Source organism: Hyperolius riggenbachi, chromosome 4 (assembly GCF_040937935.1).
Source record: "Hyperolius riggenbachi isolate aHypRig1 chromosome 4, aHypRig1.pri, whole genome shotgun sequence".
Taxonomy (NCBI): Eukaryota; Metazoa; Chordata; class Amphibia; order Anura; family Hyperoliidae; genus Hyperolius; species Hyperolius riggenbachi.
Genome location: NC_090649.1, coordinates 92253057 through 92314004, shown reverse-complemented (window position 1 = coordinate 92314004; position 60948 = coordinate 92253057). Strand labels below are relative to the sequence as shown.

The window sequence follows — 60948 nt, the reverse complement described above, 5'->3', positions numbered from 1 at the left end:
CGGAGCCCTTCCTCAGGCATACATATGTTATGAGGCTTTAGGCCAGTTTAACACCTGGCTAGTGTGTTTGAGGTGCAATGCTCCACCCCAGGGCTGTAAAGGGCTTTTTTCCCCTTTGTACTCAAAGCGCATAAGCATGGCTCAAATCAGGAATAAGTTGATTGGTAAATTGTGGGACAGAGTGTGACGAATAAACGTTTATTCGTCCAAATAAAGTAGTTAGAGCCTCATAAAATTTTCCCTGTAGCCACTTTAAAAAAAAAAAATGACAGCAGATAGAAAAAAGGCTTCATTTAACAAAGAGCAGGGCAGCTGGGGGTTAAACAGTTCCCCTCTTCCTGGTCAAATGCTAGCAAATGTTTCCTTACTTGTAGCTTTCAAACTACATCAAAGAGGCCAGAAGCAGCTAATTCAGCCCTGGTCCCTTATCAGGTCCTGGGAGGACATAGTCCCTCTGCTGTGTGAGGATGCCATCAATCTAGTTTCTGCTGGACAGCAATTGTAAAGCACAAGCTTCTGGGAGAATGGTGTCTGCATTTTTGACACCTTCACCCAGAGCAGCTGTAACGATTGTGGAACTTTCTCTGTGATCAGCGCACAACGCGTGCGCTGATACGGCGGAAATCCTCCACAAGCGTATATTTGCAGGCACCCAGCAAAAGGTGCTACGCACCCGTAGAGGAAAATTCCTGTCGGCAGATGGCGCTGGGGAGTGCAGAGGAACCAATCCTCTGTACCTCCACAAATGCCAGACAGGAATTGTACGAAGCGCAGAACGCAATCGCAAGAGAGGCGATTGCGAATGAGAACGAGCAAAGGGACAGGTTGTATGCGTGTGCGCCAACCCAGTCGCCACCCCGCGACAGCGCACACACAACAGCAGATATGAAATAGGAACGCGATCGCGAGAGGTGCGATCGCCAGAAGTGACACAACGCAGATCAGAACAGAATACGAGGTTAGCAAAGGCACAGCAAATAATACAATGAGAATAACAAGGAAAATAACAAACGCTAACTGAACACGAACACCGCACTCATGCGCAACAGTGCACGCATTCGTGCGCGGTCTCCACGTGATAAGCACAATAGAGACAAGCACGCCTAACTAACCAAAACAAGACAAACATGTAACAGAGGACGCGAGCGCTTGCTTAACGGTTACCTCACCGAGCCTCCAGCAAGCGTTCGTAGCAGACAAGACAGACACACGAAAACAGGGACAAGCAAGAGATAGGATCCACAGCACTAGCGAAAGTGGCTAGCGCGATCCATGTACAGAGTAGCAGAACAGAAGGATCCACAGCACTAGCGGAAAGTGGCTAGCGCGATCCAAGGAGACAGAACAGAAGGATCCAGAGCGCCAGCGAAAGTGGCTAGCGCGATCCAGGTACAGAGTAGCAGAACAGAAGGATCCACAGCACTAGCGGAAAGTGGCTAGCGCGATCCAAGGAGACAGAACAGAAGGATCCACAGCACTAGCGCAAGATGCTAGCGCGATCCAAGTGAGACAGATCAGAAGAGATAGCTGGTAGCAACCGCTGCCCCAGCTATACTCCAAGAACAGAGATCAGAACCATTTCCTGTCGACCACCACTGGGACAGGACAACAGCAACAGAACAAACAAACAGATAAACAATCCTAACTGCACTAGGGAACCTGCCTAGCACAGTTTCCAGGAATACTCTAAGCTGATCTTCAAACAAAGAGCATGGCTGACACTCTCCAGAGTGTTTCACAGGAAGACTGCTTATGATCAGCCAAGCATTGTGGGAAACACATAGTACTTATAGTACACGCCTCCAATGAATGTGGCCAGGCAATTTGCATGACAACGTATGCAAATTCCTCAGCAAGCACAAGCTGCAAAACTGACAGAAGCTCTTCTTTCCAGAGTCCTGCAGCATGCAAACCTAAACAATGGTCAAAAAGCTGCCTGCCTGCACAGGCAGCTAAGCGGATTCTCACAGCAGCAGAAAGGACAGATCTTATCAAGGTTCCCTGGAAGTAGCTGACCTACTGTGACCCAGGAATCCCCAATATCCATATTTTCTACACATTTTCTTCATAATTCATGGCATAGCAAATCTCTATGCCCATCAAATCTACACAGGTTGTAGGATTCCACAGGACGCTGGTTCTGAGAGGTTTCCTGGCAAATCGGACTCCCAGAACTGAAGTAAGACCAGTTTAAAATAACCCTCTAATACCGCAGGGGTCTGACCCCTCAAGTTTGATATCATTGTTATTGATAAATTCGGATCGACCTAAAAATGGTATTAGATTTAACATGACCTGTATGGTTTTGGAAATACAACACCTAACCTGATTTAGATATATTTCGCTCTCCATGAGAAGGGGCTAGTTCATCTCAGGTTCCAAAGAGGTGTGTGATCCCTGCCCTAACGCCTCCTTGCTGAAGTGAGGGGTATAACTTAACTGGGTCCAGGTTGTCGTGGGTCCATAGTCCAAAGTCAATCATCTAAAAGCTTTGTCAAATAACATCTGACAGCCAGCTGGACACTGGCAAAAATCCCTTGGATTATTTCACACAAAAAGGCCTCTTGGCCTCTATGGCAATCGGCCATCTTGGACTTTCTCCAAAGACTTGCGATTGCCGCATGGACTACCAATAACGGTATTTGAACTGTATTTTAAGACATTCTGTTTCTCTTTCCTCTCTACTCTCTTTCTATCAAACCAATCTGTTCTGCCGGACAGGTATATTTATCTGTGGGCTAAAGTATGGTGTGTGTATGTAGTTTTAGAATAAAACGAATGATTTTATCGTTCAGTCTTGTGCCTGTTCTGGTCATCTGATTGTTGCTACAAAGAATCTTCCCTCTGGAGAGTCATACTACCGCATTGTTTTATTATTTTGTTATAAATTGTTGATTTGCTAGCTAGGTTGTAAATAACCATTTCTTCCTATTAGGATTAGCTAGTACCCAATTTCCTGTGTGAAATTGATAACTTGAGTTTATCTATTGGACATGCAATTGAGATTGCATCATATATGGACCCAGTAACCTTTATTTAAACCTCACACTGCTCACAGTCTTTAAGCCTTCAGAAGTGACTATTCCCAGAACGGTGACTGGAGCATGTCGAACGTGATTGGGCTGGCTACCGTATTATGATAGTGTTGGGGTCTCTTTGCCCTATCAAGTCAGAGAGCAGTGGCAGTGAAATTACCTGATTTCCAGGGCGAAATCGATATTTTTAGTCTACCGATTGTACATACAATTGTGATTGTACATGTATGGGCACCTCCAACCAATCTTAACCGTTTACTACGCACACAATGAATCTGCCTCCAGAAGTCTCTAGTGCACGAGACCTGCATGGCAACAGTGGCCCAGTAATACGGGATTGGTGAGTGATTGTCGAATTACATATTGTCGACAGCGTTGCGACCAACCTTTATTGTCAGTCTGCTCACCATACTTCCTGCTAATGCTAACGGGAGCAGATTAGACAGGATTGGCATGCTCTGTCACATTACTACCTTCTTCTGACGATCCAGCAACCGGTCTTTTAACGTCTTGTAGATGGGATCGCAGGGCTGGATTGTCACAGAGGAAAAAGTCTGCAAATGCAAGGCTAAACAGGTGGCTTTCCAGTCTGGATTTGAATAACTTCAGCGATGGGGCTGTCTTTACTGGGTTTGGTAGGTAGTTCAAAAGGATAGAGACAGCATGACAGAAAGCTTTGGCTCCAAAGATTTTGAGGTGCACTCTGGGAGTGACCAAGTTTATGGATCCTGCTGATCTGAGTTTGTGAGAGTTGTGCTGTTTCAGCAATTCCTTCATGTGTCCAGGGTCCAAATTGTGTAGGGATTTGAATCTCAACAGTCCGATTTTGAAGAGCATTCTGCATTTTACCGGTAGCCAGTTCAGTGAGTGAAGAATCGGTGTAATGTGACAGTGGTGAGGCTAGTATGTTTGCAATCTGGCAGCAGCATTCTGTACTAATTTCAGTTGGTACAAGTCCTTGTTTGGGAACCCTGCATAGAGGGCATTGCAGTAGTCCAGCCGTGATGTGATGAAGGCGTGAACTAGGGTTGGAAGATCCTCTGGGGGAATAAGATGGTACATTTTTGTAATGTTCCTCAGATGAAAATTGGAATATTTTACTACAGCCGAGATTTGGTTTCCAAAGCTCAATTCCCCATCGATTAGCACACCGAGGCTGCACACAAGGGTAGAGCTATTTATGTCTGAATTCCCTATCCTGATTGGTGTTGATTTAGAATAGAGCTGTTTTGATGCCAAGCACTGGCCTTGGACAACAATGACCTCAGTTTTGTCAACATTTAGGCCAGATCAACCAGTTGTCATTCATACACTCTTGTAGCTCAGCTAAGCAAGAATTTATTTTTGGAGTAGAGCTTGTTCCACCAGGTTTGAAGGACAAGTATAGTTTTGTGTCATGGGCATTGCGGTGGTACGTCATGGCCATTCTGTTGAATAATTGTACCAAGTGGTAGCATGTAGACTTCAAATAGCAGTTATTATATAAGTTATGAGAAGACCTTCCACATAATTTACAGCCATGACTTTTGCATGACTATTTTTCTTTTACATTTGTGTTTATTAGTCCTCCACCAAGCCGTTTCAGCACTGAGACCCGAAAGCTTGCGGGCATGTGGCCGCACTGAGCCTGTGCAGTGGCATAGACCTATTTGGGCTTCAGCAGAAAAGATGAGCACAATTGGGTCCATGCTACTGCGCATGCGCGATCCGTCAACAAGGGCTTTTTGACACTCTTTTGGGAGATGCAGTGCTGGAACAGCTCAGTGAAGGAGGACGGAGGAAACCTCTGGAGCACTTTTTTTCCCTACAGGTACACTTTAAATAAGCCAAGCAGTATAAGGACTTGTGATTGAAACATGCCTATAAGAAAAGAAATAATGTACTGAGACCTAACTATAAAAACTATGTAATGGAAATTGGCTGGAAGACTGAAGTAGCTCACTAATTGTAAATAGAATTCTCCTTCCCCGCTGCACAACTACCTCTGAGAGAAGCCTGCGAACGTTTAATTACCGATCATGCTGAAAAGAACTTGTCTTCGGGCCTAATCTGCACAAGGGCATTATGGCAGACGGATTTATTTGTTCTTTTGTAAGATTACTCTGCTTTTCTTGTTAGCATCCTGTAGCCTGCCTCAGCTTAATAATACCAGTGCATTTCAGGCTTTCAAAATTAATTACATGCCTTAAGCTTCGGAATCACTTTGTAGAACAGAATTCTGTGACTTGGGATTGTGTAGGAGAAAGAAAGCAGATAGGAAAAAACCCTCGAATGCATATTCTTTGCTTTTTTTATGTCCTAAGAAGCAAGTTTGGTTATTGGACTTATAGGTGGAAATATGACTCAAATAATTACACACAGCAAGCAGTGTCTAGCGGGGGCTTGTCCAGCCGTTGTGGTGACATCATCTAGTCCTTTGCAGAGAGGTGGGCTGGTCTAGCTGTTGTGATGACATCATGTAGTCCTTTGCAGAGAGAGGTGGGCTGGTCTAGCTGTTGTGATGACATCATGTAGACCTTTGCAGAGAGAGGTGGGCTGGTTAAGTGGTTGTGATGACATCATCTAGTTTTTTGCTGAGAGATGTTGGCTTGTCCAGCCGTTGTGGTGACATCATCTAGTCCTTTGCAGAGTGAGGTGGGCTGGTCCACCTGTGGTGATGATGACATCATCTAGTCCTTTGCAAAGAGAGGTGGGCTGGTCTAGCTATTGTGATGACATCATGTAGTCCTTTGCAGAGAGAGGTGGGCTGGTCCAGTGGTTGTGATGACATCATCTAGTCCTTTGCTGAGAGAGGTGGGCTGGTCCAGACATTGTGATGACATCATCTAGTCCTTTGCAGAGAGAGGTGGGCTGGTCCAGTGGTTGTGATGACATCATCTAGTCCTTTGCTGAGAGAGGTGGGCTGGTCCAGACATTGTGATGACATCATCTAGTCCTTTGCAGAGAGAGGTGGGCTGGTCCAGCTGTTGTGATTACATCATCTAGTCCTTTTGCAGCGGTCGTGTTATAGTTGGTGGCGCAATAGAAAAGGGGATGAAGCCAAGTAATTCCTATCGATCAATTCTAAATTCATTTGTTTAAATGGTCAAACTATATCAAACCACGAGATATGATGCAGTGACCGAAGGAGGGGCCAGGTGGACCCCTTAGGTCCAGGGGTCCTGGTGTGATTATTACCTCTACATTTTTCTATTGATACACCATTACTAGTACTATTTTATAGACTAGTGGATTAGGTATGAGTGGATTGGTTCAAACATCACTGCGTGTGTCTCCTATATGATATATTTAATTGACTTTTTTATTGTAACAACCAGCGATTTGTACAGGAAAATCATGACAATTTACAAGGTTGCCCAAACTTTCGCATCTCACTGTATGTGTACTTTTTTCCTGGGATAATATGGCTGTCCCTGCTGCTTTAACTCCCATTAAAAAGATTTTGCTGCTTTCTCTTGATCTCCAAATTCAAAAAGATTTAACAGCATGAGAAAAGCTTGGTGTTAATTTAGCACTTAATTATGCACATAAATTAACACATTTCTGTCATTAGCACACAAATTAACATTCTTTTGACTACTAATTTATCAAACCTTTACAGCGGTGCTAGTGTGTGGCTCAGTTTCTGGGTTAAGACCTGTGTACAGCATGTGTTTAGTGATAATACCCAGCAGAGTTGTGTTTTTCCTGTGTAATATAAGCCATCCTCCCAATTAGAACTAAGTATAAAAAAGGGAAATCCCCTTCTCTCTACCATAAAGCTGGCCATACACTGTACAATATGTAGACCTACTTGTGATTCAAACATCAAATTGGGCAAACGTGTTGTTTATTACCACCAGAGCACATAGAGGCCTCAATGCCCCCCATCCACCCCCTGATCAACCTGCTGGCGACATTTAAGGATCTGGGATGGCACTTCATCAGCAGATGTTGCACTGGCATTATATTGAATGTAATATCGATCGCAGGACAATCGCAGTGTGATCGGTGCCGTGGTTGAGTAGTGTATAGGTAGTGTATAGGTACCGGTAGCTTAACCACTTTTTCCACCACTACAGTATTTCTACGTCTTCTGTGACTCCATCTAAGCCACGAGGAAGTAGATATACGTCTTGTAGCTGAAGCAGTGCTATGCTTGATTGGGGTTGCTCCTTTGCAAACCTCCGGCACTATCTGCTGAAGCACTGATTGGTGAACGGGAATATATGTTCCCTGAACCAATAAGATTGTTTTTTTTACCATTAAAAATACTTTTTTATTTTCTCAGTTCATAGTGAAAAATGCACACTGTAGCATTATTTCAGAATCAAATATCTTCACCATAAATTGTGACAGGAACATAATCTAAGTTTTGTGATGAACGGTAGAAATAGCCAAACAAACTTTGTGTTTTTTATCTACAGTAGTGCTTTTTATTTTTAAACTTGAATTGGTAAAACTGAGTAAGGCCCGGTTCACATTAGCGGTTGCTATCCGGAATCGCCGTGCCGGAGCCGTGCCGGAGCCGGACCGCATGCGGACCGGACGAAACGGACGCACGGCATAGCAATGAAAGTCTATGCGACCGTTCACATGCGTCCGTTTCGTCCGGACCGGAGCCGGACCGGATCCGGACTCCGGCGTCCGTTCCAACATGCGCTATTTTTTGGTCCGGCTGGTCCGGCTGACGTATCCGGACCGGAGCCGGAATGTTGCATCCGGCCAATGGAAACCAATGAGAACCGGAGAGCGCACAACACACTGGCTATAAAAACCGGATGTTGTACCACACTTCCTATGCTGACTCTATGGTATGGTGGCCATTTTGAATGGGGACCACATGGCACCAGCGTTCACAGAGTGGAGCAGCAGTGACTTCATGCTGGAGCTCTTTGGCAGCAATATGGAGCAGGATCTGTCTGATAGCGAGGGGGTGAGGCCCTACACATCAGAAGACCTCATCCTACAGGTGCAGCAGGTACCAGCCCTGTGGGACAAGGGGGATGCGGACCACAGCAACATCAAAAAATGCAGAGGCCTGTGGAAAAAAATTGCCAAGCTGTATGTGGAGGACTTTGAGCACTTGAGCAAGAGACAGCAAGGCACAGAGGGTATGTTGACTAGAAGTTTTTGGGGGGGGCTTGTGGTTTAAGCTTGTGATGTATTCCACTTTTGCTATGGATTTGTGTCACCCACGTGTTGCCCACCCACCTGTTCCCCACCCACCTGTACCCCACCTGTGATGTATCCCACCCACCTGTACCCCACCTGTGATGTACCCCACCTGTGCTGTATCCCACCCACCTGTGATGTATCCCACCCACCTGTACCCCACCTGTGATGTATCCCACCCACCTCTACCCCACCTGTGATGTATCCCACCTGTGATGTATCCCACCTGTGATGTATCCCACCCACCTGTACCCCACCTGTGCTGTATCCCACCCACCTGTGATGTATCCCACCCACCTGTGATGTATCCCACCCACCTGTACCCCACCTGTGATGTATCCCACCCACCTGTACCCCACCTGTGATGTATCCCACCCACCTGTACCCCACCTGTGATGTATCCCACCCACCTCTACCCCACCTGTGATGTATCCCACCTGTGATGTATCCCACCCACCTGTACCCCACCTGTGCTGTATCCCACCCACCTGTGATGTACCCCACCTGTGATGTATCCCACCCACCTGTACCCCACCTGTGATGTATCCCACCCACCTGTACCCCACCTGTGATGTATCCCACCCACCTCTACCCCACCTGTGATGTATCCCACCCACCTCTACCCCACCTGTGATGTATCCCACCTGTGCTGTATCCCACCCACCTGTGATGTATCCCACCCACCTGTGATGTATCCCACCCACCTGTACCCCACCTGTGATGTATCCCACCCACCTGTACCCCACCTGTGATGTATCCCACCCACCTGTACCCCACCTGTGATGTATCCCACCCACCTCTACCCCATCTGTGATGTATCCCACCTGTGATGTATCCCACCCACCTGTACCCCACCTGTGCTGTATCCCACCCACCTGTGATGTACCCCACCTGTGATGTATCCCACCCACCTGTACCCCACCTGTGATGTATCCCACCCACCTCTACCCCACCTGTGATGTATCCCACCCACCTCTACCCCACCTGTGATGTATCCCACCTGTGATGTATCCCACCCACCTGTACCCCACCTGTGCTGTATCCCACCCACCTGTGATGTACCCCACCTGTGATGTATCCCACCCACCTGTACCCCACCTGTGATGTATCCCACCCACCTCTACCCCACCTGTGATGTATCCCACCCACCTCTACCCCACCTGTGATGTATCCCACCCACCTGTACCCCACCTGTGATGTATCCCACCCACCTGTACCCCACCTGTGCTGTATCCCACCCACCTGTGATGTACCCCACCTGTGATGTATCCCACCCACCTGTACCCCACCTGTGATGTATCCCACCCACCTGTACCCCACCTGTGATGTATCCCACCCACCTGTGATGTATCCCACCCACCTGCGATGTACCCCACCTGTGCACATAAAACATACACAATGACCAATTATTATACATCAATTTATTGTAAAAAATTAATACATTTAAAATCACTCAAAAACTTGAAACTCCAAAATAAACACATTTCAACAAAACATATTAAAAACCAAACATTCACCCTCGTCCTGGTGGTGTGGTAAAATAAAGTCTCAGTTGGTCCCTGTTCCGCAGTGACACTACCCTTGGCCTGGTTGCATACCTCCGCAGGGGCATTAGTGGAAGCACATTCGGGGGTTCCGGAGTCTCTCTTTCCTCCTGCCGCACAAAGTTGTGGAGGATGCATGCTGCCTTCACCACGACAACTGCGTTGCCCGGTTTTAGCAGCATGGGCGTGTGGAACACCCTCCACTTTGACACCAGGATCCCAAATGTGCACTCCACCATTCTCCTTGCACGGCTCAACCGAGCATTGAAGTGTAGCTGGCTGGCATCAAGTCCCCTGTCTGGGTACGGACGCATTACATGGTCGGACAGGGCGAAGGCCTCGTCCCCCACAAACACATAGGGGTAGGCCGGTGCCCTTGTCCCAGGCCAGGGTCTGTCACGGGGGAGACGCAGTCTGCCTTCCTCTATCAGCCGGCAAAGGGTCGTACGCTGGAAAATTCCAGAGTCATTGGAACTACCGTACGACCCCACATCCACGTACACAAACTTGTAGTCCGCATCTGCCACTGCCATTAGAACAATGCTGAAGTATTTTTTATAGTTGAAATAATGGCTGCCACTCCCCATGGGTTTCTGAATCCGGATGTGTTTCCCATCCAGTGCGCCAACACAATTAGGAAACTTGCACTCGGTCCAGAAGCCCTGGGCGATCTCCTCCCATTTCGTGGTGTCCGGCACAGGCATGTATCTGGCCCTCAGTCGCGTCCAAAGGATCCTCGAAGTCCTCACGACGATGCCTGCCACCGTGCTCTTCCCAATACGAAATGTGACATGTAGCGATGTATATGTTTGTCCAGTTGCGATGTACCTACAAGAGAAATAATCGAAATCAATTTTTCATGTCGTTACAGGAGAAAGGTTCAAGACAAGGTGGCGCAATATACGGGATGCATACGTGAAATGGCTACGGAAGAAAAAACTTGCCGAACGAAGTGGCAGTGGCGGGGGAAGGCGACAAAAAGACTACCAATTTGCCAAGCAATTGTCTTTCATCAATGCAAGCCTGGAACCTAGACTGTAAGTACCACTACTGTGGGCAGGAACTGAGAGCTCATACCATGACTTCGGCCATGTATTGCTATGGCCTCAATTCCCATGGCTAGCGAACTTTTCTCACAAGCTTTATCAAATGTTGGGTAGAAACGGTTGATAAAGTGATTGCTAGTGTTTGCTAGCTCTGTGAATTGACGCCACATGCTGTTTGGCACACCAATAAATATTGTTTTTATCTACAGGACTGAAGACAATTTGGAGCAAGAGGAACCGACCCAGGAGGCACGGTTCAGCAGTGAGGAGAGCTTGGTGGATGATGACGTCGCCGATGTAAACTATTGCCCCGAGGAGAGGAGTAGGAGGAGGGAGTCCTTAATCCCTACTCTCTCCTTTGATGATGACTTGGCAGAAGAGAGCTTGGATGTTGAGGTTGCAGGACCGAGTGTGGAAGAAGCTGAACCTCCACAATCGACCGCTATGGAAGCTCCAGGGGAACAAGAACAAAGTGAGGAGCACCGAGAGACTGCAGCACAACCAGCGCGCAGGGCAACCCCGACACAGGCCAGAGGACGGGAAGATGCTGCCACACCACCAGTGAGGACCACCACACCAGTGAGGCGTCGAGGTACCCTCCCCCCAACAAGGAGAGAGACAGAGTCCGAGATGTCCGGGGCTGTCTCCGGACTTCTCGGGATTCTTCAGAGCCACCAAACTCTCATAACCCGGCAGTTGCAAGATGAGGACAGGGGCCACATCATGGAGCAGTACAAGTCCCACATCACTTCACTGCAATGTGAGCTCGACGCTGTACATGGGCACTACAGGGACGAGCTTAAAATGATGCATGAGATGCACAGAGGAGAAATCGACCAACTGCGTGCGCAGCATCATCAGTCGGTGGGCCAGCTGCAGAACATGATGCAGCAAATGCATCAACAAAGCAAGGAACTACTGAAATTGCAGGCACACCCGTGTTTTCACACTGTGATGTCTCTAATACCATATCTGGAAAAGGTGCCTTCCCAAAACCTGATGGCGTGCCATTCCAATTTGCTGGAGGTGATTAAACAGCACATGGACACGCCATTATTGCAACCACCAATTTTTAGACCCCCACAACCAACAGCGGTGCCCACCTGGCAATCATCACAGATGTACACCGGCTACAGAGGCAGTCAATATGGGCCACCGCTGTCAGGGTCCAGCTCATCCACGACCAGCACCCAAGAGAGTCCAGATTTCCAGGCAGCAACTCCCACCTTTTCGAGTAGTGGTGCCGATACAATTTGAAAAAAAAAGTCAAATTGTTCCTGGACATGCTCCTCTGAATACCTCCGATCCGCGGAGGAAGGATACCATCACAGGGCTTTTTAACTTTTGGTTTTGCTGGACTTGAACTTTAGGGCCTGGTGTCCCCGAAAGACACTACCTGGGTCACAACCTTGTGCCTGTTGCACTGCACCTGTACTCCTGCACCTGTGCCTTTGATTCCTCTTGTTCCTTACTTTGTTGATCCTAATCACTTGCACAAGACCCTTGGAGCCATGGGTGAAGGACACCTTCACTGGTCGGTGAGAGGCCTAGCCTTTTCACTGACCTGTGTCCTTCATCCATGGCTCAGAGGGTCCTGTGCCAGTGGTTAGGTTTTAGAAGCACTAATAATTTAGGGCCTGGTGTCCCCGAAAGACACTACCTGGGTCACAACCTTGTGCCTGTTGCACTGCACCTGTAGTCCTGCACCTGTGCCTTTGATTCCTCTTGTTCCTTACTTTGTTGATCCTAATCACTTGCACAAGACCCTTGGAGCCATGGGTGAAGGACACCTTCACTGGTCGGTGAGAGGCCTAGCCTTTTCACTGACCTGTGTCCTTCATCCATGGCTCAGAGGGTCCTGTGCCAGTGGTTAGGTTTTAGAAGCACTAATAATTTAGGGCCTGGTGTCCCCGAAAGACACTACCTGGGTCACAACCTTGTGCCTGTTGCACTGCACCTGTAGTCCTGCACCTGTGCCTTTGATTCCTCTTGTTCCTTACTTTGTTGATCCTAATCACTTGCACAAGACCCTTTGAACCATGGATGAAGGACACCTTGACTGGTCGGTGAGAGGCCTAGCCTTTTCACTGACCTGTGTCCTTCACCCATGGCTCAGAGGGTCCTGTGCCAGTGGTTAGGTTTTTAAAGCACTTCAATTTTAGGGCCTGGTGTCCCCGAAAGACACTACCTGGGTCACAACCTTGTGCCTGTTGCACTGCACCTGTAGTCATGCACCTCTGCCATCGGTTCCTCTTGCTCCTCACTTTGTTCTTGTTCCTAACCACTTGCACAAGACCCTTTGAACCATGGATGAAGGACACCTTGACTGGTCGGTGAGAGGCCTAGCCTTTTCACTGACCTGTGTCCTTCACCCATGGCTCAGAGGGTCCTGTGCCAGTGGTTAGGTTTTTGAAGCACTTCAATTTTAGGGCCTGGTGTCCCCGAAAGACACTACCTGGGTCACAACCTTGTGCCTGTTGCACTGCGCCTGTAGTCATGCACCTCTGCCATCGGTTCCTCTTGCTCCTCACTTTGTTCTTGTTCCTAACCACTTGCACAAGACCCTTTGAACCATGGATGAAGGACACCTTGACTGGTCGGTGAGAGGCCTAGCCTTTTCACTGACCTGTGTCCTTCACCCATGGCTCAGAGGGTCCTGTGCCAGTGGTTAGGTTTTTAAAGCACTTCAATTTTAGGGCCTGGTGTCCCCGAAAGACACTACCTGGGTCACAACCTTGTGCCTGTTGCACTGCACCTGTAGTCATGCACCTCTGCCATCGGTTCCTCTTGCTCCTCACTTTGTTCTTGTTCCTAACCACTTGCACAAGACCCTTTGAACCATGGATGAAGGACACCTTGACTGGTCGGTGAGAGGCCTAGCCTTTTCACTGACCTGTGTCCTTCACCCATGGCTCAGAGGGTCCTGTGCCAGTGGTTAGGTTTTTGAAGCACTTCAATTTTAGGGCCTGGTGTCCCCGAAAGACACTACCTGGGTCACAACCTTGTGCCTGTTGCACTGCACCTGTAGTCATGCACCTCTGCCATCGGTTCCTCTTGCTCCTCACTTTGTTCTTGTTCCTAACCACTTGCACAAGACCCTTTGAACCATGGATGAAGGACACCTTGACTGGTCGGTGAGAGGCCTAGCCTTTTCACTGACCTGTGTCCTTCACCCATGGCTCAGAGGGTCCTGTGCCAGTGGTTAGGTTTTTGAAGCACTTCAATTTTAGGGCCTGGTGTCCCCGAAAGACACTACCTGGGTCACAACCTTGTGCCTGTTGCACTGCACCTGTAGTCATGCACCTCTGCCATCGGTTCCTCTTGCTCCTCACTTTGTTCTTGTTCCTAACCACTTGCACAAGACCCTTTGAACCATGGATGAAGGACACCTTGACTGGTCGGTGAGAGGCCTAGCCTTTTCACTGACCTGTGTCCTTCACCCATGGCTCAGAGGGTCCTGTGCCAGTGGTTAGGTTTTTGAAGCACTTCAATTTTAGGGCCTGGTGTCCCCGAAAGACACTACCTGGGTCACAACCTTGTGCCTGTTGCACTGCACCTGTAGTCATGCACCTCTGCCATCGGTTCCTCTTGCTCCTCACTTTGTTCTTGTTCCTAACCACTTGCACAAGACTTTTTGAACCATGGATGAAGGACACCTTGACTGGTCGGTGAGAGGCCTAGCCTTTTCACTGACCTGTGTCCTTCACCCATGGCTCAGAGGGTCCTGTGCCAGTGGTTAGGTTTTTAAAGCACTTCAATTTTAGGGCCTGGTGTCCCCGAAAGACACTACCTGGGTCACAACCTTGTGCCTGTTGCACTGCACCTGTAGTCATGCACCTCTGCCATCGGTTCCTCTTGCTCCTCACTTTGTTCTTGTTCCTAACCACTTGCACAAGACCCTTTGAACCATGGATGAAGGACACCTTGACTGGTCGGTGAGAGGCCTAGCCTTTTCACTGACCTGTGTCCTTCACCCATGGCTCAGAGGGTCCTGTGCCAGTGGTTAGGTTTTTGAAGCACTTCAATTTTAGGGCCTGGTGTCCCCGAAAGACACTACCTGGGTCACAACCTTGTGCCTGTTGCACTGCACCTGTACTCATGCACCTCTGCCATCGGTTCCTCTTGCTCCTCACTTTGTTCTTGTTCCTAACCACTTGCACAAGACCCTTTGAATCATGGATGAAGGACACCTTGACTGGTCGGTGAGAGGCCTAGCCTTTTCACTGACCTGTGTCCTTCATCCATGGCTCAGAGGGTCCTGTGCCAGTGGTTAGGTTTTTGAAGCACTTTAATATTAGGGACTGGTGTCCCCGAAAGACACTTGGGCAGCTATGCCCTGCAACTCTTCCAGCACAAAGTTGGTGGTTGGTGTTCCTTAAAACTGACCGGGCTATACCATAGATATGTTATTTTTTGTCTTCCATGTTGGAAGAATGTTTCCATGTTGGAAAGTGGTAGTTTTTGCAATAAAAAAATTTGTTTTTACATACCTCAGTGTGATGAGTAGTTGTTCTTGTGGTGTGACTGCTCTCCTGAACGTGGTATCCTTCTTCCTAAGGTCATCCTTCACCATCTCCAAAAGGGTATCAAACCTGTCAGGAGATGGAAAGGAAGAAGCTGTAAAGTATGTTGTGGGACAAGGTGTTGGGTGGAGGATGGGGGAGGTGTGTTTACAGAGGTTTGGGAGTGTTGTGGAGGGTGGGGGTGTAGTGTATAGCTAGGTATACAGGGGTGTGGGGGTCAGGGTGGTGTGTTTAGCTAGGTATACAGGGATGAGGTGTTGTGGGGGTGAGGGTGGGGTGTTTAGGGATGGTGGGGGTTGGTGTATTTAGGCCTAGATACTTACAGGGGAATAGACATCCGAGTGTAGCTGTAGAACTTCTGTGGGTGTCGTCTGAGGTCCCGGTAGAGGGCCTGGAACTCTCCCTTCCTCTGCCTCCTGGCTAGTAGAGGGTGCACCCACCATCTCCTGCGAGGAGCACGCCTTCTCCCCACCAGGGCCGGATTTAGGGGCAGGCCTCCGAGGCCCCTGCCTAGGGCGGAAGATAGCTTGGGGCGGGTGGGGAGCTACCCGCAACATGTACCCTCTTCCCACAGTCTAGTCATTCACAGCCGCCCGCTTTGCACACTGCAGCTTGTCCTTGTGTGCGCAGTCAGCGGGCGGCTACAGATGAGTCAGGAAGCTGCTGCCCTGGTTCTGTGCACGGAGATCGCTCTGCCTGCTGCGCCCCAGCACGTGGCTGACGTGATCTGATCAGCTGATATGGAACGTAACGACCAGAAGCAGCGAGCGAACAGACGTGGGAAGGAACAACCTCTGCTGCTACACGGAGGTCTTGCCACGTGCTGTGGATGACACAGATCAGAAATCCCCAGGGCGCAGCAGGCAGAGCGATCACGGTGCACAGATAGAACCACAGCAGCTGGTTGTCCCTTCTCCCTTTCAAGCCCCGACAACGAAGCAGGATGGATGACAGTGAAAGCACGCGGGAGGGAGAGAGAGAGATCAGCTGATTAGCTCAACTGGCCGGGACTGGACTGGAACTCGAATGATGGGGAGAAGCAGGGTCCTGTGTGCAGGCAGCCTTTCATGGTGCACAGAAGAGAGGCATCATGTTGCTGGGTGATCGGATTCCTGACATTCCTAAACTTCTGCCGCTGTGATTGCATGCTCGTAAGTATCTGCTGCTGGTGTGACTGCATGCTTGTGTGTACACCCTCCCTCCCCTTTCCTCCAAGGTAGTATTTGCCCCCCTCCCTCTCAGCATGTCGTCTCACACCATAGAGGCACCACAGCTGCCAGCATTCCCATGACCTACTATAGGGTCTCCATAGCTGCCAGCAAGCCTCACGCCCTCTATAGAGGCACTACAGTTCCATTCCATTCCTCCATATAGTATTGGGTATCCCATAGGGCTGGCTGGTGTAGACCACCTTGTCTCCCCCAAAGTGACTAGCGGTCCCCTGGAGCCTCTGCAGCGTATTCGGAGAGCAGCGCATTTACCTGTCTAGCGTGCTTCTCTGTGCTCTATCTTCCTTTATGTCTCTAGCCCAGCAGCATATGAGTATGTACAGTACATGCCAATGATGGAGCACATCGATGGGGGGAGCACACTGGCCGGACAGTTGAATGCACTCCACTGCAAATACAGGGACCCCGGGGGACCACTATTCACATTAGAGGGGACCCAGCAGCCAGCTCTGTGGCCCTCGGGGACAACCCAATACTCTATGGAGACTGAGAGGCATGCTAGGAACTGTGGTGCCTCTGGAAGGGAAGAGGCATCATGGGAGCTGTGGTGCCTCTGTGGAGGGGTAGGGGCATGCTGGCAGCTGTAGTGCCTTTATAGAGGGGTGTGCTGGGAGCGGTTTTAAGTTTGTCCCTATTGAAACACCTGTCCTGGCTAGTACCTCAATTCTCACCTTACCCCAGCTGACTTGTTCACTCTGATCACCCCCTCAGTTCTGGCTGCCCCCTCTATCCTTTTTTTCCTCACCCCCTACCTCAACCTGAAACACAGAAAATAAACAAATTGATGGTTAGATTTTAGTAATGTGAAGCCTCTGGATAGTTTAGAGACTTCCTGTACCCCACCGTTCCAGTGCTGTATCCCTCTCTGTTCAAATAGGTTTCTTCAGTGTGCAAGTGTGACCGCATTTGAACTGGGCATGCACAAGTAAGGTCCGCACATGCCCAGTATAATTAAGTGCCTGTGCACAGAGGAAAAATGCTAAGCAACCTAGTTCTACTGGGCATGCACAGACCTGACTTCCACATGCCCAGTATGGATATGGTAGCCCATGACCATGCTTGCTCAATTAAGTGATTTATTTAACCAGAGAGCGACCCAGTCCGGAACGGTGTGACGTAAGATTTATTTTGTTATGGATCTGTGTTAGCTTGGGGAGGGGATTGTGTTTTGCACTTGTGTATTGATTGGGGGGTACTGTTAGTTGGAGGGGGCGGCTGGTGACAGTGGGCCTTGGGCGGTAAAAAGTACAAATCCGGCCCTGCTCCCCACATAGTAGTAGGTAAACAACAGGAAGGAGAGAATTCCCAGGTAATAAGCGTAAAAAATGACTGGATCCATGGTCCCAACTGCTGTCTCTGTATCCAAGGATGGTCTCCACACGTCCAGCTGTCTCCAACAATGACCCCAGAGCTTCTGCTGACCTCCCAGAACCCCAGGTATTTATACAGGTTGTTATCTCTTTAAGAATCCGGAACCGGACCGCAACCGTGTTCATACCGCACGGAAACCGTATGCAACCGGACCGGATCCGGACCGGATCCGGACAGGAACCGTACGGTTCAGGTCCGATCCGGCTCCGGTGCGGTCCGGACATCCGGTGCGGTTTTTGCAAAACCGCAAGTGTGAACGGGGCCTAATAAAGGGTTTTGTTTTTTTTCCCCTCTTTTTCCTATTAAAATGCATAGAAAACAAAATAGTTTGAGGTAAAAAATAGCATACAATGAAAGCCTAGTTAGTCTTGAAAAAAACAATATATTGTTGTCATAGTGTCATATTTAGGTGTCATAAGTAGGGATAACATTATTGCTGATTAAATAAGGACATACTGTAGCTAAAATGTCAAAACTGCTCTGGTCCATAAGAGGTAAACAAGGTCTGAATGCAAAGTGGTTAAGGGAGCATGGGGACACTGCCACACGCACAGCTGATGGACGGGGGTGAGTTGCAGGGAACGAGCACAGATGGGAATATGGCTACATCCATAAGACGCACCGACTTTTACCCCCTCTGTTTTTGGGGTCTTATGGTGCGAAAAAAACGGTAGATATAATTGTTTAAAAAGTTATTGCTGTATCAATAGCAGCGCAGCTGACATGACAAAAAACCTGAACTGGTTAAAAATGGAAAATCCTTCCAAAGTTATGTACGTCTGATGTAAATGTTGTATTTCATTACTTTCAGTGAGATCATTTTAGATGCAGCAGAACTTGAGAAGGTGACAGAAACTATTGATAACAATGAAAAAGCCCTCCAGAATAATTTCTGCTTCCATTCGCTGGAGTAAAGTGAATGTTTCAGCATCTAAGGCGGGATTGTGCTTCATCTCGCTCAAATTGAAATGCAGGTACTTTGATGGGTACAAACAGGGAGAAGCACCACGGAACAGATTCAAATGACTGGGAGGTGATAAAGATTTATCTGAAGCGACAATTCTTGGCATCTGGGACAGATCCTTTCAAAGAACCGGCCCCTCCTAGGGTAGAAGGCGCAATTGGCTGAATATGGATATTATTTACATTTAGGCAAAAAAGGGAGACTGTTACCTAATTGAGGCTGTAGCCTGAATATCAGGTACGCTGGGAAGGAGGCACAGGAAAGGAAATGACTTTTCTCATAACATAATGAGATGCATTTTAAATGTCTTCTGGGACAGAGTTTCCTAAAGGATACCCGAGGTGACATGTGACATGATGAGATAGACATGTGTTTGTACAGTGCCTAGCACACAAATAACTATTCTGTGTTCCTTTTTTTTCTTTCTCTGCCTGAAAAGGTTAAATATCAGGTATGTAAGTGGCTGACTCAGTCCTGATTTAGACAGGAAGTGACTGCAGTGTGACCCTCACTGATAAGATATTCCCTTTTTTACCTCTTTCTAGCTCTCAGAAGCCATTTTCTGCTAGGGAAGTGTTTTATAGTTGGAATGTATTATCAGTGAGGGTCACACTGTAGTCACTTCCTGTCTGAGTCAGGACTGAGGCAGCCACTTACATACCTGATATTTAACTCTTTCGGGCAGAGAAATAAAAAAAGGAAAACAGCATAGTGTCACAAACGCCTGACCCACTACCTCAATGCCAACTTACTGCTAGACCCACTGCAATCTGGATTTCGGCCTGCCCACTCAACCGAAATAGCTCTCACCAAAGTGAGATGAACTTGCCTTAGCTAAAGCTGAAGGTAAATACTCCATTCTCCTCCTTCTTGACCTTTCAGCAGCTTTTGACACAGTAGATCATCCCCTACTCCTCCAGTCCCTTCAGTCCATGGGCATTCACGGCCTCGCCCTGACCTGGCTTTCATCCTACCTCTCCAACCGCTCCTTCACAACCTCCTTCAATGAATCCTCATCCACCCCCAACCACCTCTCGGTGGGAGTCCCCCAAGGCTCGGTCCTTGGCCCCCTACTGTTCTCCCTATACACATCCTCCATTGGCAAAGTTATCTCCTCCATGGGTTTTAACTATCATCTGTATGCTGATGACACCCAGATCTAACTTCACACCCCTGACATATCCCCCACTACCATGGACAAGGTCTCCTCCTGCCTATAAGCCATCTCCTCCTGGATGTCCGCTAGGTTCCTGAAACTAAATCTAGAAAAAATGAAATTTATGATCTTCCCACCCTGGCCATCCCTGAACCTCCCAGATGTGCACGTCGCTGTTAACCACACTACCATTCACCCTACCTCTCAAGCCCGCTGTCTGGGTGTCACCCTGGACTCCACACTCTCCTTCACTCCCCACATCCAAAACCTCACAAAGTCCTGCAACTTCCACCTTCGTAATATCTGCAGGATCTGCCCTTTCCTGACCTCTGCCACCACCAAACTCCAGTCCTCATCCATGCCCTCATAATGTCCTGCCTTGACTACTGCAATGCCCTTCTGTCTGGTCTCCCTATGACCCGAACAGCCTCGCTGCAGTCCATCATGAATGCAGCATCCAGAATTATCCACTCCTCCCATCGCTCCACCACGGCGGCTCCCCTCCTTGAATCCCTCCACTGGCTTCCTATCCAGTCCAGAGTCAGATTCAAGATACTGTGTCTGACCTACAAATCTGTCCACAAAACCTGTCCAACCTACATTTCTGATCCTACTCAGAGGTACACACCTAGCCGCTCACTCCGCTCCTCCAATGAACTTCGTCTGAGCCCCCCCGCATCACCTAGTCCCATGGACGCCTCCAGGACTTCTCAAGAGCTGCTCCAACACTATGGAACTCCCTACCGCCACCCATTAGGGCAGCCCCCTCCTTCAACATCTTCAAGAAGGCCCTCAAAACTCACCTTTTCACTCTGGCCTACCACGCCTCACAAGTACTCTAAACCCGCAGCTGAACTCTGGCCCCCTACCTTTTGTGTCCCTACTTCTCCCTCTAGATTGTAAGCCTTTGAGCAGGGTCCTCCTCCTTTTGTGTCCTACCTGATCATGCACCTCCATTACTGTGCACCCATGCTATGCATTTGAGCGAACTCAACTTGCCTTATCTCCATGCTCCATCCAGTGACTGACTACTTGTACTCATACTGTGTTGTGTGATCTGGTTTTCTTGTTTTCCTGTATTGTCATATTGCTGTATGTCACCCCTAAATATTGTCTGTAACCTAAACTAATGTCCAGCGCTGCGTAATATGTTGGCGCTTTATAAATAGAATAAATAAATAAAATAAATAAATGTCACTTCGGGTGTCCTTTAAAGGCAAACCGTAGCCTTTTCAATCATTTTTAAATCCATATGTTTATGTGATCACCTGTCATAACAAAGCACAAGAAACTGATCATAGGATGTGTATGCAAGAGGCAAAGATCAGTGAAACAGACAGCAATCCTGTATATATACAGTATAGTAGGCTACTGAAATAATGGGCAGATTTTGTCTTTCCATTTAAAAGCTGTAACTGATTCTAGAACCCACCTTACCACCATCCAATATGGGGCCATATGCAATTCAGTTTTTCACCTGAATTTTCTCCTAGGTGATATTTTGAAACTTGTCTCAATAAAATGTGCTTTAAACCCCTAACAAGTAAAAAAATACTCAAAATAATTTGGATAGTACCTTTTATCCTACTTTTTGGTACTTTTTCCTTTGCAAATTGCTGAAAACGTATTCTAAATTGAAGACGAAAAATTATCTCCTAGAAGAAAAGTCAGGTGAAAAAGTGAATTGCATATGGGCCATAGTCTCTAAACAATATAGAAATTATTTTTGAAATTATATTGTCCCTTAGCGTACATGTAAAAAAGTCGCCTGGCAAAAAGGGCGCTGGAGTTAGCCGCCACTAGAATATCGCAAAATGACTATACCAATAGAGAAAAAAGCACTTATGATGAGGGGTATTGTGCAAGGTACTTTATCAATAGCAGCAGTGTGTGCACACCTGTGTCCACCAGCTAAAGTCAGTGCACTGGACAGTCACTGGAAGCAGAGAACTGCAATATAACAATATCAAAAGAGAACAAAAAAATTACTCATAAGGTGTATTGTGCAAGGTACTGTACCAATGGCAGCAGTGTGCACTGTTCACATCTGTGTCAGTCAGTGGCGTAGCTAAGGAACTGTGGGCCCCGATGCAATTTTACAATGGGGCCCCCCATGCACTCTATACATAACAATTGACACAGCGCACCAAAACCTGCCAATGGCAACTACAGTGTCAGAGGTGCAAGAAGGGGATGGGGAACAGTTTGTTAATGATGACCACTATTCAAAGCATCTATAGAAGTGATTATTATGAGCACAAGATCAATAGAGAGCTAATACTGTATTTGAGGGAGAGCCCTTTGGGGCCCCTCTGGCCCAAGGGCCCCGATGCGGTCGCTACCTCTGCACCCCCTATTGCTACGCCCCTGGTGTCAGTGCACTGTGGACAGTCAGACACACAGAACTGCGATATCACAATAGCAAGTAAACCTATGTACCACCCTTAGAAGGGTTCTTTGGGTGCCTCAGGACACTGGACTAAAAGCAAGAAACTCAGTGGGGATACAGAACAGAGGCCTAACTAACACTTTCTCCAATAGCAGTACAGCTCTCTCCCTACACTCCTTAACACAGCACACAGGCAGACTATAAAATGGCTGCTGTGCTGGCGTTTTTATACGGGGGGGTGATATCCAGGAGGGAGTGCTAGCTGATTCGCTGCCATGTGCCTGCTGACTCTGGGGTAAGGGGTAAAAATTTGGCTCCATGATGATGTATAGGGGCGGGTCGAACGCACCATGTGTTTGCATGTCGACGCGGACGTGAACACAAGTTCTTCGCAGGGAACTGTCCGCCAGCATACAGTTCGGGCCATCTCTAATAACATCTTCCGGTTGATAATAAAAACGTTACAGTACCCCTCATACTGAGTACACAGATCCATTGGTAATGAGATTGACTTTACCAAAGAGTATTTCTTTAGGATGGCTGAATTCCATATGAGATTTGTGTGAGTAATAGCATGGTCCCCTCTTCACCTTTACTCACCATGAATCTTTCAGCAGGGTCAGCCAGGGCTGGATTTCTGGAGAGGCCACAAAGGCCCGGACCTTGGGGGCTGCAGCCCAAGGGGGTACCTGGACATGAAAGATGGCTAGCTACATATGAAAGATTAGGCTGAAAACTGGAAGCAACATTTGAAAAAGGGAACCTGGTGCTCAAGGGAGCTTTTCATGCAAGAAAGGGACTGCAGTACATGGATAATACACATGGAGGAGGAGGGAGAACATGGCATGGGAGGGTGCTGCCGCACAATAAAGGGAAACCACATCATACTTGGCCTAGCAGGGCCGGTTCTAGTGACAATGGGGCCCCAGGGCAAAATTAGTCTGGGGGCCCCCAACAAACACCACCGAACAAAAAGCGGAATTAGCGACCCTTTGTTGCAGCCAAAATTCCCTCCTCGGCCCCTGAGATGGCTTTTGACGCTGCCTCCCAATACCCTCCCGGCTTAACTGTGTTTCCTGTGGCCCCTGCAGAGTCTTTGGCAGTGCAGCGACTCACCTGCCCGCGAGCACCGGTGAGACACTACTCTGCCAAAAACTCCGCAGAGGCCCCGGGGAGCAAGAGTTAAGTTGGGGAGAGACGCCTTGGGTGCCCCTACAGGCTCTGGGGCCCTGGGGCAATTGCCCCCTTTGCCTCTATGGTAGTGCCGGCACTGTGGCCTAGGGGCACAAAGTATATATACGGCCTCGGGTTCAGCTAGGGCGTTACCTTTATTTGGGGTCGTATACTCAGAGGTAACCCCCAAGTCAGAGGAATACTGGTTGGCTGACTCAGGGCTGACCCTTTTCTATGTCCAGTCTGTGGCTGTTGCTTGGCAGACCAGTTTCTATCATTCATGAGCTTGGATTTGAAAATTATGCTTTTCAATTTATTTTTGCAACCAAATAGATATGGCTGCTTACTGAGTTAGTAATAATGTGAATGATTCAGTAAGCTGCGTTTACACAGTTCATTTCATTCCACCTTTTTCTCAGCACGGCGTGCTATTTCTGTAATGGCAGAAACTAATTGCATCCAGCATTTGGGACTAATTGCTCTCCTATAAAGCGAAAAAGGAGTTTCAGTGGCTTTCCTGTATAGAAACACTGTAGTGTTACCCTGAAAGGCGTACAGGTAGACTTGGCACCGTAGGAGATTGGGTGCCAGAGATAGTGGCAAGTAGAATAGCGGTAAATTACCAATATTCTACTATGAGCCACAGCACGGTGGCATAGTGGATAGCACTCTTGCCTTGCAGCGCTGTGTCCTCGGTTTGAATCCCAGCCAGAGCACTATCTGCATGGAGTTTGTATATTCTCCCCGTATCTGTGTGGGTTTCCTCCAGGCACTCTGGTTTCCTCCCACATCCCCAAAACATACAGATAAGTTAATTGGCTTCCCTCTAAATTGGCCCTAAATTTTGATACATACACTACACCATGCATACATAGACATATGACTATGGTAGGGATTAGATTATGAGCTCCTCTGAGGGACAGTTAGTGACAATACTATACACTTTGAACAGCGCTGCGGAAGATGTCAGTGCTATATAAATACTAAATAATAATTTCAATAGTAGGATATCTGTAATCTTTACCAATATTCTACTATGGCCTAACCTAACCTCTCATAGGAGCCCTCTATCTCTGAATACTTAACCCTAACCGACCCCTCCAATGATGTAAAACCCCAACTGACCCCCACCAATGCCTAACTTTAACCAACACCTAACCAAACTTCCTACAGCAACACCTGCCGGAACTGATGCCTAACACCATCCTACGACCCCCCCAACCCCACCCCCGGGTTGATACAAGTGCCCACTTCGCTGCTCATTATGTTATTTAACGGGCACTGGCAGCCTAATTCATGTTGAGCAGAGGCAGCCCAATATAGCACCTGAGGTCTGCAAACAAACCACAGTGCCACCGCTGCCATGGCTGAATATGTCCTTATATTCCACAGCCTAAACCCCAATATTTATCAAGCACCGCCATTGCCTAAATTACCCCTCCGAGCTCAGCGATAGCTGCAGTTAGCATTGTAGACTATGTGGCACCCATTTTACTATAGCACCGCCGATGCCCAAATTAACTGTTTTCCTCTGAAAGAACCTCTGAAGTATGATAGGTCCTCCTGCCATTTCCAGTGGTAGTCTGCCGCATGATTGGATCCGACAGTACACGACACATCAATGGATATAAAAGGCACAAAAATAGCCCTACACGTAAAATGTTGGATAAACAGATTCAAGTTAAATATTGTTAGGCGTTTTAAAAAATAATAAATACAAAACATAGCAAGCAGAATAGATCAATAATACAATTATATAAACAACAGAGGTTCATTTCCCTTCATACCCTTGAGAGGTACCGGTTCTTCACACAGGGAATACATTGAGAAAGGTGCTGCAGTGCAATAGAAGAACAATACAACACGTAATCAGACAATAAATACTCCCCAAGGGAGACGTAACTGACTATTAGTCAGTCTGCTAATGACTCTACCAATGATGGGGCCCCTTAAGTGGAACTTTCCCATTGAAATATCTTCTTAGGATCTAGGTATACTGGTTTATTGTTTTCCCTTCTTCTTTCTGATGTTTTTTTCTTTGATGTTCTATGACATGTTCTTTTGGCTGATTGTAAAACAATATCACCTTTGTCTATCGCCCCTGCGTGGGCTTGTTGCCATAATGTGCTTGTTCTCTAATATCAAAACTAAATAAAGTCTTTGAAAATACAAGTGGAAGTTTCATGTGAAGGTGTCCACACAGATTATGTAAGTCCTTCAAAAACAGCTCCAGAACAATTCAAAGTAGATAAATGGGGTAAAACGTTAAGATAGCAAAAATGTAACGCAAAATGTAATAAATACAGGTGGCCCAAGAGCCGCAGTGTTGTTCATCACTTCATCAGCCATGGAATGTCCTCATGGCACCACACCCATGTGGCAGATATTTGGGTTCAGTTGGGTGGATGTATAGCTAGGCCACATAGGCTGAATTGTGTTGGACAAGGGTTAGGCTACACTGTCTCAAGGCAGATGAGGAAAGGCTGTACTTTTAGAAGGCTTGAAGGTGGCAGATGAGGTTGGGCTCCTCTATCCCTTCATAGGATAATATTGGGTCAAGGCAGGGTAGGTCTCACTGTCTTTCGCCTAATGAGGATGGATAATGAGTAGGTTTCTCTGAAGAGAAGCTGAGAGGGAAGGAGACTTCACTGTTTAATGGAGTAGATGTTAAACACTGAATGAGGGCAAGCCAGGCTGCTAGGGCCTTCCCCTATCTTAGGGGTGTCAAACTGAAATACAGAGTGGGCCAAAATTGAACAGTGGAACCAAGTCACGGGACAACCTTAATGTCTAGTGGCCACCTCCCTACCTTATAGAGTTCCCTTGTGTCTAATGCCCTCCCCCTTCCTTTGCTCTAATCAGTTCCCTTGTGTCTAATGCCTACTTCCTCTCCTATACAGTTCCCAGGTGTCTAGTGGTTTGAATGGCAATATACATATATATATAGTCAATGCACTGTGTACAGTTAGATGAGCATATAAAGCTTGCATCTGGTACAAAGTAGTGGATAGAACAGACTCACATTTATATGTGTAGCAACTAGCAGCACCTCAATTTTGCTCCTCATGCTGATGCCTTGCAAGTATACCTTCAGCATTGTGTCCTCCCCTCCAGCCTGGTGCCCTCCCCTGCCAATCCCTTCCCTGCCCTCTGCCTGCCTCTATCAAATTACATCTCTTTTCACAGTGGGTAGGATGGGGGGAGACAGGAGAACTGCTGCAGCCTGTTTTGCCATGCCTGTTTGCTATAAATCTTGTGTGTACACACGTCTGATTTTATGCCCGATTGTCATTCAAACCGAACGTTTGAACGACTTGTCATTCAAAGAATAATGTTTTCAGACTCCTTGTACACAGAGGACAAAACATTTGAAATGGTAATTACAGCTAATTTACATTTCGTTTTACTGGATAGAACAATGGACTAGATCAAATGACTGATCAAACGACTTGTTGTTTGAAAGTCTAATAAGGTGCGTACACACGCACTACTAAAGAGAACGACGGGACTGTCAGACCCTCCCGCTGGGCGGTCGTTCTCCCAACAGTAGTGCGTGTGTACAGTCTGTCTGCATACTGATAAGGCTGTTTCTGAACGATCCGCTCAGTCTGCAGACAGACTGTACACACGCACTACTGTCGGGAGAACGACCGCCCAGCGGGAGGGTCTGACGGACACGCCGTTCTCTTTAGTAGTGCGTGTGTACGCACCTTTAGTGTGAAACTAATACTTTCAAACAACAAGTCGTTTGTACACATGTACGGACCTAAGTGTTGTTTGAACAACAGTTAGTCCTTGGATCTGTCAAGCGGATCAGTCAAAACTGCTGCTAACAGTCTAGCGATCATTCATACACACACCAAACCGTCGTTCAATATCAGACGTGTGTACGTACCTTTATTCCACATGTCAGTCTGCCTGCCTGGATTAGATTACATCTCTGTGCACAGTGGTTGTGGGCTGGGAGCAGAACATGGGGGGGGGGGGGAAAGGGGGGGGAGTTATGACGACAATCCGCCAGCATCCTTTGCACCTGTGGTTAGGAAGTAAAAAAACTCCCCAGGACACATTTCAAACAAGAGGCAGGGATTTGAAGACCATATGTGCAATACGGACCCTGGGGGTGAGAAAATGACACTTTATTATGTGTTATTTAATTTATCTTGGCAAATTATTTGCTTTAAAGCAAGCTGTAATTTATAATTTAGGTACTCTTTAATGCGTACGTTAAAAAGGGGAGCTGGGAAAAAAGGGTGCGGGGTTTTAAACGATAAACATGGATAACGTTTAAAAATATAATGTACTATATTTCGTTTAAAAATAATGTTTTATAAAGTTATAAATCATTAAATAATGTTCATGAAATCGTCAATTGTGAAAACGTTAATATGCCGTTTAAAAAGTGAAACGTATAATAACGTTTAAAAAAAAATTAGTAAGTACGGAAACCCTCCCTGTACCTACCCCTAACCCCTAGACCCCCTGGTGGTGCCTAAACCTAAGACCCCCCTGGTGGTGCCTAAACCTAAGACCCCCCTGGTGGTGCCTAAACCTAAGACCCCCCTGGTGGTGCCTAAACCTAAGACCCCCCTGGTGGTGCCTAAACCTAAGACCCCCCTGGTGGTGCCTAAACCTAAGACCCCCTGGGGGTGCCTAAACCTAAGACCCCCCTGGTGGTGCCTAAACCTAAGACCCCCCTGGTGGTGCCTAAACCTAAGACCCCCCTGGTGGTGCCTAAACCTAAGACCCCCCTGGTGGTGCCTAAACCTAAGACCCCCCTGGTGGTGCCTAAACCTAAGACCCCCCCTGTGATAAGCATTAATAACGTTTCAAAAAAATATTATGCGGTTTTTCGTTTAAAAATAATGTAAAAAAAATAAAAATTTGTACTGTTTTTCATTTAAAAATAATGTAAAAAAAAATATTGTACTGTTTTTCGTTTAAAAATAATATTAAAAAATGTATAAATCATTAAATAATGTGTAATCATGAGAAGCAGTTATAAAACATTAAGTCTCCCGGCGCCGCTTTTAAAACGTTATTTTTCTCCGGCGCCCTTTTTTCCTGTCGGGCGCCCATTAAACGATATTTATTATGGGAGTGAATGGCGGCGCCCGATTTGTCCACTAGCCTCCTGCGCCCTTTTTTACTGTTACCCTCTTTAATTGTTTGGATCCTCTGTACATGCTGTGCTTCCTCTCTCTCCATGGTGGACTGTGCCATTGTTTGATGTGATTTTAATCGTATAGAATAAAATTCTGGCTTTTTTTGCGGGAAGTACGCTGCCACTCTATCTTCATTCATGCAGTTCAATACTAACCTTGGTTTGCTGCACTCTGGTAAGCTTTTTGTGTGGCATAATGAAAGACACTCCCTCTTCTCTCCCTCCTGCTGTTAGCTACCGAAACTGCAACCCATTTGCCATACAACGCCCCCTCTATAACTATGAGCAAGGATTTTTAAATACTTTATTACACTTTTCTATGCACAGTAGCATGCATTCATTCTGTTGTGTGATCCCAAAGCACTTAGAATGTCAAGTTGTTATCTGCTGTGCCTTCTGGAAAGTATTGCAGTCTTCCATTTCTTATTCCCATATTCTTTTCTGATGTGATAGTGCATTATGCGAATCCACTACTTTACCCGGCTGTCTAATTTACTGCACATCAAACTGCACCACCAATGTCACCTTGATTCCCAGAGCAACTGGCTCGCCACAAGACTTAGTTATCTCCTCACTTTTTTTCTGGGAAAATATCTTATTGACAGCACAGCAGAGATTCATCACAGATATATCATATAGGGATGATGCTATTAAATCACTGACTCAAGCTCAGCACTGATTGCAAGTAATTCATTAGTAACTGGATGAATTGTACATGGCTGATTCTGGACTCCCGCGATTTACATTCGCAAAGGTGATCTTGAAGGTCGCATGTTGACATTATAGAGACATGATTAGCTCTGCACATAAATTAAAAGAGTCGCTGCAGAGCGGCCTCGTTCTGGCTTGGCAACCGGTCTTAGGAACCGGAGAGTGAAGGTGGCCATACATAAGGGGACTTGGCGGCTGATCGACCATTCGATTCGATTATTATTATCGAATGAAAATCGGTGCCACCAAGTGCATGCCCAATTGATGATGCAATCAATTTCTGATGAAATTGGTTGCATGTATTGTTCGGACATGCTGCAAGATGTCGTGGTCGGTTGGCATGGTCGATAGCTGTATGGCGGTAACGGCGAGCTATATCGGGACGAGTGACGGAACCCCCGGCACTGTCCCTCCATAGGCAAATGCAGGGGGGGGGGGATTACAGCTGCCCAGAATCCCCCCCTGAGACCAGGGCCGGTGCAGTAGCTGGGGACAGGGCGACAGGCACAAGTTGAGACATCAGAATATATGCAGGTATCCTGCAGCTCACAGCACCGCCCCCTTTCTTTCCCTGCTACAGTTGACTTTCGATGGCGCAACAGCGTATGTACAGAGCATGGAGCAGCAGAGTGTGTACAAAGCATGGAGCAGCAGCATGTGTACAGAGCATGGAGCAGCTCTAGGGAACTTAACAGAGTCAGGTATGAGCACAGCCCTGTGCCCTGCTGTGTGAATGCTTCACTCACTTTCCCAGGGCAGTTTCTAGGCTAAAATGCACCCAGGTCGAGGATGTAAAAATTGCGCCCCCCCTCCCCACCGTGGAGCCAGGTATACGTGCCTGCAGTATAGGTTAGCCAGGACCAGTTGCAGTATAGGTAGGCAGCTATAGGTCCCCCCAGTATAGGTAGCCAGGGATAGGTGCCCCAGTATAGGCAGCCCGGCATAGGTGCCCCAGTATAATTGCCCCAGTATAGGTTAGCCAGGTAGTTGCCTCCAGTATAGGTAGCCAGTATAGTTGCCCCCAGTATAGGTTAGATAGATAGGAGCCCCCAGTACAGGTTAGATGGGTAGGTTCCCCAGTATAGGTTAGATGGGTAGGTGCCCCCAGTATAGGCTAGATAGGTAGAAGCCCCAGGTACAGGTTAGATAGGTAGGTGCCCCCACCATAGGTTAGATAGGTAAGTGCCTCCAGTATAAATTGGATAGGTAGGTGCCCCCAGTATAGGCTAGATAGCTAGGGGCCCCAAGTACAGGTTAGATAAGTAGGTACCCCCCGTATAGGTTAGATAGGTAGCTGCCTCCAGTATAGGTTACATAGGTAGCTGCCCCCAGTATAGGTTACATAGGTAGGTGCCCCCAGTATAGATTAGATAGGTAGGTGCCCCCAGTATAGGCTAGATAGGTAAACCCCCAGTACAGGTTAGATAGGTAGCTGCCCCCAGTATAGGTTAGATAGGTAGCTGCCCCCAGTATAGGTTAGATAGGTAGGTGCCCCCCCATAATGGAGGGGGAGCCGCAGCCGCGGGGAGCTCTTCCACCATTCTTCTCCCGAGCGGCCCTCCATGCTCCCCCCTCTGCTGCAGACTGTAGAGTGAGCACAGGGAAGCGATGTGCACACAGCTATGCAGAGCAGGAGACCAGCGGCAAGTGATTGGCAAATTGAACCAGGGAGGTGAGTTGCTGCGCTCACTCTGCAGTCTGCAGCGGAGGGGGGAACATGGAGGGTGGCCCAGGAGAGGAAGGTAGGGAGAGGTCGGGTCGCCCTCCCAGCGGCTGTGGCTCCCCCTCCATCACGGCGCCCCTAGAAACGGGCCTGCACTTTACCCTTCATTACTAGTATCCAAACTGTTCCTGATCAACCTGTTATCAATCGGGTGCAGATCAGACATTTTAGGAAATAATTGTCAGATCTTGTCAGTAAGACAGGAAATTGCATTATGTGTACCCAGCATGGTGTCCTACTATATTATTATACTGTATTGTGCGTGGCTGAGGTAGACCTTTCAGGAATCCCCCCCCCCCCTTAAAAGTCCTGGTTTTGCCCCTGCCCTCCTAGTGTAAAATATGCCCCCTGTGTGTGCATTTATATGTCGCCCACCGCGCGCATGTATACATACTGGTCGTACAAACAACTACGGTAGTCGTGCGGTTTCGTCATGTTGGGCAGTTGGTCGTGCATTAAGATGCACTTATATTTGTACCATAAACATGCTTATGTGCTTTCAGTCCTGTAGGAGAAAAACACTACACAAATATTCTTGTTTTACTCTATTGCATATCAATGGCACATATAATGGAACAATTGCCTTTAATTCAATTACTTTTCCAGAGGCATGATGCAGTTTTTAACCTCCTTGGCGGTAACCCCGTGTGTGACACGGGGTAAGCCGCCGGAGGCAGGGCCGGATTTCTGGCAAGGCCACTTAGGCCATGGCCTAGGGCACTAGAAATATAGGGGCGGCTCATTGAGGGGCAGTAAAGCTGTTCTATGCAGCGATCCCTATCTACAAGGGCAGCTTTAACCTTTGAACTCTCTGTCCTGGACTTGTGTCATTCCAGTAAGACCTGGAAGCTCTATCCTGCAGGTACACATCAGCCTAACTGGGTCCATCATTAACGAAATGGCAAGCATAACATAAAAGTTCTTAAGGAAAACATAACTTATAATCTATATGCACATTACTAAAATGGCTATTGTCTGTGAAACCAATGATGGAAAGTAAGGGAATTCTCATTGGGGCACACAGAGATAACAACCATACAGATGGTATAGTCGGCCTAGGGTGGTAAAAAGTACAAATCCGGCCCTGGCCGGAGGGTGCCGCTCAGGCCCTGCTGGGCCGATTTACATAATTTTTATTTTCAAACACGCAGCTAGCACTTTGCTAGCTGCGTGTTTGGTCTGATCGCCGCCCGCCGCCGATGCGCCGCTACCCTCCGCGATACAGGCCCCCCCCCCCGCATACCCCTTGCGCAGCCTGGCCTGGATTCCCTGTGACATCATGACGTCGATGACGTCACTCCATTCGTCGCCATGGCAACGGGGAAGCCCTCAAGGAAATCCCGTTCAGAACGGGATTTCCTTATGGGCAAGCGGCGCCGGCAGCGATCGGTGGGTACGGAGGGGGGGGATGCCGGAGGGAGGGGGGAAGCATGTAGCTAGTGCTAGGCTAGCTACATGCTAAAAAAAAAAAAATTTGAAAAAAACCCTCCCGCGGCCGCGCAGCCGCGCAGCCGCACTTATCATACCGCCAGGGAGGCACCTACCTAATCTAACCTATACTGGGGGGGGCACCTACCTAATCTAACCTATACTGGGGGGGGGCACCTACCTAATCTAACCTATACTGGGGGGCACCTACATAATCTAACCTTTTCTCAAGATCTTGGGGTGACCACAAAGGTGGAGGCTGATTTGGCAAGGCTTTGGGCAAAATCACTATGGTGGTTTTGCCAAAGGGTGGAAAGGTTGGTAAGCTTTCAGCCACTTAACTGGTTTACGGGCAAGAGGGTGAGCAACTGAGAAGCTGGAGGAGCAGTGAGAGGACAGCCTGTTACTTACAGGTAAGCCTCCAGCACACTCAGATAATCTGCTCACCGGTGTCACCCCTTTTGTTGGTGCGGCATTCATCCCCCCCTTGACGTCACGCCACTGCAGCTCTGCATACTGGGAAGCGCGGCAGGTGGAATCCAAGAAGAAGTTAGGCCCAATCCCTGCATCTTTTGCTCTTACAGCTTTTCCGGGCCACAGACTCCTCGGGCCCCTACGGCAGTACTTGGTGAACTGCCCAGATGGCGCTGTATAAATAAGTAAAAATAATAAAACAGAAAAAACAGTTCACATCATTAACTGTCCCTTAGCGGAGCTCACAATTTATTCTAACACTTGGGCTGAAACACTTGAAGTGTTAACTGCTGTAGTATATGCATGCTAACAGTGGCGTAGCTATGGAGCAGTGGGCCCCGATGCAAGTTTTACATGGGGCCCCCCAAGCACTCTATATATAATAATTTATACGGCGCACCAAAACCTGCCAAGGGCAACTACAGTGTCAGAGGAGCAAGAAAAGGATGGGAAACAGTTTGTTAGTGATTACCACTATTCAAAGTATCTATAGAAGTGATTATTATGAGCACAGGACCAATAGAGAGCTAATACTGCAGTAGAGGGAGGGTCCTTCGGGGCCCCTCTGGCCCAAGGGCCCCGATGCGGTCGCTACCTCTGCAACCCCTATTGCTACGCCCCCTGCATGCTAAAGAATATTAGATGAAACTTAATGTGGCAAACAAAAAGCTTCTGAAATTCTGATCAGTCATAATTCCTCCTCTGATCCTGTTTGAAAGAAAAAAAACGAACTATGCTACATTTGCCAAATGCTGTGTCTGGAGGAGCTGTGATATAATGCATCTGTTCTCTTGTGTTCAAATATGTGTTGGTGGTTCCCTCACAATCTGTGCTTGTTTATTTTTGAAGTTCCTATTGGTGTTTATGTTCTTCAGCCCCCTCCCTCCCACCAGCCTACTGCTTGGAAGCCTGACAATGTTTGTCTAATGACACATTCCTCAGAAGCCAGCCACACTAACCAGCATAAACTAACAGCATTATATTTTTTCGAAAGGGAAGGTACCATTTTACCTCCCAAATTTTTGTGATAAGATAGAAGGACACTTTGAGGCATGCCCCTGCCACACCTCTAACCACACCCCCGCCACACCCCTTGCCATACATATCACAAAGAATTCAGAAGCAAAATATGTAGTTTTATCATTCAAACCCACACTGGTCCTTTCTATCGTCATTACTTTTTGTTTATTTTAACATTTGAAAATAGAGCGTCCAGTGAAAAATGGCGCCGGTTGAATAATGGTGCCCCCTTCTGCCCAATATTTGTTTAAAACGATATTTATTGTTTTAAAAGGTTAAAATAGTGCAGACCCTGTGAACGTAATTTATCGTTTTAAAACCTGCTTTTTTTGTCCTGCCTGAATGATATTTATCGTTTTAAGCCCTGCTTTGCTGCTGTTTGGAAAATGTCTGCCTGCCGACTTTAACGATTAATAGCACTGCCCCCTTAAAAGCTAGAAACACCAAATTTGCAAAAAGACCTTACAGTTTTTGAGAAAATCGATTTTAAAATTCTCCTTCTGACCGTGGGAAAATGAAACGCCCGCCGACTTTAGCGGTTAATAGCAAAGCCCCTTTAGATGCCAGAAACACCAAATTTGTAGGGAATGTTAAGAAGAACAGTGGGAACAAGAGGAAAACAATTTTTACAAAAAGACCTTATACTTTTTGAGAAAATCGATTTTAAAATTTCAAAGAAAAAAAGTATACATTTAAATGCCATATTGACAGTTCTTAGGGAAACCATTCCCGCCGACTTTAGCAGTTAATAGCAAAGGCCCCTTAAATCCTAGTAACACCAAATGTGCAGGATATGTTAAAAAAAATAGTGGGAAACAATACTTAAAACAAAAATCATTTTTTTTAAATTTTGTGTGGGAATTTTAAAAAAATGGCGTGGGGTCCCCCCTCTGGAGGCTTTGTAACCCCTTGTCTCCCATGCAGGCTGGGATAGCCAGAATGCGGAGCCCCGGCCGACTGGGGCTTCGCACCCTGAGCTATACCAGCCCGCATGGTCCATGGTATGGTGGCGCTCTGGCAAAGAGGGGTGGCCAAGCCTTCCCCTCTCCCCCGAGCCCTTGTCCAATCCATGGACAAGCGGCTCTTCCTCACCTCCGGTGCCCCAGGAGGAGGTGGGGGCGACGACTCCCTAGGGGAGTTCATGCTGGCATCTGGGTGTCCCCTTTAAAAAGGGGAACCCAGATGCCTGCCCCCCTCCCAGGAGAATGAGTATAGTGGTACAAATTACCCCTTACCCATTTCCATAAAAGGTTAAATAAAATAAATAGAGAAAAGTCCTTTAATGTTCTTAATTAACCAGAAATACCTGTACCTTTAAGAAAAAATTCCCATGTCAATATCCTCGGGAAAGGTCCCACGCTATAATCTGTTATGTCCCACGATGACAGTATACTCTATCTTGCGATCTTCAGAAAAACGTACCTGTACCTTTAAGAAAAAATTCCCACGCCAATATCCTCAGGAAAGTTCCCGCTATAATCTGTTATGTCCCAAAGAAAAAATTTCCACGCCAATTTTCCCACGGCGACAGTATCCTTTAACTTGCAATCTTCTGTTAAAGTTGATTGAAGATCTCCGCGCGCACCCGCCGCCACAAACGCCGCCCCCGCCGAATTGCTCTCAGCTATAGTATAGCTGAGAGCAAAAAGCATTTATTTTGGCTCCAAGGCTCCCCATTGGTTCCTTAACAGACCAATGGGGATCAGGAGGATATGTGTAAAAATACACCCCAAAACACATTGTACTACTTCTCCTGAGTACAGTGATACCACGTGTGACACTTTTTTGCAGCCTAGGTGCACTAAGGAGCCCAAAGTCCAATGAGTACCTTTAGGATTTCACAGGTCATTTTGAGGCATTTGGTTTCCAGACTACTCCTCACGGTTTAGGGCCCCTAAAATGCCAGGGCAGTTTAGGAACCCCACACGTGACCCCATTTTAGAAAGAAGACACCCCAAGGTATTCCGTTAGGAGTATGATGAGTTCATAAAAGATTTTATTTTTTGTCACAAGTTAGCGGAAATTGATTTTTATTGTTTTTTTTTTCACAAGGTGTCATTTTCCACTAACTTGTGACAAAAAATAAAATCTTCTATGAACTCACCATACACCTAATGGAATACCTTGGGGTGTCTTCTTTCTAAAATGGGGTCACTTGTGGGGTTCCTATACTGCCCTGGCATTTTAGGGGCCCAAAACCGTGAGGAGTAGTCTGGAAACCAAATGCCTCAAAATGACTGCTCAGGGGTACAAGCATCTGCAAATTTTGATGACAGGTGGTCTATGAGGGGCCAAATTTTGTGGCCTCTTAGATGACAGGTTGTATTGGCACTGAAGTGCAGGAAGCGCAGGTTGTTCTCAAATCGTGACCTGGACATGGCAGCAGAGAAAATGGGCATGAGATGTATTGGGTGCGTAGACCAATAAGACCGCAATACATTCTTTTTGACTAGACCCATGTTAAGGAGAAGGCCTCAAAAATGTTATGTTCGGAAACTTGGAGTGGTTTCCACCGAAAAGGCTGGGCATGGTAGTTTCTTGGATTGGCGGTTGCATATTGTGTGGCATAACGGTTGGTCTCAGCCACAATTAAGTGGTAGAGACCAGCAGTGATCAGAAAAAAAAAATTGCGGCGGGGTGGGTGAGGGTTTGGCCGGGGGATCAAAAGCCTGCAGGAGGCAGATTAGGGCCTGATCTGATGGATAGGAGTGCTAGGGGGTGACAGGTGGTGACAGGAGGTGATTGATGGGTGTCTCAGGGGGTGATTAGAGAGGAAAAAAGATGCAATCGATGCACTGGGGAGGTGATCGGAAGGGGGTCTGAGGGTTTGGCCGAGTGATCAGGAGCCCACACAGGGCAAATTAGGGTCTGATCTGATGGGTAGGTGTGCTAGGGGGTGACAGGAGGTGATTGATGTGTGTCTCAGGGTGTGATTAGAGGGGGGAATAAATGCAAGCAATGCACTGGGGAGGTGATCAGGGGGGGGGAGGGGGGGTCTGAGGGTGATCTGAGGGTGTGGGCGGGTAATTGGGTACCCGCAAGGGGCAGATTAGGGTCTGATCTGATGGATAGCAGTGACAGGTGGTGACAGGGGGTGATTGATGGGTGATTAGTGGGTGATAAGAGGGGAGAACAGATGTAAATAATGCACTGGGGAGGTGATAAGGGGGAGGGTCTGTGGGCGATCTGAGGGTGTGGGCGGGTGTTTGGGTGCCCGCAAGGGGCAGATTAGGGTCTGATCTGATGGGTAGCAGTGACAGGTGGTGACAGGGGGTGACGGGGTGATTGATAGGTGGTCAGGGTGTGATTAGAGGGGAGAATAGATGCAAGCAATGCACTGGTGAGGTGATCGGGGGGGGGGGGGGGGTCTGAGGGGGATCTGAGGGTGTGGGCTGGTAATTGGGTGCCCGCAAGGGGCAGATTAGGGTCTGATCTGATGGGTAGCAGTGATAGGTGGTGACAGGGGGTGATTGATGGGTGATCAGTGGGTGATTAGAGGGGAAAACAGATGTAAACAATGCACTTGGGAGGTGATCTGAGGGCGGGTCTGTGGGCAATCTGAGAGTGTGGGCGAGTGATCAGGTGCCCGCAAGGGGCAGGTTAGAGTCTGATCTGATGGGTGGCAGTGACAGGGGGTGATTGATGGGTGATTGACAGGTGATTGACAGGTGATCAGTGGGTGATTACAGGGGAGAATAGATGCATACAGTACATGGGGGGGGGGGGGGGGTACTGGGGAGGATCTGAGGGTGTGAGGGGTGATCAGGAGTTTAGGACCTGATCTAAAATATAGCATTGACAGATAATGACAGGGGGTGATTGATGGGTGATTAAGGGGGGGATTGGGTGCAAACAGTGGTCTGAAGGGGTAATCGGGGAGGGTCTGAGGGGTGCTGTGGACGATCAAGGGGCGGGGGGACAGGATCAGTGTGCTTGTGTGCTTACTAGGGGTGCTGCCTCCTGCCCTGGTGGTCCCTCGATCACTGGGACCACCAGGGCCGGAGGCAGCCTGTATAATACACTTTGCATACATTACAAAGTGTATTATACACTTTGCATGCGGCGATCGAGGGGTTAACAACCCGCCGGCGATTCTAAACAGCCGGCGGGTTGACATCGCGGGTGGGTGGAGCCTAATGCCGGCGGATCCGTGCGCATCCCGGGCTAATTAGTCCCCCAGGTGCCGCCGCCAATTGCCGTTACGCGACCCTGGGGGTGCCACTTTGCCGCCGCCACTTGGCAGTGGGCGGTTGGTAAGTGGTTAAGGCTCAGTTTACAGTGAATGCGCTGCATCAGCCCATCAGTTGCCATTCAAATGTAGCAGTACGTACTGCCATGCCACCAGGTCAGTTGGGTGCTGGTAGACGCCGACAGTGAAAATTTGGGTGGTGTAAAAATACCAATATCTTACTATTGACCTACCCAGCACCCTATTCTGACACTAAACATACTTCCGGATGCCCAACACTAACCCCACCTCCCTCTCACCCCTCCTTGTGTCTAACACTATCCCCCCTCCCCTAGCTTGTGCCTAACACTAATCCACCTCCTGATACCGAAGACTAAATCGAAAGATCTGGCTAGTATCTGTTGTAGTGGGTAGTGGCGCTAAACAGGTAATACTGGTTGTAGTGGAAGTGAGCAGGTAGTACTGGTTGTAGTGGAACGGATCAGGCAGTACTGGTTGTAGTGGAATTGATCAGGTAGTACTGGTTGTAGTGGAACTGATCAGACAATGCTGGTTGTAGTGGAACTGATCAGGTAGTACTGTTTGTAGTGGAACTGATTAGGCAGTACTGGTTATAGTGGAACTGATCAGGCAGTACTGGTTGTAGTGGAACAGATCAGGCAGTACTGGTTGTAGTGGAACTGATCAGGTAGTACTGATTGTAGTGGGACTGATCAGGTGGTACTGGCTGCAGTGGAACTGATCAGGTAGTACTGGTTGAAGTGGAACAACTGATCAGGAAGTACTGGTTGTAGTGGAACTGATCAGATAGTACTTTCTGTAGTGGAGCTGAACAGGCAGTACTAGCTGTAGTGGAATTAATCAGGTAGTACTGGTTGTAGTGGAACTGATTAGGCAGTACTGGTTGTAGTGGAACTGATCAGGCAGTACTGATTGTAGTGGGACTGATCAGGTAGTACTGGTTGAAGTGGAACAACTGATCAGGAAGTACTGGTTGTAGTGGAACTGATCAGACAATACTGGTTGTAGTGGAACTGATCAGGTAGTACTGTTTGTAGTGGAACTGATCAGGCAGTACTGGTTGTAGTGGAACAGATCAGGCAGTACTGGTTGTAGTGGAACTGATCAGGTAGTACTGATTGTAGTGGGACTGATCAGGCAGTACTGGTTGTAGTGGAACGGATCAGGCAGTACTGGTTGCAGTGGAACTGATCAGGTAGTACTGGTTGAAGTGGAACAACTGATCAGGAAGTACTGGTTGTAGTGGAACTGATCAGATAGTACTTTCTGTAGTGGAACTGAACAGGCAGTACTAGCTGTAGTGGAATTAATCAGGTAGTACTGGTTGTAGTGGAACTGATTAGGCAGTACTGGTTGTAGTGGAACTGATCAGGTAGTACTGATTGTAGTGGGACTGATCAGGTGGTACTGGTTGCCATGGAACTGATCAGGTAGTACTGGTTGAAGTGGAACAACTGATCAGGAAGTACTGGTTGTAGTGGAACTGATAAGATAGTACTTTCTGTAGTGGAACTGATCAGGCAGTACTAGCTGTAGTGGAATTAATCAGGTAGTACTGGTTGTAGTGGAACTGATTAGGCAGTACTGGTTGTAGTGGAACTGATCAGGCAGTACTAGCTGTAGTGGAATTAATCAGGTAGTACTGGTTGTAGTGGAACTGATTAGGCAGTACTGATTGTAGTGGAACTGATCAGGCAGTACTAGTTGTAGTGGAACTGATCAGGTAGTACTGGTTGCAGTGGAACTGATCAGGAAGTACTGGTTGTAGTGGAACTGATCAGATAGTACTGTCTGTAGTGGAACTGATCAGGCAGTACTAGCTGTGGTGGAATTAATCATGTAATACTGGTTGTAGTGGAACTGATTAGGCAGTACTGGTTGTAGTGGAACTGATCAGGCAGTACTGGTTGTAGTGGAATTGATCAGGCAGTACTGGTTGTAGTGAAATTGATCAGGTAGTACTGGTTGTGGTGGAACTGATCAGGCAGTACTGGTTGTAGTGGAACTGATCAGGTAGTACTTTTTGTAGTGGAACTGATTAGGCAGTACTGGTTGTAGTGGAACTGATCAGGCAGTACTGGTTGTAGTGGAACTGATCAGGCAGTACTGGCTGTAGTGGAACTGATCAGATAGTACTGTCTGTAGTGGAACTGATGAGGCAGTACTCGCTGTAGTGGAATTAATCAGGTAGTACTGGTTGTAATGTAGTGGAACTGATCAGGTAGTACTGGTTGTAGTGGAACTGATCAGGTAGTACTGGTTGTAGTGAAATTGATCAGGTAATACTGGTTCTAGTGAAATTGATCAGGTAGTACTGGTTGTAGTGGAATTGATCAGGTAGTACTGGTTGTATTGGAATTGATCAGGTAATACTGGTTCTAGTGAAATTGATCAGGTAGTACTGGTTGTAGTGGAATTGATCAGGTAGTACTGGTTTTAGTGGAACTGATCAGGTAGCACTGGATGCAGTGGAACTGATCAGGTAGTACTGGTTGTAATGTAGAAGAACAGATCGGGTAGTACTGGTTCTAATGTAGTGGAAGTAATCAGGTAGTACTGGTTGTAGTGGAACTGTAGCCAATCGCCTATTATCGGGAGCCCAACTCACCACCTCGGTCTATAATGTGGGTGCTGGAGCAGGCGCCCAAATTATCTGCTTCGAGACGTGGTACAAGCGTCATGTAATGGCACCGCATCTGTTGCAATGCAAAACACACTGCTGCAGGCGCACACCCATAGAGTGGATCCATTGCCATTACACTGACAAAGACATGGAATCTGCCCAGGAAAGACCTCACCCACTATGCGATTTTCCCTACGATTTTTCCGATGACCTGCGATTATGTTGAGTGGCGAGCGATTGTTTCTGCGTTTTCACTACATGGGTACAGGGTCAGGCGCGTGATCACGCGAAGAACGTTTAGCGACGCGCAGTGATAACAATCGTCATGGCAGATCTTTAAGGTCCACGACAACTCCACGATAAGTACCGCGATTGCTTGACTTCGTGTGATGTCGTGTGTACCATCGTGTGACGTCGTGTGTACCTGCCAACCAGAAGATGGATTGTGGAATGCTCATCGTCAGGGAGAAGTCGCTGTATTCATCTTCCTCTATCGGGTGGTGAGTATTTAGCTGAACGGATCCACTGTCGAGGTGCATTTACTGTAAAATGGGCCTAAATGGTAGATCCCGGACCTGCCTCTGTTTGTGCAACCACTCTTTGCCTTCAAAGAAATAAAAGTGCTCCCATTCAATATTCTGACACGATGATTAAATAGTTTGGATATTTCAAGGCTAGTTTAATGTTCCAGTCATTAGTTTTCAAGGAGCCTGTCCTCCCATCACCATTAATGATCATTTCATCTGCCTCACTAATGGATTCGCCTTTGTCGAGCTTCAGCTGAAGAGGAATATATCCTGACTGCAGTTCTGCCCAGCTAGATCTACAGATAATAAAAGAGTGCCCATTTCCTTTCAGGTAGGACCATTAAAAAGCACATGTATTGCCTTTGAAAACAGGAGGCCGCCTGCGATTGAAATGCATTAGTCTGCGGGAGGCTTTGACAAGTTCCAAAAAGGAAAACCATGTAGCTGTTTGCTCTTTCGAGTTCCAACAAAACAATGGCATGATAATGGACATTACTTATGATATATCTCGGCATAAGTGTTGTATATGTTTTATGACACTTATTAATGTAACATTGTGTACCTGGTGGTGGAGGAATTAGTGGGTGTAGTTTATTTTAAGGTGCATTGTGGTGATGTAATGGACACATCGTAACATGATATGTCACACAGCAATGCACTTGTGACATTTACAGTGCGGCTGGTGTGGTTTAATGGTGCATAGACAAGTTTAGGGGGGGATTACTGGTGTCCAGAATCCCCCTCAGATTGGGGCCAGTGCTGGGTCTGGTGGCAAGCACAAGTTGAGACACCAGAATGTCTGCAGAAATCCTGCCAATCACAGCCCCATACTGCTGCCTGCTCTATGTGCCACCCTGCCTCTTTCTTTTCCGGGTGCAGTTGACTTTGGATGTAGCAGCAGCATGCGTACAGAGCATGAAGGAGCGCTGGGGAACTGGAGAGAGCATAGAGCCAGGTATGAGCACAGCCTTGTGCCCCTGCTGTGTGCTTGTAAAGAAGGAAATCAGAGCCTTGCAGAAGTCTTCACTTCCCCATTCATTACAGATGTCAGCTGTCCTTATTATTATCTGTATTCAATGGCTTTTGTAACACCAAACTGAATATGCTGCAGAGGCCAGTGGATACAGATAACAATATTTACAACTTCTGTAGTACTAGTAGACAAAGCACCGAGGGAGATCTGGATGGATAATCCTGCTGAACATTTCCTGGTCTTGGGCTGCTCATGTGATAGCCATCTTAAATACAACTTTCTCTGCTGCCATTTGCCAGCTCCCAATCACATGACCCTCATGGGGCTCGGGGACCAAGGGGCCGCCATGCTATCATTTTTGCAGGGGGGCCCTATTAAGTCTAGCTACTCCTCTGAATGACACAATGGATATACAGTATTTACAAAAACGTGGCAGCCTTGGCTTTCCTATATTGATAATACTGGCTTAAGATCCTGTATGTTTTCTGTTTGACATTATTGCCTCTCTAATATTCTGTGTCCCCTAGCCTGATCAGTCTCATTTTCTGTTACTGTACTGCTGGTAATATTTTGTAAGCTATACCTGATGACTTACCCTATTGGAGTAACTAGTTGACTGTTTTAAAAATGACTTTATGGTCTAACAAAACTTTTTGAAACTAAAAGACTAAAATGCACCAAATAGCATATGGAAAAGAATCCCAGACAAGAGCAGAAGCACTTGGGGCGATGCTCGTGCATGAAGAGGAACACGGTCGTGATCAGAAATCCAACACTGGTGGTCCAGAGGACAGCTTGAGATCCCTCTGCAGGAGCCAGAGGCTTCCCTCTTCTTAAAGGGGTTCTTTTGCGAATGAGGAAAAAAATAAAAAGTGGTTTATGCATAAACTATTAAACATCCTTCTAAAATAGTGTAAAAAGTTTTTTTTTTAAATGAATGGTTTCATCAATACAACAAGTATTGTAAACAGGGCCGGATTTAGGCCAAGGCCGCCTAGGCCATGGCCTAGGGCACCACAGGAGCAAGGGCACCAAAGCAGTAGGCTAAACTGGTGCAGCATTTGCAAGCCTGCAAATGCAGCAGTGCAGGGAGATCAGGCGAGCGCATGACCACGGCACTCTGCTGCCAGCCGCCTGTGCAGCGGCCGCCCTGCTCTCTCTGCACGTTGGCGTTGTGGCTGGCAGCTGTGGACTTGGGAAGTATTGCAGAGTTACAAGCGGAGGATGTCGAATAACAGCTGCCAGTCGCTCCAATGTTGATGCTTCCTCTTCCCCTCTGACTTGCTGGTAACATGCTGTTGAGTCACAAGTGAGAGATGCTGGTTGGAGGGACAGATGTACAGCAGCGCCTGATGGAGATGGAGGGGAAGAGGAAGCTTTGGCAATGAAGACGAGTGGAGAGGTGACACTGATCGCTGCTGCATGTTGTGGAGGTGAGCTCGCTACCTATACTGTAAGGTGGGAGTGGGAAAGGGAGGGATTAAGGGAGTCCTCTAGCTACCTTTACTTGAGGTAATGAGATCGGGAAAAGGGGGAGGGGTCATCTGGCTACCTATACTGAAGGGGGGCGGCTGGTGACGGTGCCCTTGGGCGGTAAAGAGTACAGATCCAGCTCTGATTGTAAATAGTGACGGATGACGGCTGGGAGGCTAATCCATTTGTTAGGGGGTGTTTTTTTTTACTTTCTTTTCACAAACATAACTCCTGCCTAAGTAGTTTTCAGTGGTATATCCCACTTCTAGCAGGAATAGCCGTTATAGCCCTAATGGCTGAGCTCCGCTGAGCTGCTGAATATGTGTTTACATTGTTGCTAGGCAACCAGAGGCAGTGCAGAGACTCGTTTGTGAAAAAGAGTCATAAGGTGCTGGGAGAATGAATCAGTCCCATCTACACCATATGATTCTTTGTCAGATTCGATTCAATTTAATTTGATTCATTGATTCGATGTGATTCAATCTGACATGTCCGATTCATAATTCGATTCAATTTGAATCGAATTGAATCGAATCATGAATCGGATATGTCAGATTGAATCAAATCAAATTAAATCAAATCTGACAAAGAATCATATGGCGTAGATGGGACTGATTCATTCTCCCAGCACCTTATGACTCTTTTTCACAAACGAGTCTCTGCACGGCCTCTGGTTTCCTAGCAACAATGTAAACACATATTCAGCAGCTCAGCAGAGCTCAGCCATTAGGGCTATAACAGCGATTCCTGCTAGAAGTGGGTTATACCACTGAAAACTACTTAGGCAAGAGTTATGGTTGTGAACAGAAAGTAAAAAAAAAAACACCCCTAAGGGCCCGTTCACACTTAAAACCGCAGAACGCCGGCGATTACCGCCGGCATTCTGCGGGAGTGATTTTCCCGCGATCAGCGCGGAAAAGTCACTGGACACTGTGGCGGGTTTGGAGCGATCGCGATTAGCGTGCTATGCACGCTAATCACAATCGCAAATCGCGGAACGCTCGTCGCCGGCAAACCGCTGCATGCAGCGCGGTTGCGGTTATCGCTAACCGCAACCGCGGCAGTGAGAACACTGCCACTCGCTACATTGTGCGGTTTGCCGTGAGCGGGAATCGTGCGATTCCCGCTCAGGTGTGAATGGGCCCTAACAAATGGATTAGCCTCCCAGTCCTTCATAGGTCACTATTTACAATACATGTTGTATTGATGAAACCATTCCTTTAAAAAAAAAACGTTTTACACTATTTTAAAAGAATGTTTAATAGTTTATACATAAACCACTTTTTATTTTTTTCCCCATTCACGAAAGAACCCCTTTAAGTATCTGTTTTTTGACCTAAAGTTTAGCTTGGGTACACTGTAAATCCAGGACCCCACAGTTGAGTTCTGCAAGGCAGGAATCCAAAGATAGGAGGGAGGGACAGTCCTTCTTTGGGAACTAAATGCCTCTGTCCCTCTTTCTACCTCATATGTCCTTCTTTCAGGACCAATCTACAGATCTATGTAAATATATGTATTGCTCTACTGAAAAAATGTATTTGATTAACTCTAAACTTTATTCCCATTCTTTAAATTGATATGATTCTTATTTTCAAATGTTATTATGAAGGAAAATGAACCAGGATAGAAAGGACCAGTGTGGTTTGGATTATAAAACAGCACATTTTTTTTTAATGAAATCTTATTATTGCTAGGGGTGTGATTAGGGGGGTGTCTCAGGGGCATGGCTTAAAGGGATACTGTAGGGGAGTCGGGGGAAAATTAGTTGAATTTACCCAGGGCTTCTAATGGCCCCCCGCAGACATCCTGTACCCACGGAGCCACTCACCGATGCTCCGGCCCCGCCTCCGGTTCACTTCTGGAATTTCAGACTTTATAGTCTGAAAACCACTGCGCCTGCGCAGCTGCATCCTCGCTCCAGCTGATGTCACTAGGAGAGTATTGCACAAGCCCAGTATAGTCTTTGGTCTGCGCAGTATGCTCCTGGTGCCATCAGCGGGAGCGAGGACACGGCAATGCAGGCGCAGTGGTTTTCTGACTTTAAAGTCAGAAATTCCAGAAGTGAACTGGAGGCGGGGCCGGAGCATCGGTGAGTGGCTGCGCCAACACAGGATGTCTGCGGGGGGCCATTAGAAGCCCCGGGTAACTTCAACTCATTTTCCCCGACCCCCCTACAGTATCCCTTTAAGTGTCTAGCCCTCTTTCTTATGCCAAAAAGTTTGGAGGTATGGATACATAGCCCTTATTAGTGAAAATGTCTCTTGTGTTTTTTGTTGTTGTTTGTTTTTTTGTGGAGAGAAGCTTGTGTGCTTTAATTATTTACTTAACAGTTATTTTAAGCCAGGATGTATATTTCAAGACTCCATATGTTAAGCTACAATAGTTAACGCAGCTTTCTGCAGATCTCACATTTTCTGTAAACCTCAGTTCGAGTGGAGCCTCTAGGCATAGGCATTACAGGCCTGGAGTGCCATTGGTCCTGGGGGCGCCATGTTGCTGGATTAAGCAACGCCCCCAAATTAAGCCCCACTCCAGACTAAGCCCCGCCTCCATGGGTGTTTTATTACTTGCTTCTGCTGCATATACTTAGCGTAAGTTGCAGGCAGCTGCCACCTCTGTGCCTTGTGCATCCTTCTATCCCCTTTGTGCCTCCTTATGTCCCTTTTGTGCCTCCTTCTGTCTCCTTGTGCCTCCTTCAGTCCCATGTGCCATGTCTGACCCCCGTTTGTCCTTCTGTCTCCCTTTGTGCCTCCTTCTGTCTCCATGTTCCTCCTTCAGTCCCCATGTGCCACCCCTGCCTCCTCCTGTGCCCCTTTGTGCCTCCTTCTGTCACCCTGTGCCTCATTATGTCCCCTTTGCCTTTATTTGTCCCCTTGTGCTACCTCTGCCCCCCTTTTCCTCCTTCAGTTCTACTCTGCCTCCCTCTGTGCCTCCTTCTGTCTCCCTTTGTGCCTCCTTACGTCTCCATGTGCCATGAGCCCCCCCTCGCAAAAATGGAGTGTCCCCAGGTGGTGAACTGGCTTGCAGCGTCCAATAGACGCTGCGCCAGTTCTGACCGCAGCCTGTAAGCTCACTTTTGCATTCAGCGGAGTCTGTGGGTTCCGTCAGGCAGAGCAGGGCTACGGGAAAATTGTGTCCGGAGCCCTGGACTGTCTCCAGTGCAGTGCTTTGCGGGAATTTTGCAGCTGAAGTTGCTGCAAGAAGATCATCAGGAGGGAGGCTGGGAGGGAGTCCTCTGCAGGTGAGTAAATGTTCTTTTTCTTATAGGTGCAGGTAGGTATCAGGGCTATGAGGGGGAACTAATGGGAAGTGGGGGGAAGGAAAGTAGCTCTGCCTATGTGTATTTTCTGGTGAAACGCTGCGCACATTACGTGTATTTTCTGGTGCAACGCTGCTGCATTACGATTATGTGTTTTGGTGAAACATTGTCGCATTCCGATTATTTTCTAGTGAAATGAAATGCTGCCGCAATTATTTCCTGGTGAAACAATTTACTGGCATTATGATTATTTTTATGGAGGGGCGCAATGGGGGGGGGCATCACAGGTTTTCTCGCCTGGAGTGACAAAATGGCTAGAGGCGCCCCTGCTCATTCCACTCCTTCAGCATGATGGGATTAGCCACCCAAATTTCATATTAGTGTGATGATTTAAAGTGTACCGGAACTGTTGTTGTTTTTTTTTTTTATTAAATCATTTTCTGAGTTTTAAGATGTAATTGAAATACCTTACCACTTCCTGTGGCTTTCTCCATCCACCCAGGTGCCGTTTAACAGGGCTTTTATTATTCGAACGGCAGGCAGTTGAATCCTTATCCTGAAAATCACTTTGCACTAGGCATAAACGAGTTCATAAACTGCATATGCCTGGTGCACATGAATGAGCGCATTTCTACTCAACTGCACTGGTTCACAAACCATGCATGTCCAGTAGACCAGTAGTAGTCCAGATAGGCTTCCTCTTCCTGCATGAGTAATTAATTGCACAGACCAGGAACAGTTGTTGCTTATTTTCCACCACTGCACAATCTGAGTGGCTGTTAGGAAGGTCTGACACTCCCAGACTTGACACAGTCTGTATGAGCAGATGTGGATTGACTGGAAAACCGAATTACACATGGTGACCATTTCTAAATAATATGTACCGCCAATGTCAATAATATGTCAAGCCGAACTGATTGCTTATTTTTCAATAAAGTTGGAATTTCACTTCAAAGCTGAATTTTGAACAGACAACTTAAGGTGAACCAGAGCTCCTGCAAGTAAAATGTTTTATACATACCTGGGGCTTCCTTAAGCCCCATAAGCTTGGAACGCTCCCACGTTGCCGACCTCCGCTGTCTGGAGCTCCGGTACCAGGTCCCGTCACTTCTGCCAGTCGTGGCCAGTCGGACGCAAGAGAAGTGCGCTCTTTGCGTATCTCTCCAGCAGCCACTGCTGATCCTCTTTTACTCTGCCGCTGTTCACTGGGACCCTCTTCTTCACCGCCACTCCTCCGTGTGTGAACGTGGTTCCACTGCACAGGCGCAAGTTCAGCCCAGGCCTGCACAGTAGCACAAAGCCCCTTGTGCACAGAAGAAAAAGCTGTGCATGACTGGCTCCATGGTACTGCACACGCGCGGACAGTACTTGCGGCTGCGCAGTTAGACCCTGCCCATACACAGATGAAAGCACAGCCGTGATAACATAATTGACAAACTCTTGTCAAATATGTTCACAGGGTCCCTGTGCTGTATGGGAGGGGTTGAGAAGGATGGGGGAATCCACTGGACTATCCAGAAGCTTCCCACTATTGAGGTAAGTATTCAACTTTTTTTTTCAGTTCAATATATGCAACCCTTTAGTATGCGCCTTATGTCAGCAGAAGGAAGCCTCACAGAAAATTGCCACAATGAGAAGTGCAAATACATCACCAGGCAAAGTGAAAGCCACAGCTGGGGTTTGTGATGGTGAAGGCAATGCAATGCCCCGCTGACAACAAGTATATGACCCTGCAGCAGAGTGCTCCAACGGTTATTTGCCCCTTGGCCAGTGACGTACTTCCTGCTGGACAGGAAGTTCGTCACTGGGATTCTCGAGTTTCCTCGGTGTATTCCTGTCATTCCGTTCATGTACGCCGCACCACCGCCAACATTTTCAAAATGTTTGTGTTTACATTACATTGCATATTGTTAATGTCATAGCTGTATGTTAATCCAAGTTTCATATATTTGCACTTAATAGATATAAGGTGACACCAATGTTTAATAAGGCTAATGTAACACAGATGATTCAGATGAATAGAGTTACCCTTTAAAGTTAGTCTTAGATTCTTTCATTACAGACATGCTCTAGCCAAGACCTGGTACTGTGTGAGTTTTTTTGTCTTCTCAGGAATTTCTAAACTGATATGGCGTGCCTGGCACTGCAACCTCCCATCGGGAGATGTTTCAAGACACACTACATAAAGACCTTGAAAATAACTATGGGAACAGGATGCAGGAGAGATTGTGTGCTGTAGTCCAGACCAGGTGCAAGGCTGTGAGAATTCTCCACCCTCTTAGAGTGAAAGAAGAAGACCCTCGAAGACACACATTATTATTGGACAAGTAAATTACATCATGACCACGTAATTTGGAGTATAAGAACTGGTGCACAGCGGAAGTTGAACCAGAAACCTTAAACTGCCTTGACCCTTTTGCTAGGCTTATCTTGGTTTCCCTCATGTATACATGTGCTATTTTTGAATAAAGCCAAAAGTTGTTTTTTCTTTGCATCTCCTGACTTATTTTTGAAATCTTGGTGTATTGGTAAGTAAGTGACTTCCACAATATACATTACATTGCTGCATAAGTTGGCCTGTAACGCACTGTTGACCTTGTGGCAGCTTGGTAAGTGTAAGTGTATTAGGCCCCTTTGCCTTGCATTGCCATTGCGTTACCCTGTGGTAAAACAGGGAAATGCAATGCAGGTTTCCAACGCAAGTGTAAAAGGGGCCTAAAGGATGGCTTCCTTTGGTAATTTTTCAAATTACATTTTTTTTAGATAATTTTTTCCTTTATAATAGGTTTTGAAAATGCAGTTCAGCCCTGACATGCTTGCTGAATCAGTACCTGCATTTCAATGGGGCAGCTAAAAGCCAGGAAACTATTCAAAAGTGTCTGAAGAATATCACCACATTCCAAACATCATAGCACCACCACCTTCACCACAATACCTGAGAGCCGTTCAGTTATGTTATTGTTGTTCAGCCACCACTCTTTTTCCTACATGCTGAGCTGCTACAGAGCTCAGATTGCAGACAGCTGCAGCTGCCTCTGACTGACTCTCACCATAGCCCACAGCTGGCATTAACTGGAAGCTACCCATGGGGGTTTTCTGTCCTAATGCCATCACTGCCTTTTCAGCAGAAGTGCCCTCAAACCTCAACTGAAAATACATTTATTATGGGATAATTAATTGTATGTGAAGTGTGCAGTACTTATAGTAAATAAAACATTAGTAACATACAACAGAGTCTCGTATTGTTTTTTTTTCAGTTCTGAGCAGTGGCGTAGCTAAGGAGCTGTGGGCCCCGATGCAACTTTTACAATGGGGCCCCCCAAGCACTCTATACATAACAATTGATACGGTGCACCAAAACCTGCGAATGGCAACTACAGTGTCAGAGGAGCAAGAAGGGGATGGGGGACATCTTGTTTATAATTACCACTATTCAAAGTATCTATAGAAGTGATTAGTATGAGCACAGGGCCTATAGAGAGCTAATACTGTAGTTGAGGGAGGGCCCCTCTGGCCCAAGGGCCCCGATGCGGTCGCTACCTCTGCAACCCTATTGCTACGCCCCTGGTTCTGAGTTTTGCACACAGAAAACAGCACCCAGGATAATCTGATGCAAAATCAGTGTAACTGGTTCGGGACCGCGTGTATTTAAAACTACGTCGCACTTGTGGCTGCTTAACCATGATGCAGCGTAGTTTTAATACCACCTGATCCCAAGCATGGGACCCAATAGCGTGTCCACCCTGGCACAGAACTCGCCAGGAGCCCCTTTCATTGGCTCCTGACCTTCTGATCACTGTGAGACAATCACCGGGATCAGGAAGTGTAAAATAAAAAAATAAAAAAAGCCTCATGTCCCATTCATCTGCAATTAGTTAATTCAGCTGCAAAACAAACAGAAGTAATGACCCCTTTTTAGCACAAAAATATAACCAGTGTTTCCTAAGCGATATAAAAGTTTGTTGCCTTCTATTTACTTTTCAGATCATCAGGCTAAATTTGACTTTCTGTTTGACTGTCTCATTTGCATTAGATAATAGCTCTAGATAGGTCCAGGCAACTGAAAAAACAAAAATCCACTTACCTGGAGCTTCCTCCAGCCCCTGGCAGCTGTCCTGTGCCCTCGCCGCAGCTCCGGTGGCTCCCGGTCTCCGCTGCAGATGCCGACCTTGCCCCGGGAGCCACCGGAGCTGAGGCGAGGGCACAGGACAGCTGCCAGGGCTGGGGGAAGCTCCAGGTAAGTGGATTTTTGTTTTAAGTTGCTTGGAAGTATGCTTTAACATTTGCTGTGCAGGAAAACAGAAAGTGATTTCAGGCAATTTCTTAGTAGGACTAGTACTATATGTACCTATGTTTATCTCATCATGTTCACGTCAGGTCAAGTATGCTTTAGATTACTCAGTTGCATGGCGTAACAATAGCCCCTGCGAGGGATGCAGCTGAAGGGGGGCCCAGAAGCCACAGTGGGCTCCATGGGGGGAGAAGTTTATTTATCCGTCCTCAGTAACTGCCAACTAAGGGAATGGAGAGAAAAAAGTTCTGCTCTCTGCACAATTGTTCTAATGACTGAAACTGCTCAGCCACTGATAAGGAATCAGACAACTTTTTGCAGACAAAGATCTGTAGACAGTCCCTATTTAGTGTGCAGCAGGCTCTTGTGTACAGCACCCAATCCTCAACCTCCTATCCCTCCCCAAGTGCTCTGTACTGTAGTGATGCTGGAGAAGTCTGCAGAGCCAGTTCTGTTCCATCAGAAATGGACAGAGTGTGTGTAATAAGCTGCGAATGGGAGTACACTCATCTGTATTCTGTATGCGTTTGCACACAGTGTGCCCGTATGTGTGAAAACAACATGCACATTTTATCACAGAAGCTAATGTAATTTATACAGTAGAGAAAATGCGTGCAGTGCTTCACTGCTGTCAGTTTTTATCCATATGGGGAAAACACATTCAAGCGTGCACTAGCCAATTGAATAACCGTGGTTCTCAGTTTACCTGTGCAGAAAGCATGTGTGTGTGTGGTGGGGCGCTATCCAAAGTTTTGGCAGGGGGGCCCAGTGTTTTTAAGTTACGCCCCTGCCCCCACCTCTTCACCAGCAGAATAATCTATGTCTCTCTCTTTTTATTTCATGATGGTCATTTTTCCCCTCTATCACTCCACACTAGTTGCTTCTCTATCCACTTTAAACCTTTTTTCTGCCATTTTCCACGCTGTCTCTTCCCTCTCCTCTCTCCCTCCCTTAGTTACCCCCTCCACCAGAGCCCTTTCATGCTGTCTCCCTTTTACTTTCTCCTTTTCTTCAGCATCTTCTCTGCCTCCTCACACCAGGTTTCCATCTCCATCAGTTATCCACCTCTCTACTTCTTCCTCCAGCAGACAACCTCCCTTTATCCAGCAAAGTTTTTCCTATTTCTCAATTTCAAATTTAAACTCTCGCTCTTTCTCTTCTCTCCCTCTCTCTCTATCGTTCAGCTCTCTCTCTTTCTCTCTTCATTCAAGCGTTCAGTTCTATCTCTCTCCCTCCCTCCCCTCATCATTCAAGCGTTCAGTTCTCTCTCTCTCTCTCTCTCTCTCTCTCTCTCTATCGTTCAGCTCTCTCTCTCTCTCTCTCTCTCTCTCTCCTTCACTTCACAGCGTTCAGTTCTCTCTCTCTAATCATTCAAGCTTCTCTCTCTCTCTCTCTCTCCCTCGTCATTCAAGCGTTCAGTTCTCTCTCTCTAATCATTCAAGCTTCTCTCTCTCTCCCTCCCTCCCTCCCCTCATCATTCAAGCGTTCAGTTCTCTCTCTCTCTCTCTCTCTCTCTCTCTTCTCTCTCTCTCTCTCTCTCTCTCTCTCTCTCTCTCTCTCTCTCTCTCTCTCTCTCCCTCTCTCTCTCTCTCTCTCTCTCTCTCTCTCTCTCTCTCTCTCTCTCTCTCCTCTCTCTCTCTCTCTCTCTCTCTCTCTCTCTCTCTCTCTCTCTCTCTCTCTCTCTCTCTCTCTCTCTCTCTCTCTCTCTCTCTCTCTCCTCTCTCTCTCTCTCTCTCTCTCTCTCTCTCTCTCTCTCTCCCCCCTCCCCTCCCTCTCTCTCTCTCTCTGTCTCTCTCATCATTCAAGCATATCTTTCTCGCCCCCTGAGCAGAATCCCCCCTTCCTGCAGAGTCATCTCTTGTGGTCCAAACCAAATTCATTTCTGGAGAACTGGTCTTCACTATTTTGCATAACCACAATTGGGGAAGCACTTTGAACCAACTAACATTCAATGCAAAAACAAATTCAAGTTCTTAATATGCATATCACTTGTGTATTAAGTATCAAAAATACACACCTTCCCACTCAAAATTACCCCCCCCCCCAAAAAAAAAAATAGCTTATGCTCATTTCTTGTGGTTCCTCTTTTTATTTCTTCATCTTTCTGACCATTTCAATATACCACTCCACACCAAGATTCTCTCTCTATAATCTTTTCTGCCAATCCAACTCTCTTTTTACCCTCTCCTCTCATACTCCTCCTCTCCCCCTATGGCAACCTGTACCTCGCCATCCTCCCCCTCCCTGCATCCCCTCTCCCTACAGCATGAAAAATACATACTGTATGTAATGTAACTAACAAAAATCTAGTTTCTTAATTGTCTGTTCTCTAATATAGTCACACCCCCTTCCGCTCCTGCCACGTATTTGTACAGCCCACACACCCATTCTCGTATCTCTGCATTTCAGGCTTACAAGTTGCATTGACGGAAACGCCTCGGTCACTTGCTGTCCTTTATTATCCCGGTTGGGGAGCTGCTCCGTCTCAGGCTCTGCAGGAGGGGGAAGCCTTATTAAAGGTCCATGACGTCAGGCTGGGATTCCTGATATGCTCTCAGGCAGCCTCGGAAAAGCCAGCCTAGTAACTTTCCCGTCTGCACAGTGTCAGGTGGAGCTTTCTCATCAAATTCAGTCAGGACTGTCTGCATGAGCCTCGTCCAGAGCAATCACTGGCTGCAGAGCGTTTTATTTTCCTCAATGGACTTTTCTTTCCTCCAGAGAGCACCTTGTTGATCGTTAAACTGCATCTCTCAATGAAATCCTATGAGGCTCATTCATTGCTGGGGATCAGTGCTGGCGAGATGGAATCATCTGAGCGCAGACCCTCTGGGGAGAGAGGAGCACCTAATGAATGAAGATTATTTCTAACGTTCCATTGAATCACCCCAGCGTTTTGTCTGCTTCAGTGCAAGTCTCCCAGCCCCAGGCAATCATCTATGTGGTGTTATTGAGTGTGGGAGAGACTGAGCGATGTGACCGATGTAACTGAAGATTTCTGCTCGCTGGTGGATATCTCAGGAGGACACATTCTGCGAACTTTTGGAGTCACTCACTGATCAGGTAAACCAAAATGATCGGGAGGTCCAGCTTTGAGGAACTAAGTAGGGACGGGTCAGACTGCAGTGATGATGGAGTAGAGATCGTTGTCAACGTTGGGGGCATCAGGCAGATCCTCTATGGGGACATCCTGAACAGGTACCCAGAAACCAGGTTGGCAGAGCTTGTGAACTGCGTGGCTGGGGGTTACGATGCCATCTTCTCGCTGTGCGATGACTACGACCCTGGAAAAAGGGAGTTCTACTTTGATAGAGATCCGATGCTTTCAAGTGTATAACAGAGGTGTATTATTATGGAGAGGTTCATATGAAGAAGGGGATATGCCCTATTTGTTTCCAAAACGAAATGGAATTCTGGAAAGTGGACTTGGGGTTTCTAGATGAGTGCTGCAAGTGCCACCTGAGTGAGAAGAAGGAGGAATTGGAGGAGATAGCGAGGAGGGTGCAGACCATTCTGGATGACCTGGGAGTGGACACCACAGAAAGCCGATGGAAAAGATTCCAGAAATATGTCTGGAAGTTCATGGAGAAACCAGAGTCCTCCTTCCCAGCCCGAGTCACGGCAGTCCTTTCCTTCCTCTTCATCTTGACCTCCTCTGTGGTGATGTGTGTGGGGACCATTCCCGAACTGCAGGTGGAGGATGCTGAGGGCAACCACGTGGAACACCCCACTTTAGACAGCATAGAGACAGCATGCATTGGGTGGTTCACCTTGGAGTATGTCCTCAGACTCATATCCTCCCCAAACAAGTTACACTTTGCCCTTTCTTTCATGAATATCATCGATGCACTGGCCATACTCCCGTTCTATGTGAGCCTCATCCTCACCCATCTAGGGGCAAGTTTGATGGAACTAACTACCGTCCAGCAGGCTGTCCAAGCCCTCAGGATCATGAGGATTGCCAGAATCTTCAAGCTTGCTCGTCACTCCTCTGGGCTGCAGACCTTGACCTATGCCCTCAAGAGCAGTTTCAAGGAGTTGGGTCTCCTGTTGATGTACCTTGCAGTTGGGATATTCGTCTTCTCAGCTTTGGGGTACACTATGGAACAAAGCCACCCAGATACTTTGTTTAAAAGCATCCCTCAGTCCTTCTGGTGGGCTATCATTACAATGACCACGGTAGGCTATGGTGATATCTACCCAAAGACCACTCTGGGCAAACTCAACGCTGCCACAAGTTTTCTCTGTGGGGTTATCGCCATTGCCCTTCCAATTCATCCCATCATCAACAACTTTGTAAAGTATTATAACAAGCAGAGGGTCTTGGAGACCGCCACGAAGCACGAACTGGAATTAATGGAACTCCATTCTTGCGGTCAAGATCTCAGAGGGTTCAGACGTGACACTGGAGGTTCTGAAGATATGTTCATCTGGAACCACCTCAAAACCTCTCATAGTGACACGTTTATTCAGCTTTATCAAAGGAGAACCACCACAGAACAAGACTGCAAAGCTGCAAGTGAAGAAATCCAAATTGTTTGGGCTCCTACATGCTGCAGCCTCCACCTACCTAGTAGCACAGTAGAAGGCAGTAGCTCCAGAAGACAGCTACACTATAAAGTATTTATCATGTATGTTGCTATGATACTGAACACACACAAAGGTTCTGGGGGGTAAATTTGACTTTTGATCATTTCCATAGGTGCCAGTCACGTGGTATGTACAAAATCTCTATGTAACATGAGCCTCAAAAATCTTTCATACAATAGTGTTTATTGTGCCATATCCATTTATATTTCGTATTTATTACAATGTAATAAATGAGAACAATGCACTGTACCTTTTTCCTTGTTTAAAAAAAATAAACCAAATGTATGTATGGAATGTCAGAGGCCACTTTGGAATCAATGCCTTCTTCAAGGCTGGGCTCTACAGAACTAAAGCCACATGTAGTTAGAGCTATTGACATTTTCATGCTGGAAGGAAAAGCAACCATGAAAGGTGATTTGTTTTGAAAGCAATATATTACTGTACAGATCGGTTATTGAATAAAACAGCAGTATGCCCAGAGATGCTTTTTTTTTTATTATGAAGAACATGGAATTGACAAGCGTGGCTCAGACCTGATGTTTACTTAAAATTCAGCCAACAGGTAGCATATACAGTACCTGCCCCGATCATTGGAATACTGATAATACAAAGAGAAAAATTCCACGTAAATGTGCCCATACACGGTACAATTATGTAGTTAAGGGGCCCATGCACTGGTCGTTTTCAGTAATCGATCGATTCTAACTGTCAATTGCAATTGATGCATGATCGAATGGCTGATCAATCGATTTGCGTCCGATTTCAATTGATTTTGATCTATCTGACAGGATGGAAAATCTAAGTTGATCTGCTGCTGGCATAAGATTGATAGCCCATAGAGTTGCATTGGATCTATGTCGATCATTTTTCAGATCGTTTTTTCTATTCATTTCTATGGGAAATCGATCAGAAAAACTATCGAAAATCAGATCGGACCTGTTAGAAATTTTCTATTTAACCATCTATCTGCCAAGAAAATCTCATGGTGTATTCCCAGCATTAGATTGATTTTCAATAGATTTCCAATAGATTTCATTCTGAAATCTATTCCACATCAGATTCGACCTGACAGGCATCTGATGGTACAATCTGCTGTAAATCTATCAGTGTATGGCCACCTTTAGATTTTCCTGTTTGTTCGACCAAAAGGATTCAATAGATACATTGAAAAGAATATTTCTTTGATCGATTAAAAAGGATTGATTATTTACTTTTTTCGATAAAAATCTGATTGGATGTATTGGAAAAATAAGGTTGCTTGCTTAGGAAATTGATTGGTGTATGGTAGGTTTGTTAATAAAATAATCTAATAGCTCAAAATCTTGTAAAACAAAGAAATTGAAACGTATATGGCTGACTTAAAGGTGGCCATACACGATTCATTTTTTTTATTTATTAAATGAGATTTTTATCTATTAGATTATTTTATCAAACCTACCATACACCATTCAATTTTTAAAGCAATCAGTCTAATTTTTTCCAATGCATCCGATCAGATTTTTATCGGAAAAACTAAAGGTGGCCATACATGGTACAATTTTTCAATTAGATAATTTAGTTTGAGTATTCCGTTAGATCGAATATAAAGATTTTTCCAGCATGTCCGATCATTTTTCCAGAAAAAACGGGATAATCGTTCGAATTTCTTGATCGGAAAAAAAATATTTTCAACTTTCATTCAATTCGATCATTTAGATCGAACAAACGGGAAAATCGAAAGTTTTTATTGTACCGTGTATGGCCACCATAAGGGATAAATAAAAGTAATTGTACCGGTGTGTATAGGTTTGCAGGTTTTTTCCTATTATATATATATATATATATATATATATATATATATATATATATGTCCCTGCATGCATTATTTGATGGAGAACTTTACACACAGTGACATTGACCTGGAAGCAGGATAACAATGAAAAATTAAAGCCAATGGGTACCGGATTAAAAAAGAAAAAGTCAGATACTCACCTAAGGAGAGGGAAGGCTCGGTCCTAATGAGCCTTCCCTCTCCTCTCCCGGTGCCCTTGGTGCTGCGCTGGCTCCCCCGTTCGCGTACGCCGCCGCAGGGACTTCGGAGGTCTTCGGGAGCACTCGGGCTTCCGATGACGGGCCGCTCCATACTACGTACGCGCGAGCGCGTCATAGAGGGCGCTCGCGCATGCGTAGTATGGAGCGACCCGTCTTCGGGAGCCCGAGTGCTCCCGAAGTCTTCCGAAAGCTCCCTTCGGCATGCGGAAGTGGCAGTATTTGACCGAACTGGTCGAATACTGCCACGGGGGATTCTGCGCAGGACTGGCACCGGGAGAGGAGAGGGAAGGCTCATTAGGACCGAGCCTTCCCTCTCCTTAGGTGAGTATCTGACTTTTCCTTTTTTAATTCGGTAAACATTCACTTTAAGAATGAAATGAGCACAGGAGAGCAACAAAACAAAAATTAAAAGAACAGCCTGTATTTGGCATACACTTTGTTCATCTCAGGTTTCCTTTAAGTAAATTAATTGTCTCTGCCTGATATTCATTCATCACCTTCCTTTAAACTTGTGGCAGTCCCAACAGGGATCGAACAGGAACCTGATGTTCAACTGAATCTAATACTGAATCCAATATCAATTCTACTAAATATTGTTCAGTGTATGGTACCTTTAGCTTAAATAAAGCTCAAAGCCAATAAATATTGCCTCATACAAGAATCTAACAAGAACCCAGCCTGTGTAGCGGATTCCCCTGACGTTGCCTAAAGATCCAGTATGCCAGAGCTTTAGTAACGTCCAATGCCTCAGCGACCCCCAAACGCATTGTTTTCCTACTCACTCTGCCCACAGGAAGCCACTCCATTGTGTGCCATGCATCGGCCCTCCTCCTTCCTCCATAGTATCAGACACATCACTAGCCTCCAGGCTAGCAATACCTATGTACAGCCTCGACCCCCAAACTGTTTCCCAAGGAATTGAGTCCTGATCCCTGCTGAGCAAAGTCCTTGTATGTGTGTACAAGGCTGCAGTCACAGTAGCTACCAAAAATAAGACTTAAAGGAAACCGGAGCTGATAGAAATTTAAAGTTTTATGCATACCTGGGGCTTCCTCCAGCCCCATGCGCATGGATCGCTCCCACGCCGCCATCCTCAGTCTTCTGTATCACCGGTACCGGGTCCCATAACCTCAGCCAGTCGCGGCCTGTTTGCGCAAAAGAAGCGCGCCCTCTGCGTATCTCTCCGGTGGCTGCTGAAAAAAAAAAAAGTGACATGTAATAAAAAACAAACAAACAAATAAATTAATATATAAACAAACATGCCAGCAGGGATCAGAACCCACCAACAGAAAGCTCTGTTGGTGAGCAGAAAAGGGAGGGGGGAATCACTTGTGTGCTGACTTGTATGGCTCTGCTGCGAGCACTTAAAGCTGCAGAGCCCTGATTTGTAAAAATTAGCCTGGTCACTGGGGTGGTAAAGCCAGTGGTCCTTAAAGAGACTCTGAAGCGAGTGAGCTAGGATTTGATTTGTGTAAAGCACCTTACATAGTGCTAAAATGCCGCTATCCCGCGGCAAAACGAGGGGTCTTTACCCCCCAAATCCCCTCTTCTAGGTCCGGGGAGCACTTCCTGCTTCAGGCAGAGCTATTGGCTGTAGCTCTGCCTCTCAGCACGTCAATCCCCGCTGATCGCCGCCTCTCCCCGCCCCTCTCAATCTGCCTTCATAGAGAAGGGCTGGGGAGGGGCGGAGATCCGTGCGGCGATTGATGCGCATGGAGGCAGAGCTGCAGCTCATAGCTCTGCCTCCATGAGCAGCAAAATCCACGACCAAGAAAGTCATGGATTTTGCAGGGGGGATTTGGGGGTAAAGACCCCTCGTTTTGCCGTGGGATAGCGGTGTTTTGGCACTATGTAAGGTGCTTTACACAAATCAAATCCTAGCTCACTCGCTTCAGAGTCTCTTTAAGTGATTAAGGTCAATAAAAATAACTTTAAAAAAAAAATTGGCCTTAAGGACATCATCCAGGCTATAATGGGAGCTGATAAAAATGGCGCTGCTATAGGCGGCAATAGAAAAAGTTGTGATTAGCGGCAAAGAGGTTAAATTATGGTGCCTGATAAATAGCGGGTGCACAGCACCCACTATTTATTAAGCACCATAATTTAAACTCCTTGACACTAATCACTGCTTTCTCTATTGCTGCCTATGGCAGCAGGGAGTGGGTACACTTAGGCAGGGGGGTTAGGCAGCTGGGGTTGGAGTGGTTAGGGTTAGACAGTCGGGGTGGAGTGGTTAGGGTTAGGCAGCAGGGGTGGAGTGGTTGCGGTTAGGTAGCCGGGGGAGTGGTTAGGGTTAGACAGCCAGGGTGGAGTGGTTAGGTTTAGGCAACTGGGGTGGAGTGGTTACGGTTAGGTAGCCGGGGTCAGGGGAGTGGTTAGGGTTAGACAGCTGGGGTGGAGTGGTTATGGTTAGGTAGCCGGGGTCGGGGGAGTGGTTACGGTTAGACAGCTGAGGAGGACTGGTTAGGTTTAGGCAGCTGGGGTGGAGTGGTTACGGTTAGGTAGCCGGGGTCGGGGGAGTGGTTAGGGTTAGACAGCTGGGGTGGAGTGGTTACGGTTAGGTAGCCGGGGTTGGGGGAGTGGTTATGGTTAGACAGCTGGGGTGGAGTGGTTAGGGTTAGGCAGCCAGGGTGGAGTGGTTAGGGTTAGACAGCCGGGGTGGTGTGTTTAGGGTTAGGCAGCGACGGTGGAGTGGTTAGGGTTAGGCAACTGGGGTGGAGTGGTTAGGGTTGGACAGCCGGGGTGGAGTGTTTAGGGTTAGGCAGCGAGGGTAGAGTGGTTAGGGTTAGGCAGCTGGGGTGGAGTGGTTAGGGTTAGGTAGCTGAGGTGGAGTGGTTAGGGTTAAGCACCCGGGGTGGTCTTAGGGTAAG

The 60948-nt window shown here is 47.0% G+C and overlaps 2 protein-coding genes and 1 long non-coding RNA gene across 4 annotated transcripts; 2 read left to right on the top strand and 1 right to left on the bottom strand.

Moving 5' to 3' along the window:
- Window positions 1-9701: 9701 nt before the first annotated feature.
- On the bottom strand, window positions 9702-16248 carry LOC137570417 (uncharacterized). Its single transcript, XM_068279091.1, has 3 exons — window positions 15626-16248; window positions 15270-15371; window positions 9702-10561 (listed from the first exon to the last, which is right to left on the bottom strand). Exons 1-3 carry the CDS (start codon window positions 15637-15639, stop codon window positions 9703-9705), a joined length of 975 nt encoding a protein of 324 aa, XP_068135192.1. The 5' UTR covers window positions 15640-16248; the 3' UTR covers window position 9702.
- On the top strand, window positions 16030-49663 carry LOC137570418 (uncharacterized). 2 transcript variants are annotated; one of them, XR_011031033.1, is made up of 3 exons: window positions 16030-16453; window positions 17899-17968; window positions 49282-49663. It is a non-coding gene; the product is annotated as an uncharacterized lncRNA (long non-coding RNA). The 2 variants fall into 2 exon arrangements; XR_011031032.1 differs by lacking the exon at window positions 17899-17968.
- Window positions 49664-53968: 4305 nt separating this feature from the next.
- Window positions 53969-56075, top strand: KCNF1 (potassium voltage-gated channel modifier subfamily F member 1). Its single transcript, XM_068279090.1, is given in 3 exon segments — window positions 53969-54774; window positions 54777-55925; window positions 55928-56075. Coding segments are annotated over 3 exon segments (1446 nt in total). The 5' UTR covers window positions 53969-54530; the 3' UTR covers window positions 55981-56075.
- The last annotated feature ends 4873 nt before the right edge of the window (window positions 56076-60948 follow it).

Coding starts and splice junctions, on each gene's coding strand:
- LOC137570417 (XM_068279091.1), bottom strand. Junction 10,562..15,269: donor CAACTACTCATCACACTGAG/GTATGTAAAAAC, acceptor TTTCTCTTGTAG/GTACATCGCAACTGGACAAA.